The sequence below is a fragment of the Nelumbo nucifera genome, chromosome 2 (genome assembly GCF_055504915.1).
Source record: "Nelumbo nucifera cultivar China Antique chromosome 2, China Antique-T2T, whole genome shotgun sequence".
Lineage (NCBI taxonomy): Eukaryota > Viridiplantae > Streptophyta > Magnoliopsida > Proteales > Nelumbonaceae > Nelumbo > Nelumbo nucifera.
The window spans coordinates 82,791,077-82,863,165 of NC_142650.1; the positions used below are offsets into that span (position 1 = coordinate 82,791,077).

Here is a 72,089-nt window from a genome sequence, read left to right on the forward strand (position 1 = left end):
GACAAGAGGTCGAGAAGAAGTTAGGGAGAAAAATTAAGGCCCTTCGATCGGATCGAGGTGAAGAGTATCTCTCTGACGAATTCAGGGATTAGTTGAAGGTCAACGGGGTAGTATCACAGTTGGCTCCTCCTGCTACACCACAACTTAACGGTGTTTCAGAGAGGAGGAATAGGACCTTATTGGATATGGTCCGGTCACTTCTCGTCCGTTCAGAGTTACCCACATCCTTTTGGGGATACGCATTAGAGACTGCGATATACGTGCTAAACCGGCTTCCAACCAAATCAGTTCTGAAGACTCCCTATGAGCTTTGGACCGGAAAGAAACCAAGAGTACGACACTTGAAGGTTTGGGGTTGTCCGCCACACGTTAAAAGAATGAGTCCAGACAAATTGGAATCCAAGACCAGTCATTGCCTATTTGTAGGCTACCCAAAAGGCTCTATAGATTACCTATTCTATAACCCAAGTGAGCAGAATGTGTTCTGCAGTCGAAATGCACAATTCTTGGAAAGTGATTACACCCTGGACAATCATCGTCAGGAAATCGTTCTTGATGAGGAGAGTTCGGATGCAATGGGAGGTGTCCCACAAGTTCCAGGTAGTGACCAACCTAGAAGATCTACTCGGGTATCCAGGCCACCAGTCCGTTTTAGCTATGACCAGGATAGTTACTTGGTAGAAGCGTTGACTAGTGAGGAGGATCCCGTGACTTATGCGGAAGCTATGTTGGACATAGACTCCCTTAAGTGGGTAGATGCCATGAGAGCTGAGATGGACTCAATGGAGACCAATGGAGTATAGACTCTAGTAGATTCGCCCTCTGGGGTAAAAGCAATTGGTTGCAAATGGATCTACAAGATGAAGAAGGGCCCCGATGGCAGGGTTGAGACCTACAAAGCTCGTCTGGTGGCGAAAGGGTACACTTAGAAAGAGGGCATCGATTATGAGGAAACATTTTCGCCTGCGGCCAGGCTTAAATCCATTAGGACCCTGCTAGCTGTAGCAGCATACCATGACTATGAGATTTGGCAAATGGATGTCAAAACTGCGTTCTTGAATGGAGATCTTACTGAAGATATCTATATGCAACAACCGCAAGGCTTCTTAGCTGTAGGTCAAGAACACATGGTGTGTAAACTAAATAGATCCATATATGGACTTAAGCAAGCTTCTAGGAGTTGGAACATCCGATTTGACTCCACTATCAAAACGTTTGACTTTGAGTAGAATCCGGATGAGCCCTGTGTTTACAGGAAGACCAGTGGGGGCAAGGTTACGTTCTTGGTTTTGTATGTAGACAACATTCTACTCATTGGGAATGATGTAGAAATGTTGACTACAATGAAAGTGTGGTTTTCACAGCAATTCTCCATGAAAGATCTTGGAGAAGCCTCCTATATACTGGGTCTTCGACTCTATAGAGATAGATCGAAGCGGATAATAAGATTATCCCAATCTGCTTACATTGACAAATTTGTCAAATATACAACATGGAGAACTCCAAGAAGGGAAATGTTCCTTTCAGGCACGGAGTCACTCTCTCAAAGAAGATGTCTCCCAAGACCTCTGAGGAGATTGAGGGCATGAAGGACGTTCCCTATGCCTCAGCCGTAGGGAGCATCATGTATGCCATGTTGTGCATTCATCCTGACATTGCTCAGGTAGTGAGTGTGGTAAATAGATTTCAGGCCAACCCAGGGCAGGAGCACTGGACTGTTGTGAAAAATATACTTAAATACCTTGAGGGGGTGCACTGTCCATAATAGTGTATTCAGCTAGGTCTTGTAAGAAAGGCTGGGCTGAACCCATGTGGCTGATGTGTAAATCAATGTTTGGGTCCCACGCCATACAAGGAAGCCCAACTGGGCAGCAGTTTGGAAGGCTAAGTGAGCACATAACCTTATTGGGCCTAAAGCCCATTTCGAATTGGGCTTATTTGATCAGTTAAATAAGGGGCGAATTCTGGGATTGGATTAACAGATAGGATAAGTTTTTAACCCTATCCACTCAGAGAGTCCAGATCTAAATGTGATTCAGATCTGGAAACCTCCTAATGAGATTAGGAGAAGACTGATCTAATCTGCAGATAAGATAAGGGTTTACCCTTATCACTTAAAGGGAATTCTGATCCAAATATGATTTGGATCAGCAACTCCTAATGGGATTAGGAGCTGATCCCTTTAAAGTTATAAAAGGAGGAGGGGGTGGCAGCCTTTAGAAGATACACATTCAGATCCTCTTCAGAGCTGAAATCACAGAAGGAAGAATTCAGCAACCCTGCGAAATTCTTTCTTGCCGCCTCCTTCCTGCCACCGCCTCACCTGCCAGTTCGATCTCTAGTTAGGTGGGAGAAATCAAGATTGGATCTTGATATCAGTTTCTTGTGAAGGGACTGATAGGAAGCTGTGCTCACGTGCCATTCTGTCGGTTCTTGCGAAGGATCAGGTTCTTGGGAAGAACACTACTGACTCTGCCGCATCCTGCACTGCGCCATCTTCAGTGGGAGCAGTTTTTGGTTCCTTCCTTGGGTGTGAACACCTCCATTGGGAGATACTGTTTCTCCGTATCAGGTATATCCCTCTCCTACTGTTTTTGTTCAGATCTGGTTCGGTTTTTGGTTCAAGATTGATCCTTGAAAAATATGATTTTTCTAAAACAGGGAATACGATTCCCAGTAGGATGGAGATAAATTTTTGAAATTCGCCCATTCTATTCCACAAGATCCGGGCGTCCATATGATGGATATTTCATCCTTTCATGATGCTTTCCTGTCTTGGTTACGCTCATCCACATGACGTGGTGCCGACGTGGCCGAAGTGATTAAGCGGTCACGGAGGTGACACATGGCACCCATGGCCAGCTCAACCATAACCCAAACAAATTCTATCCTCCAACAGGGACATATTTGGCTATTTGAATTTGAAAATGGAGAGAGAATAGAAGGAAAATGACCATGTGACCATAAGTTTACTATCGAATAAGATGGCATCAAATCCAAGGTGAAGAAGAATCATTTGGAAACACTTTTGTTCCAAGAGTTACACAAAACATGAAGCAAGTCAAACATATCAATTTGGAATTGCCTCAAAATCCAAATGACTAGAGCATGCTTAAAACCTTAATTTTTGGAAGAATAGGAAGAACCTCATACCATTATTCATGAGACGGCCATTGCTTATACAAAACAACTTTCTGCTACTATTAGTACAACAATATGTGGGTACATTTTAAGTCTTGAGCATGCCCAAAACCTAATGTACATCCTTAGTTTGATAAATTCAATATTTTTCATGAACTTTCCATTAGTGATAAGATTATTGTTTTAAATTTTCTTTTTCACTTATGCCCCACAAGCTACCCAAGTCTGTTATCCCCACGGTGTGGGTGGAAACATTCTAGTCTGATGATTGCCCACATCTGGAATACCAAATTCCCATAATTCTAAAGTTTATGGCATGTTGACTGTAGAAACAAAGGTGCTCCTCTGAGATCCACATGGTAAACTACATGCACTTCAAGGGGTGAATCTTATTAATTGATAACAATATCACTGATTAAAATCTATGACAGTTTACAACGATCCTTAAACTGGAATTCAGCACATAGACAATCAACTAAAACAATTAAGAAAAGACGATTCTATTCGGCTTAGGCTTGAATATCATTCTCAGTCATCAACTACAATAATTAAGAAACTACAAGAAGGTCAAATCACCCATTTTCTTCTAGCCAGGATTAAGGAGACGAACCTGGAACTGATCGTGGAAAGCGCCAGCGATGCAGACCACACTGGCCTGTCGTCTGAATTGTGGCAACAAACTGCTAATGGATTGTCACATCCACAAGCAGTTTGTCATGCATCCGGTTGGAAATTTCCACCATTGAAACAGAGGTTGGCATGAAGAACAGACAAAGAAACAAAACGATAATGCTTAGTACCCATTCCAATTGCATATGGTGATGAAAATTGCATGACCTAAGGGATTGATAGTGGTTCGCCATTATGTTGCCAGGTCATTGCCGAAGTTGAATCGTTGTAATTTGACGGGGATCAGTCCAACCAGAAAACCCTATAAGGTGACTTTGGACGTAGCGGATCTGCAAGGAAACAAAACAATTAGCAAAAAGGTAATGGAACATCCAAAATTCCTTAATGATGTTCAAAAGGGAATTGATCAAAGGGAAGAAAAATAAATCTGGAATAGGGTAATGTAATTGGCTTTCAATCCTTGTACAGAGCCTAATCATTGCAATTTCCAAAAAAAAAAATTCCACCATCTCCCCTCGTGTTCATGTTGTGCTTCCCCCAAATTTAGGCTATCGCTGGAAATCAATTTCAGGTTTTTGATTCATTCCATGGATGCTCCTTATTTCTATAGCTAGAAACTTGTTCATTCATCATTCCCAGAAGCCCGCAGTGTGAAATCACAGTTTTGGATGCTCCTTATTTCTGTGACTAGAAACTTGTTCATTCATATTCCCAGAAGCCCGCAATGTGAAATCACAGTTTTGGGTCCCATCTCGGTTTAGAAAGCACAACTTATGTGTACAAAGTGTGATTGTTAAAGTCTCCCCAAATTATAGTAGAAGAATTCTAAACCAAATGAAGGAGCGAAGAACTCCATGGACATCAACGGCAAAAATATTGCTTATGAAATCAGACCACCTTAAAACCCTTTCCACGAAAGTTTTTTTTTTTCAGCCTTGGATGATAGAACAACTCTTTATCCCACCACTTTCTCCAAAAAGATCAGAGATCTAACTAGAGATTCTATTGTTGGTGTGATGGTAAGGCAATGGAGGTTGCTCAAGTCTCCAAAGGTCCAAAGAAGGTGATAGGAGAGAGAGAGAGAGAGAGAGAGAGAGAGAACGTGGGGAAGAGAGGGGAAGAGAGGACATAAGGGAGAGTCTCCTTCTAAGAAGCCCTAGGTCAAGGTTATATAATATTGTCTACCATGGGGGAAAGTTATTCCCCTATTTATAGATAGGACCCCAAGGCTATAAGGAGAAGGATCTAAAAGGAAACATTTCCTATTAGGAAATGGGATCTTTAAGTCATCTATTAAGGGAGCACCATTGGGGTTTTGCCACGTGTCTAGAGAGATCTTCCAAAGACAATGTTTCATTTCTCTTAAGGATTCTCACGTAGTGTGTGTAGGCTACGTCCCCTTATGGGTTTCCTAGTGGCAACGTGTTAAAGGACAAGATCTGACTGACAATGTTATCGCAAGTCGACACTCATTGTTCATCGTGGGTCCCAAGAGGTGTTTTATGCTCATCGCAAGTCTTGAATGGCCTTCTGTGCTTATTGCAAATCCCATGTAGCTTTTAAGCTCATCGCAATTTTTGTGATGGATATTAAGCTCATCACAAGATTGCGATGGTTGTTAAGCTCATCATAAATCTGCGATGGTTTACTAAGCTTATCATAAGTTTTGAGAGATTCCATGTGTTGTTAGATTTGCGCTCATGGCCTTATTTTAATATCTGTAATGTAATTGGGTGATGAAGAACTACATGTACTTACACCGAGTTGGGCTAGAAAAAATTTATAAATTCGGCTAATAGCCAAATTTGGTTCGGGCATGTCAAATCCGTCTCTAACCCTTCCAACAGAAAGATCTTCAAGAACCATGTTGACTAAATGTTTTCAAATGAACCAAAGAGATGAAGAGGCATGAAAGCATCTCTATAAGGATTTTCCAAAATATTTTGTTTGGGATGAAAATAGTAGACATTGGAGTCAATGAAAGAAAAGTAGCACAATTGGTAAATTGTCCAAGCAATCCAGGTGAAGGTGAAAGATTCCATGGTTGCCATTGAATCATGCTAAAAGGGCTACATCTTTTGAAAATATCCAAACCATCAATGGAATCAAGTATGAAATTTTTTCTTAAGTAGCTCAAAGAAGTGCTAATGCTACCATTGGCTTAGTAGCTTGCAGCCTAAGGCAACCATATTTTGAGATACCCATCTCCCACCAACTAAAAAGCTAGTCGAGGCCCATTTTGAAACAATGCTACAATGCCAAGGAGATTTAATTTGTCAGATCTAACACTTATGAGTAGTGGCCTCTACTGTTATTATGTTCAAGGGTTTTGTGAGAGGGTTGGGATCTCTCCATTTGCTCATGGCCAGAAGCAAACCTCGTTAACAAGTTTAGGATGTTGTCCTTCTTTTACTATAGACCTTAGAAATAATAATCCAAAATCACCATATCAAAAATAAAATTCTTTAAATGGGGTCATTGGTAGAATTTATCTCATAGCAAAGGATCAATATGGTTTTCGCTTCTTGCATAGAAAATTCAGAGAGGGCACCAAACAAGAAAATGCAAATACTTTAGGCAATCACTAGAAAAGATGGAGATCTTGTTAGAATTTCTTGTGACATGCATGGGTTAGTTCATCTTTTCCTGCCTTATTATGTTTCTAGTTTGCTCTTCCAATATCTTTTAGCCGCATTGAGGTTTCTCTCCTCACATTTGATTTCTTTCCTAAAGTAGAACTTGGGCTTTGTAGAAGCTATTTGAAACTCTTAAGACTCCATAACAAGTTTCCATGGTTGTTTCCTCATTGAAACTTGGTGTTGTCATGTTGATAAAAAAAAGATGAATGGTAATCATGCTACAACACATTGGTTGCAAATTTTAATGCTGGAATACTGTGAGGTAAGGATTTTATATTCTCCTTTAAGATCTTCTTTGCTTAAGTAGTTTATTCCTATGATTTATTTTATCCATATATTATAATTCAACAAAGATTTCTGATATCTTAAATGAAAACCTATCCATTTATCTAATTGGATTTCTACATAATTATCCATATACATACATATATATATATATATATATATGGCTGTCTTTTTTATCAGATAATGTCTAGCAGACTAACTCACTCTAGAATAGTTAGGGAGGGATATATGAGTTTATTTTACTACTTTCTTGTTTGATCTAAAAATTTAATTTGAAGGTTCTTTTTGTTTATAATTTCTTTAAGGGCCTGCTCACCAAGATACCTATATTCTTTTCTCAGATTTATGTGAGAACCATGAAAAATTTATTTTTCTTGGGTAAGTGATACCCATCTCCCAAGTGGGTAATTAACTTTTACACATAGGGAAGTTGCCAACACTTGGATGGAACAAAATTGCCCTTTTCAATAATGGCTTTTCTTGACCAAAATGATCATTATCTTAAATGCATGGAAAATAAAAGAACATGAATAAATGCACTTAACTAGATAAGTAATTTTCCAAAAAGCAAACCAGGACAAAAGAAAACATAGTAGTATGTTGAGATTTCTTCCATTACAAATATATAGCAAGCCATAATCTTTCCTTTCTTGCACATATTAGGTTGTTGAGGTTTTCTTAATTTATTTGCGTATGGATCAAATATCCCTTGCCGCACGGATCATTATATGGTAGTTATTTTATTTATAAAAAACTCATTTTTTTCACAAAAAAGTACGGGTAGGCCCAATGCAGATTTCTGAATTCTATTACAGACCTATAAACATTCAAAATGCAAATACCCCCACTCTATATAGGGATAGCAATTTTCCCCGACCCTAAACGGGGATAGGGCGGGGATGGGGAAAATATTTTTTCCCCGAACAGTACAGGATTTGTATATAATTCCCCGAACTTGCCCTGAACCCGAAGGTAAAATTAGTAAAATATCTCTAAGTTTTCCTAAATTCTTAAAATCCTATAATTTCATAATTCCATTTTTAAAGTACCCCAAAAGTATTATAATTCAATTCTTAAAATACCCCCAAATTTCTAAATTGTTCACAAAATAAATAATTTTTAAAAAGTTGCATTGAAGCAAGAAAAATTCGGGGATTACCTATCCCCCATAGGGAGTGGATGCCCCACCCCAAACCTGCCCCGCCACGGGGACGGGAAGGGGGTGCTCTGCCCCAAACCTACCCCGTTGCCATTCCTAACTTTATACATCAATGCCCGGCAATGAATTGACATCAATTCTGAGCTGGCACCTAGGAGCCTAAAATTTCTGACCCTAGGCTGACCCTCATTCTCCATTTTTTCTACGTTTGGTCCAGTTGATCTACCATCAGGATCAATCCAACGGTAGATGAAAAGATATCATTTTATGTGGGCCAGTCCAATCTGTGATTACGGACCGTGTGTCCCCGGGTTTCAGAACTGACTCTCGTTTCTCACTCCGTACACCAAGTTGGACTGCTAATAATTTGAAATCCTTCAAACATCCGGTCACTCAACCCCCTATCACTAAATGCATCCACCGGCAAAATCCGGTGACTTTATATTGTTATTGCCTACTGTCTGCTCAGGGTTCCACTGTCCGTTATGCATAGAAGACAAAGCAAAACTCCCACTCCAGTCGATTCGATGGATGGAGAATGAGACATAAAAGGGTTAGAAAAAAAACGAATTAATAAAAACAGAAAGCGTTAAACGTCTCCACCAAATCGAGCTTAGCCGTGTTCGGTGCTCCAATTCCACCAGGCGGCCACCCTCTCGTTCGTGCCGCCTCCAAAATCCAGGACTGGGTTTCATGCTTTTAGGGTTCGGAGGTTGAACTTGGTTGCTGTTCTGATTCTGGTTTTCTTGTCATGGCAGAGAAAATGAGTAGTAGAAAGGAAGAGGAGCGGAATGAGAAGATTATTCGAGGTCTCATGAAGCTTCCTCCCAATCGAAGATGCATCAACTGTAATAGTCTGGTAAATTTTTGCTGTGTTTGTTTTGTTTTTCTTGACGGTTTTTCGAGAATTGCGGAGAGTTTGGGTTTCTAGGGTTTGGAGATGGTAGTGTTGTTTTTTTTTTTATTTTTTTGGGGATGAGAAAACTATTTGAAGTTGTTTTGCACTTATATTTTGAAGAGTAGCATTACCATGGGATTCGGTCTTGTTGATTTTTCTGTGTTTAAATTTTCTGGCATACTATGTCGTATGGAAAAAGTCATTCGTTTTTCCTTTCTTTTGGGTGCAGGGTCCTCAGTATGTCTGTACGAACTTTTGGACTTTCGTTTGTGTAACTTGCAGCGGAATACAGTAATTTCTTTGTTTCTATTTTGATATTTGCTGATTTTCTTTTAATTTTGCTTTATCCCTTCTTATTATTTTTGAAAATTTCTTTGAAGTTAGATTCACGAAGAATCATTGGGTTACATTTAGTTTTAGGCTACTGTTTTCAAATTAGAGCTGATGCTTCATTCAAATTATAATAGTGTCATATTGGAACTGTGCACTTTTATGATTTATTAGACTTTGTTTACCTAAACAAGATAATTTGTAGAATGTCTGGACCACTATAACTGAAATTACCAGAACTAGATAGAAGATGGATCAGGAGTATGTGGAAGTCAATGGGGTAAATTGGGTCTCTTAAATGTCCAGGGGAGCCTCAGGAGGGTTGGTTACAATGTGGAGGGTAGATGTAGTGGAACCTCTAGAAGAAGTGTTAGGCAACTTCTCTGTGTCCATAAAATTTAAAAATGTGGATGATGAATTCATTTGGGTGCAGTGATTTAAAAGGCGCGCCGCACCTATTTTGGGGTATGCGCCTCGCCCAGGTCCTAGGCGCACCTCTTTCAAAAGGTGCGTGCCTGGTGCGCCTGATGTGCCTTGCGCCTCAGCCCAGGCGTGCGCCTTTTTAAAATTTTGCGCTTTTTGCGCTCCGAGAACCCCCTATTTGCTTATGTTGTTCATTCATTCATTGCAATAAAATATCTTCTTAAAAGGCAATGAAAGTTGTAAAATCATTATTTTTTATGTGAGAAATAAGAATTTCAGACCCTAACATAGACTTGTTTGGGCTTGCCTCGAGGGGCGTGCTACAAAGGCGACTCATAGAATCAAGAATGCAATATGTTTTAGATCACATTAACTACTTGAAGCAATGCAATTAAGGAAAAAAAGAGATTGCGGGTTTTACATGCTTGAAAACGCTTTATATGTTTGCTTTTATTTTTAAATTTTCATTTGAATACACTTTACATGTTATGTTTATGTATTTTAATTTTAGATAATAGGTTTTTTAAATCATTTATTTTAAAATTTAAGTTTGTATTTTTATTAACGTTATGTTTAATATTTTTTAATATTTTTTGCATTTTTTAAAATTTTTGGCATTTTTTGGAATTTTCTGACTTTTTTTTTTGATTTTTAGCTTTTTTTTTGTAATTTTGTGCCTTTCTTAAAAAGGCGCACACCTTGCCTTGTGCCTTGCGCCTCAGGCGCAAATTGGCCCTTGTGCTTTACACTTTTAAAACACTGTTTGGGTGTTAACCAATATGTATGGGCCTAACACTTAGAGAGGAATGAGATGTGGGAGGAGTTGTATGGTTTACAAGGTTTATGGGATGGGCCTTGGTGCCTAGGTGGAGATTGGAGACTGGAGACTTCAATATAATTAGATTTTGTATCGAAACAAACAATTCCAACCACTCTAGTACAATGACCATGAGGAAATTTAATGAGTTCATTAATAGTTATGAGCTGAAGGAGATTCCACTCTTACAAGTCAATTTTGGTAGGAAGGTGGAGGAGTGGTGCAATGAAGTGATGAGAGGGCTGAAGTGGAAGGGGGTTAGATTCCATAAAAAGCTAAATAGACTTAGAACAAGGAGTTGGAAGGTTGGAAGAACAAAATGCTAATCTAGTGACATGAATTGTGGAACTTGATGGGAACTCAAGGAGTTGGAAGAAATCCTATTGAGAGAGGAGATTTCATGGAGACAAAAATTGAGATAATGGATAAAAGAAGGGGATGGGAACACTAATTTCTTTAATGCCTTGGCCAATGGAAGGGGGAAGAACTTTGGGGGTAAGTTTCACGTAAATGGGGAAGAACTTACTTCTCAAGAGGAGATAGCTAGAATCTTTGTGGAGTATTTCAAGTCTTTTTTTAGAAGACCTTTGAACTTTAAGCAAAGCCTGAAAGATCTGGATGAGGAAAGTTCTCGATGGCTTGAGAGAAATTTTGAGGAAGAAGAGATTAAAAAAAAAAAAACGGTTTTCTTAATGGACAGATGTAAAGCTCTAGGCCCAAATCATTTCATGATGGATTTCTATCAAGATTGTTGGGATGTGATTATAGATGACTGCCTTGAGGTCCTTGCGCCCTAAGGATTTTAGGCCCATTAGTTTGGTGACTGGTATCTACAAAATTTTGGCTAAGGTGCTATCCTTGAAGTTTAGAGAGGTGCTTCCCAATTTAATTAGTCAAACTCAAATAGCGTCTATGCAAGGAAGACAAATTTATGGTCAAAGCTTTATTTCCAATGAGTGTGTGGAGGATATGAGGAGATCTAGCCATCAAGGTTTTGTGTGTAAGCTAGAGGTACTTGGGTTTTATGGGTTTAGGGATAGATGGTGTGACTAGATGTGGGGGTGCTTAAACTCTTGTCATTACTCAACTTTGGTCAATGGTGTGGTCAAGGTCTTTTTTTTTTTTCAGTGTGAGGTTTGAGACAATGTGACCCTCTCTTTCCCTTCCTTTTTACCCTAATAGCTGATGTGTTTAGTCGCCTAATCTCGAAAACTGACAGGAAGGAGGTTGTTAGGGGTTGGACAATAGGTAGAAATGGCATCTCTATTACCCACCTCCAATTTTCTGATGACATCATCATCTTTTGTAATGGGAATGACTTAAGACTGGTAAGGAACCTTAGAGATCTTATCAATCGATTTGAGAATGCTAATCTGAAAGTCAATTGGGAGAAAAACTGTGTGGTGGGTATTAATTTGGATGAGCGGTTTGTTGGATCCATAGTAGAGTGCTTAGGTTGTCCAATTGCATCTTGGCCCTTGTTTTATCTAGGTCTCCCTCTAGGTGCAAATCCAAAGGAGAATCACTTTTGGATTCTGGTATTGGAAAAATTTGAAAAAAGTTGGTAACGTAGAAAAAGAACTACATTTCTCTGGGAGGAAGAGTTACCTTGATTAAAGGCCTACTAGCTTATGTACTGACGTATTTTCTCTCTGTCTTTAGAATCCTCTATAGGGAAGTTAAGAGATTAGAGATGTTGATAAGAAGTTTCCTTTGGGAACTGGGTGAGTAGAAGAAAGATCACTTGATAAAGTGGGAGATTGTCTATTGACCTAAAAAGGAGGGTGGACTTGGATTAAAGAATCTAACTAGCAAAGATGTGGCCTTGTTGGGGAAATGGTTATGGAGGTGGCCATTGGAGAGAGAGAGAGATTATGGCATAAGGTAATTGATAGTATTCATAGTTCAAATAATGTCTGGGATGCTGGTGTATCTCAACGGGCTACTATCCTTCTTCAGTTCCTCACCTTCATAAGGTATGGTTTGCTTATGAAATTCAGTTTGTTATTTTGGGATGATGTTTTTTTTTTTCGATCAACAAAGGAGATTTTATTTATTAATTTAAATAATATATTACAAGTACTTTAGCTACTATGCAGTCAGAGTATAGCAATTATACAAAATGTCCCAAATTACAAGGATCATCATCTCTTTGTTTTAATACAGAGAGCTACAGTTTTGCCCAAAATAGAGCAGGCCTATCAACTCCTTGTTTTGCTAGAGTATTTGCTGCCCTTTTAACCCACCCAAATGTAGAGTTAAAACTCTTAGCGAGAAGGTCAATCTCCCTGAATGCAAATCTATACTTCCAGGGTGCTAAGTTTACTTGCTTAGCCCAAGAGATGACCAATAGTGAGTCCCCTTCCACTTCCAACTCTCTAGCTTCTAATTGTATTGCTAATTTCAAGCCTTGTAAGAGAGCCATTATCTCTGCCTGAATTGAGTCTCCTTACCCAATTGGTCCTGAGAACAAAGCCACAACTTTTCCATGATGATTTCTAAAGACTCCCCCTATTCCTGTCCTCCCAGGGTGCTGAGTTAAAACTCACCCAACTTTTAACCCACCCAAATGTAGAGTTAAAACTCTTAGCAAGAAGGTCAATCTCCCTGAATGCAAATCTATACTTCCTGGGTGCTGAGTTTACTTGCTTAGCCTAAGAGATGACCAATAGTGAGTCCCCTTCAACTTCCAACTCTCTAGCTTCTAATTGTATTGCTAATTTCAAGCCTTGTAAGAGAGCCATTATCTCTGCCTGAATCGAGTACCCAATTGGTCCTGAGAACAAAGCCACAACTTTTCCATGATGATTTCTAAAGACTCCCCCTATTCCTGCCCTCCCAGGGTTTCCAAAGGAGCTACCGTCAAGGTTCTGCTTCAACTTATTTGGCTCTGGAGTTCCAATCCATCTTAATTATTTCTTTATGCGTTTCCACTTGTGCCACTTCCATTCCTTATTATTTCATTTGCTGAGACATCTTTGAAGATATCAACAGTTTTTATCCAATGCACAGATCTGATTTTTTTTTTTTGTTTGAAATACTTCCTCCTTAGATCTGCTCTTCTCATTGGAAATCCTTTGATTTCTTTCTTCCCAGATGGTCCAAACCAGTTGCTCTTGTTACCCTCCATAAGCATTTTGCCCTTTTTTTCTTGCTGCAAGAAATTGGAATTGAATAAGCTGACCACATCTTGCGGGGGATCCCATCTGCAGCCAAAGAGTGAGAAGTAATCCCAAATGCAATATACATTGGGGGGGATTGTTTTACACTAAATTTCTTTCACTAGGAAATTCTTGCCCATATGTTCTGAGGGGGTAAGGATGTTGAAGAAGGAAGCACAAGAGAAAGACCATCAGGAGAGGGAGGCCAAACTCTACTGTCCAAGGAATTTTGATCCAAGAAGACCTTTTCCAATTTTGAAAGAAGGAGAACTAGGGATTCACATTCATTATCTCTCAAACCCCTTCTAAAACCAAAGTCTTAGTTTAAACCAAATTCAGGCTGACTAAGCATCACATTAAAGTTGGTCAATGTTTTGAGCTAAGGGGAGATGAGATTGTTTGGTGCCCCAAATTCAGAAGACATCTTCTGGATCAAGAGATAGAGGAAGAATGTATTAAGCTGCTGGAAAAGTTACAGAAAGTTAAGGTGTCACACTCTTTGAGGGATGGGATGTGGTGGAAAGAATGCAAGAATGGGGTGTTCACTGTGAAATCTTTCTAATTGGCACTGGTAAAGTATCAGCTGGCTTCAGATCACATGGGGTCTGGGGGAATCCCATTCTACTGAGAGTGGAAGCTTTTTCTTGGTTGGTTGCCTTGAATAGTATTCTAACAGTTGACCACTTAAAAAGTAGAGGGTTCTGCTTAGCAAACATCTGTGTTACGTGCTGCAAGGATGAATAGACTGTCTTCCACCTATTCTTCTATTGTAAGACTGCAAAGTGCAAACATCGTTTGGAAATTCTCCCTTTTTGGGCGAAGAATATTTTAGTCAAGTTTAACAGAAGAAAATTTCTCTTCTTGGCCAAGACTTGGGGGAAGCAAGAAAGCAGGGATAGTTTGGAGCTGCATTCCCTTTGCCGTATGTTGGACTCTGTGGAATGAAAGAAACAAAAAGATTTTTGAAGGCAAATAAAAACGTTCTGAAATTCTGGTTTCTTTGGTGGGGAAACTAGTAGTAGATTGGGTCTGAGTGCTTCCAGATTTTGATGAAGTCAGTAGGTCAGGTTTGGGGAGAATTTCTGGAATGTACTTGAAATTCAATCACTGTATCTTTCTTTTTATATTTAATAAATTTTCATTTTACTATTTAAAAAAACCAAGCTTTGAGGGTAGGCCAAACCTGGCAACAGGCTCAGCCTTATAATCTAACAAAGCATAGAATATAGGGAATTGCAGTTTAAGGGGTAATTCCCCCAGCCAGTGGTCTTCCCCAAAAAGGACTTTGTTTCCATACCCTAACATCACAATGGATAAAATTAAGAGAAGATGGAAGTTCCTCAAAAGTTTCTTTCCAAGGGGAATTTCAAACTCATTGAGGTGCTAGTTTTGCGTCCCAGCCATTGTGCACTACACCATGGATGCTTCCAATGACCTTGTGCCACAACCTTTCTCCTTCTAGGGGAATTCTCCAAAGCCATTTTCCTAGGAGAGCTGTATTCCTTTTAACCAGATTCCCTAAGCCTAGTCCTCCTTGATCCTTAGATTTACACACCTGCTTCCATTTTAACAGATGATCTTTCTTTTCATCTCCTAGCTCCCATAAGAAATCACTCATTATTTTTTCCAGTTGCCTTGCAATTTTTACCAGAATTCTAAAGGTGAACGGGTAATAGGTGGGTAAGTTGGCTAGAGTGGACCTGACCAAGGTGATTCTTCCCCCCAAAGAGATGTAGCTCCTTTTCCTCATGGCTAACTTCGTAGTAAATCTTTCTATTATTGGTTTCCAAAAGTTATCTGCTCTTGGGTTTCCCCCCAAAGGCATGCCAAGATAATTGAGGCCAACATTTTACCTCACAGCCTAGTATTCTCGCTAACAAACAAGTCTCTTGCTCTCCCAAGTTGACTCCTGCCACACAACTCTTTTCCCAATTGACTTTTAAACTTGAAACTCTCTGAAAATGACCAACTAGGGCCTTCAAATTCCTTAAGCTTGATTCCGAGCAGTCCTCACAAAAAATGATTGTCATTTGCAAACTGCAAATGAGTCATTACAACTTGATTTCTTTCTACCCTCCAACCTCTAAACATAGTATTTTCATTTCTTAGAGAAAGTATGTCTTTGACCTTTTGGAGGAAATAAGAAAATTGGGGGTTAAACCTATAGATACTCCCATTGAATTAAACCATAAGATAAGTGCTGAAAGGGGTGAGCCTCTTGATGACAAGACTATGTATCAATGACTGGTTGGGAAACTTCTGTATCTTTGTCTAACTCGGCTGACATTTCTTATGCTGTCAGTGTTGTTAGTTAGTACATGCACAATCTGAGAACCACTCATTTGTTGGTTGTTGAGAGGATCCTAGCATATCTTAAGAGGTGTCTAGGTCGTGGAATACACTTTAAGAATAATGGTCATATGAAGATTGAGGTTTACACTGATGTGAATTGGGTTAGATGTGTAGATGGCAGGAGGTCTACTTTTGGGTACTGTGCCTTTGTTGGAGGAAATTTAGTTTCCTAGCGAAGTAAGAAATACAATGTAGTAGCTCGTTCTAGTGTTGAAGTAGAATACATCTTGGCTCATGGAGTGGCAAAAGACTATGGTTGAGATCCTTACTTGAAGAACTTGGAATTGAGCATGAGAAGCCCTTAGTGCTTTACATACATTCAAGCTACCATTAATTTGCCCATAACCCAATACAACATAATAGGACAAAACATATTGAGGTGGATTGACACTTTATTAGGGTGAGAGTTGCCTCTCAAGAAGTGTGCTTGCCATATATTGCCTTTGATATGCAGTTTGCTGATCTCTTCACCAAGGCAGTTACTAAAATCAGGATGAAGATAGATTTATGCAAGTTGGGAATGCTCAATATCTATTCCCAACTTGAGGGGGAGTGTAGAGATGTAGACAGGGACACTTAGTTGTTTCCCCATCTTTATTTGGTATTATTTCAGGTTGTTGTTTTGTGTTTTTCTCTCTGTCATAGTCGGTAGGGGTATTTTTGTCATTGTACCATCTTTTTGTTAAGTTATATAAAAGCCAATGAGGGGGGCGACATAACCAATTCATTCTGCTCTCTCTTTCTCTCCTTTCTTTCTTTTCTTCTTCTCTTCTATTTTTCTTTCTTTTTCTTTTTCTTTTTCTTTTCTTAAACTGATTTGTACTAAACCTAGGATTGCTAGAACAATCTTTGAAGTCAAACACCTCAAAATGTCAAATTTCTCCTTCTCTCTCTCTCTCTCTCTCTCTCTTTCTTTCAAACATATCTCGTTTTAATTCTGCAACCTACCTCACACTCTTTAGCCTATAATCAAGTCATTTTTTTTTGTTTAGCACCAGCTCTTCTCTTACTAACCATCCCATCCAAACATTAAAAAATAATTGAAAACATCAATTGTTCTTACTTTTGTCTCTTGGTGCATGTGAAGGTTGACGAATTTTTGCTCTTCCTCTTCTTATATTTCTATTACTTTTCACTTGACTTTTTTTGATCAATCTTTTCACTTGACTTCTGTCGTAAGAGTCTTGATCGGTTGGTGTCAAATAGACTTGTTCATGGTCTACGCTGGTTCGACCAGGCTTTGCCTCTTTATTAATAGAAAATGCCTTGGCCCGAGTCTTAGCCCGACCTTATATAATACCTGAAGCCTGGTTTGAACATAAAATCTCTTATCTATGGTGTAATTCAATAAACTTATATTATATTAATTTGGTAATAATATAATAAACCAATAAACTAATTTCTATTTCCTAAATTGTAAATTGGTATTTGGTAATAATTTAATGAAATAATATATATTATTTATATATCTTTATTATATGTAATATTATCGAGTTGGGCTCAAGCTAGGCTTATTTGTGTAAGACCGAGCCGGAGCTCATGGTCCTGAAAGTTTGTCTAATCACAATAAAAAAACAGGCTAGGCCGGGCCAGCCCGTCGGGCTACACAACCCATGAACAGGTCTAGTGTCAAATTAATCAATGGTGGCCGCTTTGTCAAGGGGGCAAAGCCACTTCTTTCCATTACCAGAAACCCTCAAGTCCTTACTTCTCCTCAACTTTGACATTGTCACTCATGCACATTAGATTCACTTCTTGTTTGTGCTCTTCTTCAGCTATGCCATTTTACGCTTTTGCAATTTTTATTTTATTTTTTCATTTTGTATGTTTGCTTGTAAATTTTGTAATATTTTCTTGTTATTTTTTATTTTTTTTCTATGTTTGTTTATAATCTTTGTTATATTTTCCTATTATTATTATTATTATTATTATTATTTGTGTTTCATTTTTCTATGTTTATTTATATCTTTTGTTATATTTTGTTGTAATTATTGTTTTTTTATAATTTTTGTTATATTTTTATGTAATTTATGTATGTAAGATTAATGGGTTGGGTTAAGCCGTTTAAGGTGTTTTTGGGTTGAACCCAACACATTTAAATTTTCTGAAATGGGTCATTGATGGGTCAGTGGGTTAGATTGGTTGGGTTGAAGCTCAACCCAAACCCAACCCAACCAAACTTGCCCAATTGCCACCCCTAGACAAAGTTGCAATGAGGTCTCTAGTTTGAGGCAGAAGGGGGCTGTAGCCCCTATTTTTAGACCAAGAAAAGAGAACCTAAGAAGGGGGTAGAGCCCCTATTTTAGATCAACAAAACATAGGGAACAAATACTAAACTAAAAGAAGAAAATGAAGAAGAAAAGTGGGGGGGCGGAGCCCCTGCTCTAGACCCAGAGAAGCTGGTGAAAAATGTTTAAAATAAAAGAAGAAATATGAAGAAAAGCTCCTGTTTCAAACAAATGATGAGAAAAAAAAAGCTGAAAAAATGCAAGAAATTTAAGAACAAAAGAAGGGGGCGGAGCCCTTATTTAGATCAAGAAAACCTAGGGAACAAATTCTAAAATAAAAGAAGAAAATGAAGAAGAAAAGTAGGGGGTGGAGCCCCTGTTCTAGACCCAAAAAAGCTGGTGAAAAGAATACAAAAAAATAAAAGAAGAATATGAAAAAGAAAAGTAGGCAGAGCTCCTGTTATGCCCCTGTTTCAGACACTAATAATGAGAAAAAAAGCAAGAAATTTAAGAACAAAAGAAGGGGCATAGCCCCTATTTTAGTCCAATAAAATGATTCCCTGTTTTAGTCCAATAAAATGATTAAAAAAGCTTGGGGAAAAGATAGAAAAAAGGAAGAGAACAATGGGGCGTAACAACTGTCTTAAACCAACAAAAAGAAAGGAAACAAAGAACAAAGGAAGACGGTTGACTCACCTTGACTTTGAGGATTGTGTGGGAACGATGGAGGTATTTTGTTCTCTCCCCTTCCTCGGTTCGATTCTTTTGTCAAAGTGAAACCCTCATTAAGTTTGTTTTTACTTTCCTCGCAACAAAAACGTGACAACATGTGAGGTTTTATTATAGAAACTAGGTTCTCTTTAAAAAGCGCCTAGTCGCCTAGGCATCGCCTTGACAACTATGGAGAGATAAAAGTTTACCTACAAGCCTCTAGAACTGCCTCACATCTTTTGTAGGTTCTCCCTAACTATCAACCAACCTGTGATTTGGATCATTTGGTGAATCAATTGGCTTCACTCCTAACTTCTCGGTATCCTCCAATAAGTAGGACATATTTCCTTTGAGAAATGAAGATCCCCTTTTGAGAGCGAGCAACTTCAATTCCAAGAAAATAGCATAAATGACCCAGACCTTTCACCTCGAATTATGTGGCTAAGAACTCCTTCAATTTTTGTATTTCTATTATCCAATCACCAGTAACTACTATGTCATCAACATAGACGATTAGGGATGCAATTTTTCCTTTACCTTTCTTTACACATAATGTATGGTTTGCCTGGCATTGTTTAAACCCCATTTGTTGTACAAGTAAATGGAAACTACCCAGGCCTGTAGTCACTGCTTCAACCTGCATACCTTCGGCTCACTACCTTTGGCACAAAAACCAGTAGGCTGAACCATATACACCTCTTCTTCTAAATCACCATTCAAGAAAATATTCTTGATATCCAGCTAGTGAAGATCCAATCAAAATTAGTTGCCACTGAAAGGAGTCTAATGGAGTTCATCTTGGCTACAAGTGCAAAAGTCTTTGCATAGGAGATCCAATATCTCCTCTTCTATTTGTTATGGTTATGGAGATTTTGAATCTTTTGCTTGAGAGAAGTGGACAAATGTGCTTGATTGGGGGATTTAAGGTTGGAAGGGATGGGCCTTGCATTATCCATCTGCAGTATGCAGATGACACCTTGATTTATCTAGACTCTATGGTGGAACAGATGCTGAATTTAAGAGTAGTATTGACAAATTTTGAAATGCTAACAGGGATGAAGATTTATCTTTCAAAATGCATAATAATCGAAATTGGAGAGGTGGGGAGGGATGTTATGGTGGAATGTGCTGATGCTCTTGAATGCAGAATTGGTGAGCTCCCTTCCACCTATTTGGAAATGCCAATAGGTGGTGCTTCAAATGCTGACATAATATGGAAACCAATCATAGAGATGGTTGAAAGGAGGTTGGATGGGTGGACAGCTAAGTATTTATTGGGGGGGGACTGGGGAATTAATTAAAAGTGTCTTGTTAAGCTTACTAACCTATTACTTGTATTTGTTGAAAATACCAACTAAGGTGGCAGAGAGAATTGAGAAAATATAGAGGGACTTCCTATGGGAAGGTGAGGGAGGGGGAAGAAATTTCACTTGGTGAATTGGGTTAAAGTCTGTAAACCGAAAGAGAAGGGGTGGATTGGGGCTAAGAAAAGTGAGAATCTTTAATCGGGCTCTAATGGGAAAGTGGCTTTGGAGATTTGGTCTAGGGAGAGAGGGTGGTGGTTGGGAAGCACTGGGGCTTTGAAAAAGGAAGCACAAGAAAACACACTAGTAGAATTTAAGGTCCAAATCCTCTTGTCCCTCCCCAAAGGATCCACAATCAGCCTAATCAAAATCTGAATCAAGGTCGACACATCCTCAACTTCTGAATCCTTGAGACCCCTTCTAAAGCCCAAGTCCTAATCATACCCATAATTGGGGTTTGATGGGACCAACAAGGTTGAAACTAGCTCCTTTTTAAACAAGGATAGGGAAAACAAGGACGAAAATTGTTCTTTCAATGGCACATCTCCCACCCAAAGATGTTCCCAAAAATTTATAGAATTTCCAGAACAAAGATCGTACTTGATAAAAGGTAGGAAGGAAGGATGGATGGCATGAATGGATCTCCAAGGAGAAGTTCGTGTAGCCCTTACCAAAGCTCTTGCATCCCGCCTATCAGCCACTTGCCCATGAATACACAAGATTCCCTTAACCCACAACTTATCCCTATCCTTAGTTAATCTCCAATACCATTTTCCTAATAAAGCCACATTTCTCTTTTGAATGTCTCCAGTACCTAATCCACCCTCAAATTTATATTTAGAAACCACCCCGCAGCTAACCCTATGATCTCCCCTCCCCTGGTTCCCACATGAAATCCCTCATCAATTTTTCTAGTATTTTGCTTATTGCCTTTGGTGTCCTGAAAGATGACAAAATGCACAGATAAATTGGTCAAAGTTGATTTTTTCAATGTGATTTTGTGACCCAAAGACTAGTAAATTTTCTTCTAAGAGGCTAGTCTTTTAGTGAATCTGTCAACCACTGGGTTCTGAAAATTGATATTTCTTGGGTTATCACCAAGAGGCAGCCCCAACTCATTTAAGGGCAAACGAGACACCACACATCCTAGGATTTCAGCTAGGGGTGATCATGGGCCGGGCCGGGGTTCCGGGCCTGAAACATAAGCCCTAGCCGGGCCGGGCCTGATTCCGAGCCAATGTCACTCATATATAAAACATTAAATATCTATATATTAAATGACATAACATGCATATAAACTTATTTTATACATTATATAATATAAAATATTACATATAATATAAATTATACATGTCATGTTATAATATTTATATATAAAATATATAATATAATGTAAAATAACATATATACATATGTATACATTATATACAAAATGTGTAAGTTTAGATATATATGGGCCGGGCCGGGCTTGAAGTATTAAGCCCAAGCCCTGCCCTAAAATTTACGGGCCTGATGTCCGGGCCTGAACACAAAACCCAGGCCCAAGCCTGGAATTTCTGGGTCGGGCTTGTCCGGGCCAGGCCGGGCCGGGCTGAAATGATCACCCCTAATTCAGCTCTTTTCTACCATCTCCCTCCTATCCATATTTATCCCCACCACCAATGTTTTTGAACCATCGTTGACCCGGACGGTCGGACCGTTCGGCCCGGAAACCGTCCAAGCAACCGGTTCCGTTTCACCCCTAAGTCATTCCTGGGTCAAAAACCGTTGACTTCATCAGAAAACCGCTGACTCGGGTGGTCGAACTGTTGACTTGTTTGACCCGGACAGTGGTTCGTAGTATAAAGTTGCAGGAGAGAAACACGAACTCAGATCTGAGTTTGTGTTTCAGATCTGAGGAAGAAGAAGAGAGAGAGAACTCAGATCAGAGATGTTGCAGAGAATCTCAGATCTGAGATCCGAGAACTCAGATCTCAGATCTTAGATCCAAGAGCTCAGATCTCAGATCTCAGATCCAAGAACTCAGATCTGTCTGTTGCCGCCGCGTCGCCGTTGCCGTCGCCATTATTGTTTCCGGTGAGCGTTGAACCATCCTCCTCCTCTTCCTTCTTCTTCCCTCCTTCACTCCTTCTTCCCTCCTTCCTTTCCTTTCTCTTCTTTTCTTTTTTTTCCTTTCTCCTTCCTTTCTTTCTTTCTTTTCTTCTTTCTTTTTTTCTTTCTCAACCGACATCTTCTCCAGTTCTCCTTTCTCAAATCTCATATAAAATATTTTCCCTAATATGCAAACTGTCCGAACTGTTCGACCCGGACGGTCAAACCGCTGACCTGGAAATCGGTAGGTAGAACGGTTTTGTTTCCGGGTTGGTTTTTAAAACCTTTCCCACCACACAACTTTTGACAAAATTAACCTTCAAATTTGACATTTTCTCAAATAACTGAATCATCAATTTCAAAGTCCTGAGTCCTCACCCACGTAACAACATCTTTCTTAGAGAATAAAATTGTATCACCAGCCAACTGTAGATGAGAGATCGACCCTATCCCTGCCTACCCTCCAACCCCTCACCAAATTCCTAGAATTTGCTCTTTATATCAATCTACCCAAAACTTCTGCAATTAGAGTGAAAAGGAAAGTGGTCAACCATTGCCCTCTTAACCAATAGAGTAATGACATGTCACAATACAGCCTTGTATCCACTTGCACCATCTCTCCCCAATACCAAAAGTCACCAACACCTGCATTAAGAAAGACCAATCACCAAAGCATATGCTTTCTCCAAATCCAGCTTGCGCACCAAGCCTTTTCTCCCAGTTCTTCTCCGGTCCTCCAAACTTCCATTTGCAATTAGAATCTAATCAATTATTTGTCTATTCATCACAAAGGCACCTCGGTTATGGGAAATTATTTGAGGTGGCACAACTTTAATTCGGTCTGAATTCCTTTAGGTGAATTGCACAGATTAATTTGGAACCAAAGCTAAAAAAGTGAAGTTCAGCCCCAGGCTACTCACACCTCTCTCAAAAAAATTCAACAAAGACCTTATGGATGTCCTGTTTAATTATATCCCAACAATCCCTTTTGGGATTGGTGGGGCTTTTAAGAATCCAGGCCCTTCCAGGGTTGGAGGGATTTTTAGGAACAAAGATGGACAGGTTGTAGCTCTTTTTTCTGGACCAGTAGGTATGGGAGACTCAGTTAGGGCTGATTTGATAGCAGTTGTCCAAGGATTACAGAGAGCAAGAGATTTAAGTTTGAACAGATTAATTGTGGAAGGAGACTCCAAGATAGTAGTGGTCTGGCTACAAAATTCGGAGACTGTTACTTGGTAATTTGGTTTTCTGTTTCTGTTTATGCTGTTGGATGAGGTGAATCTCACACTTTTCCCTGGGATGTTTGTATTGCTGATCTTTCAATTTTAATAAAATTCATTTACCTATCCAAAAAAAAGAATGCATTGAAGTCTCTCCTTTGGCCATGGAGCCAGGCCCCTAAACCCTGTTTTCATGTGATCCTCCTCCAGCAGGCTAGTAAGCTTTGTTGAGGAGCCTGAGCAATTTAATAAAGTCAGCATGGGCCTCCATTTTTAGACTTAGTGCCTGAAACAATCTAGGTTGTTTGTTTCATCTTTTTGGGAATTCCTTGGTGTTTCCTTCAAGGGTCTAGAGGAAGAAACTTTTAATGGCGAATGAGCAGAATTCTTTAATGAACAAAGGCCGTGAGAATGCAGTGGGGAGAAAAGTGGGTCAATGACATGACAGAGAGATATTTCAACTCACCTGGGAGATTAATGATGGAGCTGGAATCTCTGAAAGTGGCACCTGCAGCAGGAAAGACCAAGTCATTCTTTTAGTTATGTTTTGTTACTTCCATAGATCCTATGCTGAAACAGTGGTTGCCTACTTAGTTTTAGCACAGCAATGGAGTTGGATTTTCAAATACGTCTGAAGTTTCAATGAGCTTTGTATTTTATAGAGCAAGATTACATTTAATGCTTTACAAGTAGTGGTGTAAGATTGTTAACTGTTTAAAATTTAAAATCCTTGTTGCATTTGTATCATTCAGGTTCTTTCTTGATTATATTACATTTTTTTCACATGTTTAGTTATTATTTCAGTGTATTTGATGCATCCTTCTTCATTAAACTATGCAGTCGTGAATTTACTCACCGAGTAAAGTCTGTATCCATGGCTAAATTCACTTCTCAAGAAGTTGAGGCTCTTCAAAGGGGTGGTAATCAGGTATAGTTAGCAGCTTGACTTGCTTCCTCCCCTTAGCCAGATGGGTTGGTTATTCTTGTGTTTATACTTGAAGTCTAAAACATGAAAGAGAAGAAGAAGAGAGGAAAGAAGAAAGATTTGGAAAAGAATGTTAGCCAATAATTGGCCCTCTCTTCCCCCTCAATACAAAAAATAGTAAGTTATAATTTTTCCTTGCCCATTACATGCTTATTTCTCCATAGTTATTTGGTTTTCCTTTTTTTTTTCTTTTTCTTTTACAGCGTGCAAGAGAAATATTCTTGAGGGAATGGGACCTACAGCGTCAGAGATTGCCCGATAGCAGGTGAGGGATATGCTTCTTGATGCTCAAAGCATCAGTGATTCCGTAGATTGTAGATCTTGGTTTATTTCTTACAAAGTGTTCTTCTGTAGCAATGTTGATAAAGTCCGGGAGTTCATAAAGAATGTTTACATCGAAAAGAAATACGCTGGTGGGAAGACCTCTGACAAGCCTCCAAGAGACATGCAGGCAATCCATTTCTTGTTTCATTTGGTGATCATGGCTGTTGATATATTTTCAATTTCAAATTGGCTTCAACTTAGAGGCAGAAATATGACTTTAACTCTCCTCTTTATTTTGAGTTTGACAGAGCCTTAGGAACTATGAAGATCAAACCAGACGAGCCAGTTCGTATCACTCCTATTCTCAGAGTCCACCTTATGAATATCAGTATGAAGATCGACATTATGGCAAACAAGTTGGTGTGCTTTCTAGAAAACCTGGTTCAGATCGAGTCCACTATGAAGGGAAAATATCTAGCTTTGTTTATAGTCCAGGTCGGTACGAGGATAGATTTGCAAATGAGGGTTCTGCTCCTAGAGTTTCAGACTGCTCTGTATCTAGTGGAGGCGATGCATTCAGATCTGATACCCAGTCACCTAATTTTCAGAAGGACATTGGTTTTAGCAGTCCTGTTCATCCTGTGAAGGATTTCTTAAGTGAAGATGGACGGCGCCAAACATTATGTACATTGTCTGATGCAAATTTGAAAAGAGATGCAGATGTTATTCCACATTCACAGGTTAACCCACCTTTAACTTTATTGAAATTACATTTTGGAGATGGCCTAAAACATGTTTGTCTAGAGAGATCCGAAGTGGGACCTATACAGTGGATGTTTCCACTTTCATGTGCATTCTTTCTTGTTCTGCATATATAAAGCATGCTTAATGGGTACTCTTGATGCCTTTATTATTTATGTAATTTGTTCTGTTTTCTTCTCATTTTTGCTTTACCTTTTTAAACCAAATTTCAATTACTTCTTTCTTCAGAGAAGTGCATCTTTAGGAAGCTTTGGATCTTTTGATAGCAACTCTGTATCCCTGAAATCAGTTAATTCAGGTAATTTATTTGATATTTTCTCAGAGGCTGAGCCATCTGGTGGGACCCTGCAGGATGGTATGTCTTCTTTTCCCTCTTTTCCACAATGTTCTTTTTTCTTTGTTGATTCTATAAATAAAGGCTTTTTCAATGTGCCATCTGCAGCTTCTTCAGTTTCATCAGTACATTTCTTTCAGCAGCCAGCATCTACTTCAGCTCAACCACTTGCAACTTCTTCAGCTCTATCTGTAGATTTATTTCAGCTACCTGCAACTTCTTCAGCTTCCTCTCTTGATTTACCTCAACCACCACCAACCTCTTCAGCTCCATCTATTGATCTGTTTGCTGACATCAATTTCCATCAATCAGCTGCAACTTTATGGGAACAAAAACCACAGGAATTCTCTTTTCAAGAAGGTGAAGGATGGGCAACATTTGACATGCCTCAGCATCTCTCTTCTGCCCAAGAAACAAAAAATGTGACTCATGCCGATGTCGCTTCTGGTGATGGAATACCTGTGGGAAAATTTGATGATGCTTCATCTGTAAGTACTGGCATAAAGTGGCCACAATTTGAAAATTACGCAGTTCAAGGATCTTTATCCTCGACGTCTTACCAATGGAATGAGGGGCATCATGATGATCAAGTCTCCACTGCTGCAATAAGTACACAGGTGATGTATCTTACAATATAATTGAGACGCTCAAGAAATTCTATCTAGCATTTAGGTCAAGTTTTTCTATCTGTATTTAGCTTAATGATTTAATTGGTGTTGCTTAGCAGTCATGGAATGCCTTTGAAGATAACATTGGAAGCCATCCTCAAATTTCCTTTGGGAATTTACCACAGAAGAGTGAACCACAAGTGCCAGCACAGAAGCCTCATTTAACCAGTGATCAATATTTGAGCTCTAAAATTTCCGAGGTAGTCTAATCTCTGCTTGATAATTATGAATCATAATGCATGTTTTTTTTTTTTTTTTTTCTATTGGTTCTTATGCATTTGGGCTTTACAGGACTTGGGAAAAGATGGGTTTCTAAGAGTTGGTGCAGAAGATAGACTCCCTATACCAAGTATACCACATAACAGATATATCACTGGATCATCATTTTCTCAACCAGTGATTCCCCTTGTGGTTTGTGCTTGTTCTGACTTGCTTGTATTCTTCTATAAATTGTAATATGTAATATATATATATATAGTTTCTGTCTGAATAATGAATTGATTTGGCTTTCATAGGGAGGATTATCATCACATGCTACTGATAGGAAATCTTCAAATCCATTTGATCTTTCGTATGATTCTAATCTGGAACCTAGCAATATGGTAAGCTGCAACTACTCATCTTATTGATAGAATTGTTATGCTATCAACTTTTTATTTATTTATTTTTTTGATCAATAACAAGAAACTTTATTAAAGATATGAAACTATGTGAAGCGTAGGTACAAAGGGGAGGTAAAAAGACTTAACTCCCCATCAAAGAGTACAAGGAAAAAATAAAATCGAATCCCTATTCACCCCTTGCTTTGCTAACCCATCAGCAAAGGAATTAGCAGTCATCTTCACCCAGTTGTAATGAACCACCATATCCTTACTCAGCCATTTAAACTTAACATAAATAGACCTGTAAAGAAAAGAAAGGTAGACCTGTAATGTGGGCTGTACTGTGCCATTATGACACGGATTGAAGGCAGACCAGACACCATCCGTTCCATGTCATGCCATGCCTTGGGCCTTGGTGGGCTGTGCCTAGGCAGCACGGTCCGTTCCATGTCTTGTAATGTGGGCTGTACCGTGTCATTACGACACAGATTGAAGGCAGACCAGACACCATCCGCTCCATGTCATGCCATGCCTTGGGCCTTGGTGGGCTGTGCCTAGGCAGCATGGTCCCCCTCCTAGGTTAGGCCTAGCACGGCCCATGGCCCGGTTCCTAGCCGGGCCGGGCCTAGGCCTAGCCTATTTTTTGTATTTTTCCTTTCCCATTTTCCTAAACTAAGAAAAATTAGAAAAAATAAAAAGTAATATATACTAGCAGAAAATTAACATGAATATAGACTTTGGAAAAAATTGTACAAATTTTATTTCTTTCAAATTTAATGTGTACAAAAAAATAAAAAAATACATTGAAAAAAATAATACAATGGAGTTAAATTAATAAAATGATAAATTGAAGATAAAAATTACAATGGGATTAGATTATTGGAAAATATTGCAAATGATATAGCTGTTAGGGTGGCATTTAAGTCATTTTTTGCTTCCCATGATCCAAAATACTTAAATACCCCTAGTGGCGGTTTATAGCTGTTTGGGGGAATTTTAGTTAAAATACCAAAACAAAAAAGCAATTATAGCTGTTGGTACCCTCCAATGGCAATTATAGCCTGTGTGCCGTGCCATTCCATGCCTCTGGGCCGTGCTGGCCTGCCACCGGCCCAACCCACATTACAGCTCTATTGAAAAGGGGTTGGGGGGAAAAGTCCCTGACCCACTTTCTTTTCCCTTCTCTTTCCTTCCCTTCCCTTCCCTTTTCTTTCTTTTCTCTTTTTTTTTCTCTTTTTTTTTTTTTTTTTTTTTTTTTTTTTTTTTTTTTCTGTGTTATGAGGCGTATGCCTCTACAAGCCTCATGAAAAATACTTTATGGGGTGTATGCCTCAGAGGTTTCAAGGCCTCTAGCATATGCCTCAGGGTGTTTTGGGGGCACCTTGCCTTGAGGCATGCCTCTAGGTGTACGCCTTTCACACCTTTTAAAATATCAGACCTTTCCTGTAAGATATTTTTGTTGGATTCACTGCTTCCTATTTCAATCTTTTAGGCCATGATATTAAACATGGTGAGCTCTTAGGGTCGCCTTTTCCTTTTCACAAGTCCTAATACAAGTATGAAGACAATGGCCGAGAAGAGATTTATATAAAGAAAAAGAACAATGGGTGAGAAGGGAGCCCATAAATATAGCGACTGATACAACTATGTAAGGATGATGAGGCAGTGGGCCCATGGGACTACAAAGGCGGTATTCTCTACTTAAAAAAATACCTTTACATACTAGACACCTCCAGCTTGATCTCTGATATTTTTAGTCAACATCACAATTCCAATCAAGAAGGATTTCTCATGACCATGCGTAGGTTCAAAACCATTTTTTACTGGAGAGGTATGAAAATCATCTTAAGAAATTCATTAAAGAATGTTCTATCTGATAATGTAGCAAGTAGGAACAGCTTCGATGGGCTTTTGCACCTATTACCTATTATCTGAAAGTATTTGGGCTGATCCTCTTCTCTGGGATGGCTAGTGAGCCCCAAACAACTCAATAAGGATTCCTATCCAAAACTCCTATTGCTTCTAAGGTTTCCCCTTAGGCTAATCAAGGTCAGTTTGTGAATTTGGTTTTCTGTACTAATATGTTGCTCTGTTTTTGATGCCTGTCCTCCAGGTTGCCATTAAGCCGTTTGCCCAAACCACTGAAGTTGGGGGAATGGTGGGGAGGAAGCAGTGTTAGACAGTTGTATGCCCTTAGCTTCAATCAGACTGATGTACATTATGACATTTATTGTAAATGAATAAAGTACATATTTGATTCATGTTATTGTGGTGTGTTTCTGTGTAATACCCTTAAACTGGACACTTAATGGGATTTGTGTTAGTTTAGAATGTTCACAGCCATTGGATAAGTCTGGGGAGATTTATCCTGCTAAGGCTAACACTGGTGTGCCGCCAAGTGTTGCAGTGGACTGTCTCAGCTGCTAGGGTGAGACCCGAGGTACATGCAGTGTAGGTTTACTTGAAACCCTAAACCGGACCAGATTTCCAGTATTGCCTTGGACCTTGGTGATTAGTGGACAAAACTGGAAAGTTACACCTGACCCCTAGATTCGATTATGATATTGCACTAGGTGTCGGATTGGGTTGTATTTGATATGCCAATCAGTGAGATCCTTAGTAGGGGTCAAAACCTGGGTATGTTGGGACAGTCCGAGAATTTATCTGAGTGGGTGATCATAGTGGTAGGATCAATCCCTTTGTCGGACAAAGGTAATGATTGGGGATGCACTCTCTCTGATGGAAACCAAGACTGTCGGCAGTTGATTTCAATCGTTGAAATTTGTTTTTGCAAAATATATTATATATGGATATATATTATGGTTTCAAAATGTCTGCAAAAAGGTTTTAATTCCCGGGATCCATGTGAGTAGAGAGTGCAACACTGTTCCTTGCAGCCGAGGGAGAGGTTCTCTCTTGTCAGGCAGTGCATGATCATTATGGGTTGAGAGGTTAAGTGTAAGACCATTGAGGGTAATTCCTGATGGGCTAATCTTGCATATGCTCACAGTCCTTGGGTTTTTATAAGGTGGCTCGGCGTAGGGACCACTTAATGTATCTGTTGGGTTCATTAAGAGTCCATGTGATGGGCTCAGGGGGTGCACTGTCCATAATAGTGTATTTGGCCAGGCCTTGTAACAAAGGCTGGGCTGAACCCATGTGGCTGATGTGTAGATCAATGTTTGGGACCCACGCCATACAAAGTAGCCCAACTGGGCAGCAGTTTGGAAGAATACTGAGCACTAAGACTTCATGGGCCTAAAGCCCATTTCGAATTGGACTGATTTGATCAGTTAAATTAAGGGGCGGATCTGAGATTAGATTAGCAGATAGGATAGGGTCTTAAGCGTATCCACTCAGAGAGTCTAGATCTAAATGATATTTAGATCTGGAAACCTCCTAATAAGATTAGGAGATGGCTGATTTAATTTGCAGATTAGATAAGGGTCTATCCTTATCACTTAAAGGGAATTCAGATTCAAATATGATTTGGATCAGCAACTCTTAATGGGATTAGGAGCTGATCCCTTTAAGGTTATAGAAGGAGGAGGGGGCGGCAGCCTATTAGAAGATCACATTCTCAATTTTAGAGAGAGAACATAGCATCCAGTGAGACTGCGCTATTTTCTCTTTGTCACCTCCTTCCTGTCGTCGCCATAACTACTAGTTCGATCTCCTCCTCAAGCAGGAGTGATCAAGATCAGATCTTAATATCTGCCTTTGGGGAAAGGCTGATTTGAAGTTTTGCTCATATCCTCCAGCTAATTTTTGCGAAGGGTTCGGTTCGTTGGACGAACACTGTTGATTCTGCTCCAACATTCACTGTGTCATCTTCAGTGGGAGCAGTTTTTGGAGTATTTTCTTTGGGCATGAAAACCTTCGTTGGGAGATACTGTTTTTCCGTATCAGGTATATCCCTCTCTTGCTTCTGTTTTCAAATTTGGTTCGATTTAGGGTTCAAGATTGATTTTTGAAAATGCAGATTTTCTAGAATAGGGAATGCGATTCCCAGATGAGGGGAGAGGAAATTTTTGAAATTTTGCCCAACCTTCCTGCAGGGTTCAGCTAGTGAGGCCCAAACAACTCAACAAGGATTCCTATCCAAAACTCCTATTGCTTCTTCTAAGGTTTCCCCTCAGGCTAATCAAGGTCAGTTTGTGAATTTGGTTTTCTGTACTAATATGTTGCTCTGTTTTTGATGCCTGTCCTCCAACTTGCCATTAAGCCGTTTGCCCAAACCACTGAAGTTGGGGGAATGGTGGGGAGGAAGCAGATGGAAGGGGATGAGGAATGGGGGGGGGGAGAATTTGGGAGTTGATAGAGGAATTCTTTGAAGAATTAAAAAGGAAAGAGTTAGAGAAGGAAGAAGGAAATAGTGGCAAGGTACCAGGGGAGGCCTCAACAGTAAAAAGCTCAGAAAGGGTGGGAACCCAAGAAGAGGGAAAGGAGAAAGATTTGAGTGGGGATGGGGAAGAGAGTGTTAAGGAAGATTTGGTGGCTGATTTTGTGGCGAGGCTTGGGTGCAAAATAAAGAACCCTAATGATTTAAAACCTTTTTTTTTGAGAAAAAAAAAGAAAAATGAGGGAAAGGAAAAAAGAGGTAAGGTAGTTGATAGACCTAAATGTGGGTCTATCTTCGTCTTCGTCTGAGAATATGGATGGTAACTTTTCGCCAGTTAGGAGCCGGTAGAGATTTCTCAAGGTGGAAAGGGAGGAATTTCTAATGGACGAGCTGTTTCATAATAAGAGTTTATAGTTAAAATTCAAGAAGGCAGGAAAGGTACAATTACGTTAGTAGGGGAGGCGGCATTTTGGTTCCAAAGTTTTCTGGATGGTGCGGTGAATGTAAGTTGGAGAATGGAATGGAAAGACGTTCAGATCGAGGAACAAAGAATACTCTGCGGTAAGGATGAGGAATGCAAAAGGATGGTTTGTGTCGCTTGAATAAAGATTCGAGAGTGGAAAAAGAAGATGATCATTATGCCAGAAGGTAAGGATCTGGAAGGGTGGACAAGAATTGCTAACGAACTTCATGCCGTGGTTAGCAAAAGCTGGGGGAGTAAAAAGAGAAACATAGCCAGAGGAAAAGGAAACAGTAGAAACTATTGGAAAGAAGGAGGACCTGAAGGAAATAAGGAAGAATGTGAGAGCTTAAGGTTCGAAGGTAAGTGCAAATGCAGGGATTGTGTGACGATTGCTTTGTCTACTATGAAACCAAAATTCTGGTTAAATGGAGAGAAGAGAGAATGGGAGAAAAGGCTTGTGGTTACAGCAAAAAAATAAAGTAATGGATTGGACAAGAATCTGAGAAGACGTAACAAAGAAGCTGGGAATCAAGAATACAACAGTTCTCATACTGTTTAATGAGAAGAAGGCCATATTGGATGCAGGGAAGAGGACGGTGGACTGTGAGACTGTTGATATGCAAGACGGAACTGTGACAATCAAGAAATGGTTCCCGTCAATGAACTCTTTGTAGTTATTTGACTGTTGCTTCCACTTGAATCTGGTGGGTCTGCCTTTCAAAATTTGGAAGAGACCCATTATTGAGCAGATTGCAACGACGATGGGAGGTGCTTTTCTTTCGTTCAACAATAGTGATCTGAGAGCTTTACGCATGAGGATTGCTGGAGTCAAGCCAGAGGCAATTCTGATGTCCTTCATGCTGCATGTCGGAGGTCTTTGGAGCAGGGTGTGCTTGGCTTTGGAAGTGGAAACGTTGCTCTGGTTTGGGAAGACGAAGGTTGAAAATGATGATGTGGTTGGTGAGGTTATAAGTGGTGAGGCATGTGCATCTAATTACGCACAGGTGGGTGTAGACGTGGAGGTTGTGAAGGAAGCTAGGAAGACTATGAGGGAGATGTTTCGAATTCTAGAGTCGAATGCACAAGGGGAAATGAATGATGTTAATAAAAATGGAGGCTCGCATGGGGAAGTAGAAATCACAGGGGGTGAGTCAGCTAGTGAGTGGGGTCCACCATTTGAAGAGAAGAGGACTGAAATATGTTTAAGTGAACCAGCTGGTCTGCCAGCAGTTCAAAAGAATAGACTGTAGGGAGCTATTAATTCACGTGAGTTCTGTAGTAGCCACATGATTCTTGTGCCTTTGATAAACCCAAGCAACCTAACTGATTCAAACACAGTTCCCAATCGTGTCACGTCTTCCTCAGACGGGATCTTAGAAGACAGAGGAGATGTAGCAGGAGATTTCAGAGGAGGGTGAGAGGAAGCCACGAATGATGAGAGGTATCAAGGTAAGGTCGCTAGTGACTCAGAGACTTTAGTTAAATAGGTTTATTTACAAGGGCTCGAGGGTGACAATAAGCTTGGTGGTGCAATCCTTCCATAGACTTTAGCAAATAAGATGTGTAGCCTGAAGTTTTTGCCTTGAGCAAAAGGAAATATATTTGGTACTCAAGATGCCAGCAGCGACTTGCAAAATGACAGGAAAGGATTTCAATCCAGGAATAGAAAAGAAGACAAGAGGAAGTTTCTAAGGCCTAAAAAATCAAATCTGAAAAGAAAGGGAGTGGTAAGGAGGACTGCATCGATTGAGATTAGAAAAGGAGAGGAAGAGAGTTGGGTATGGGTAATTGCCATAGTTGTCAAGGCGATGCCTAGGTGAGGCACCCTTTGAAACTTGCCTTGCCAAATCACCAAGCAGTTTTGTACTTTCTATTATAAAATACTTTCTTATTCTTTATTTTTTGACATTATAATTGTAAAATAGACATTATTAAACTAAAATATTCATTTTGTGTGTTTATATACTAATTTCTTTTTATTATTTTCTTATTTGTTAGGGTTTAATCAACACAAACACTGCTAAATGCTGTATTGAACCCCCAAAGACTTCAAAACCTGAACCAATAAGTAAGGAAGAACTTGAAATTTTGTCTAATCAACACATTTTCTTCTTCTTCTTCTACTACTACTACTACTACTACTACTACTACTACTTTTTTTCTTCTTTTCCTATGTCAAAAATAAGGGTTCAGCCCCTATATTTTTTGAAATTTCTTTTCCTTCTTTTTCTTCTCATGAATATGTTGCTTTTCTATACTTCAACATGAACTCTATACTTTTCTGATGAAACTTATGAATAATTATTAAGGAAATATGGTTATGATACCTAGGGAATTACCCTAGGATCTATGTTTTATACATAAAAAAATCCATTGCCTAGGTGATGCCTAGGTGCCCACCTAAGCGACTAGGTGTCAAGGCGCCCCCGTCACCTAGCCTCACCTTGGCGCCTTGAAAAATATGGTAATCGCTTAGTTTGACAAACATGGTAAGAAGTGATTGTTTGAGTACAGAAGAGACTCCCAACAACAGTCTATTTTCTACTGTGACTGGCAACGACAACTGTAATTCTCAGGTGAGTGGGGGATTTGGCGGGATTGATGTTCACTCTGATCTAGGGGTCATGAATATGAAGCTTGTAGAGGATAGATACGATTTGGGTTATCCAATCTCACTGAGTTTGAAAGATCTGGACTCTGTTGAAATCGAGAAGCTAGAAGAGAGGAAGGTGACAGTTCTGGAAAAGGAAGTTGAGATTTGAAAGGAAGACACAGATGATGTTGAGTCCTCTGATGGACAGATTGAAAATCAGGTCGAAGATGGCATGATTTTTGAGGAGGTTGAGATTGGAAGGCTGGGTGTTGATCTGGGTTGAGGGAGCATAGCGGAAGAGAAGGAGAAGGATCAACCTAGTGGGTTAATCAGCAAGAAATCACGAAATGCAAGAACTCACAATATCATGCATGCGACAAAGATCTTTTCAAGAGTAAAGCTCGGCTTGGCAGGGACAGGACCTACAAAAAAATATAAATGGGTTTACAGAAGGAAAAGGGTGTGAGGTAATGGGAAATTGGTACTGATCGTAGGGAGGTAACAGTGCAAGCTTAGCCATGGGACCCCCTTTCGTTAAAAGAACAACAAGAAAGCAAGGTGAACGATGTCGACCCTGAATTTGGTTTGTTATGGCTAAGGCAAGAAAATGATGTTGTTGATGTAATTTCAGGTAAGGTAGATATACAAAAAATGGTGGATAGAGAGGCCACAGTTGGAGTGTTTACAGATGAAGACTGATGTGGCATCTGGAAGGGTTCTTGCTTTTATTAGAGTTGAGGGGTGGCTTCTAGATTTTTTAGGGTTTTATTAATGTGTCCCTCGACCTTTTTCAGTGTAGTTTGGGTAATCTCTTATTTACAAGGTGTGGTTTTATTGGGATCTTTTTTTTTTGGGTTTTTTGAGGATGTTTCTTGCTGCTGGTGATATCTTACCACCTCCTGCTGTACTTTATCTTTTTTTTAATTATTTTTTATTTGATTCTTCAAAAAAAGTGGAAGTTGAGTGAGGCTGAGAGATTGCGTCTTGATGTGGAAGGAGACAAGGAATTCAATAAGAGGAAAGGGGGGAGAAGAGGAAGTAATTAGAGGTCAACTAATAGGGGTGGGATGCTTTAGGCAAGCATGAAATTGATAAGTTGGAATGTTAGAGGTTTGGGGAGTGCAAGAAAGAGATCTTGAATAAAGGAAGTGTTGAGGAAAGAAAATCTGGATTTAGTGCTTCTTTAGGAGTCTAAACTAACAAGTTTTGACATCAAGTGGGCTAGAAGTGTGTGGAAGGCTAGGGGAATTAGTTGGGCCATGAGTCCATCTTGGGGTTCCTCGGGAGGCTTAGTTTCTCCCGGGAAGGATGAGGTCATGGGTTCGAATGGGTCTTGACAAATGTCTATGGCCTCAATGGGTATAGAGAAAGAGAAGGCTTGTGGGAGGAATTGGGAGACATTAGGGGCTTTGGGGTGGACTGTGGTGTATTTGGTGGTGATTTCAATGTGATTAGATTTGTTGGGGAGACAAATAAGCTGAGGCAAAGAAATGCTGCAAGCATGAGGATGTTTAATGAGTTCATTAATACCTTTGAGTTAAAGGAGTTGCCTCTCTTGCACAATAATTTTACTTGGTCTAATCTTTAGGCAAATCCTATTTGCTCCAAGTTGGATAGGTTCTTGTTCACTGCTGATTGGGAGGAACATTGGGGAGATCTAATTTCCATAGTTTTTCCTAGATTAAATTCTTACCATTGGCCTATCTCCATCAATAAAGAAGGGATGTTTAGCTGGGGCCCAACTCCTTTCAGATTTAATAACATGTGGCTTTACCACCCGGGTTTTGTTGGGAAAGTAAAAGATTGGTGGAATGAAAGTAACCCAAGGGTCTTCAACTTCTGGGATTGGGTGGAACTTGGGTCTAAGAAGGGATTTGAGGGACTCAGACTTCGACTGTATTTCGAGCCTTCTTGCACTTCTTGATAACGTTGTCTTAGACCCCACTAGGGTGGATTCTAGAATTTGGACACCTACCCCCAATGGCATTTTCTCTTGTGCTTCGTTCTTCAAAGTCTTAAGTCAGTCCACCAGTCCTGTCTTGTCCCCTTTCCCTGTTGGTGAGGTTTGGTGCAGAGCTATACCTCCTAGGGTTGGTAGTTTTTGTTGGGAAGCCTATTTGGAAAGAATCAACACTGGTGATCTACTCCAAAAGAAGAGACCCAATACTTGCTTGTCACCTCAGTGGTGTATTCTGTGTAAAGCAGATGGGGAGACTGGTTTTCACCTAATGGTGTCTTGCCACTTCGCGAGGTCATTGTGGGATTGGGCTTTCTCCTTATTTGGATGCAACTGGAATCCCCCATCAGACATGCAGGGCCTTTTCTCACCTTCCTTTTTCAGGTGGCGGTTAAAAAGGGGAAGGACAATGTGGAGAGGACTAAGGGCTGTAGTATGTTGGACACTGTGGGAAGAAAGAAACTCCGGGATATTCTCAGAAACTCAGAGAGGAACAGCAGATCTGAGGGCTATCATACATTTTAGGGCGGTACAGTGGCTGAAATCTTTGGAAATATTCACAAATTACACTGTGGATGACATGTTGAGGAAGTGGGATGAAATTGCAAATTGCACGCAAACCAAGTCAGTAATGAGTGTGGCTTGGAACCCCCCACCTAGTGGATTCTTGAAATTAATCTTTGATGGATGTAGTAGGAGAAACTCGGGACAATCGGGGATCGGGGGTGTTTTTAGAGATGGAAATGGGGTCATCTCTGCTATGTTCTCAGGCCCAATTGGAGTGGGTGACTCCCTTAGAGCTGAGATATGTGCAGTTATGGAAGGAGCCCAGAAAGCTAAGGAATTGAACATCAAGAAACTTATAATTGAAGGGGATTCAGAGGTGGTGATAGGGTGGCTGACTAAAGATCAAAATGATTTATGGAAGTATAATAATGAGAAGAGGAAATTCAAATGGCTGGTGCAGGAGATGGAAGTTGACGTATTGGATTAAAAGATCAGCTAATTCCCTAGCTGACGGTTTAGCAAAACAAGGGGCAGAAAGGGATTCTTTGTTTTGGGCTAAGCTGTAACGTTAGTATCTCTGTATCTTTGTATTTTCTTTTTTCATTTCTTGAAGTTCTTTGTGACTCTTGGAAGATAAGTGTGTTTGTCTTCCACTTGTAAATTTTCTACTGATGAATTAATGAAAGTGTTATTGATCAAAAAAAAAAAAAAGGTAACCCAAGGGTGAATTGGGAAGGGATGAAGTTTCGTTGGAAACTAAAGGAGTTAAAATCTAGAATCAAGGAGTGGAATCTGCATCAGCTTGGAAGACTTGAAGAGAAAAAACAAGAAGTGATTGGCAGAATTGAGGATTTGGACACTAAGGAAATTGAAGGGACTTTTGAGCAAAGGGATAAAGAGGAAATATGGCATTTAAGGAAGCAGTTGGAGGAGCTATTATTTAAGGAAGATAGGAATACAGTAAACATCTGGTTGCTGAAACCAAACATAGCCTAAATTTAAGGAGGAAAACCTGTCTCTGAGCTTGTGATTGATGATGTGACTCACCCAAAAGTCTGATATTGTTGGGGCATTTGTGGATCACTTCAAAGGTATTTATAGGAGGCCCCTAAATGAATGATTTTGGTTGGAGCTCATGGTCATGGGCATTTCCAAATGATATCTTCTTCTAGGACAGCAATAAGATGGCCTGAAGTAGCTGCTTTATGTTGTGATTATCCCCCTGAGTTCAAAAGGGAATAGTTAGGCTTTCGAGGTTGTATAAGAGAAGTGTATAGGCGGTGTCAATGGAGTGTATGTTTTTCTTCCATAGACAGGAAATTCTCCAGAAATTCTACGCTTGTGAAATAAATATGGATTTGGCATGTAAAACGATTGGTTATTGGTTTGACATGTGGACTTGGGGACTGAACACTTGGTCAATCCCAGGAGTTCGTAGTCCAATAGATGGTTCAGATCAGCCACATGCCCACATCATCTCTCTACAAGGCAAGTTAGAATTGATTTGTCTAGGGAAGCTCTCTCAAAAGATTTATATATGATTTCTCATTCTTTCAAGGGTCTGTTTCATTTGCGGACAGGATCTGAATCGGAATTGGATTCCGATTGTTGCTGTTTGGTTCATCAGCAATTGGAATTGGAATCAACTGAAAATTTTTTATTTTGTTTATTATTACTTTATTAATATTTTGTGAATATTTTATAAAGATATTATTATTTTATTCTTACATTAATAATAATATTATTATTATATTTTATTAATAGTTTATTATTTTATGATTATTTTCTTATTAGTTTATTAATATTCTATTATGTTAAAATTAATTTATTAATATTCTATTATATTTTATTAATAATTTATTTTGTTTATTATTACTTTATTAATATTTTATGAATATATAATTATTATTTTATTACTACTTTGTATTATTATTTTAGTAGTACTTAATAATTAATATCTTTGTATATCATTAATTTATGAATATTTTATAATATATTGTTATTTTATTCTTACATTATTATTATATTGTATTAATAATTTATTAATTTATTATAATTTAATAAATAATATATTTGTTTTTTATTATTTTTATTATTAATATATTATTATTATCTTAATATTAATTTAGTAATATTTATTATTTTATTAATATTAGGGTTTGGGGGGTTTTTTGTCACGAGTTTTTTACTTCTTGACAGACTATGGAATAGGAATCCCAATCCTTTGGGTGGGGTGGCGTGGGGTGGGGGGGGGGTGGGGCTGGAATGGCCATTCCCCCCATATGGGGAATCCCATTCCTCCCTAACAAACAGTAGGAATCGGAATCAGAATGCCATTCTGATTCCAGTCACCTATTTCTGGAAACCAAACAAACCCTAAGTCTCTCTCTTGCAGATTGTGTTTTAGAAGCACATGTGGTTTTCTTTTTCTGGAGTAGAATATTCAATTAAATTAGTGCATGTTTTTTGTTTTGGTTTTTTACAATATAATTTCCAATTGTCTTGCTTCCTGCTGATTCATTTTTTGCGTGCAGTTCTTGGATATGAGCTCTTTGCAGACAGCACTACCAAATCCCCAGTTGCCACCTGCCTTCCTCAGTGGCCTACCTGAACCTTGGTTTCCTCAGAATCCAGTCACATCTTATATTCCAAATACTCCACAAGGTAAGTTTCAGTCACTTTATTGGTTCCGATAGAAGTCCCTTATTGGTTCATTCATCTTTATGCTATATATCTAACCTTATGTTACATTCTCAAGGAGGCTTAGCTTCTTACATGGCTGGTCAAGTACCAAGCTCTCAGTTGCCGTAAGTTGCTTTTCTTCTTTCATGGTATTATATTACCTGATTGGTAAATTTTATGCCTTATGGATGCTTAGTTATGCTGGCAGTGCACCAACCTAGATTTCACTTGGTCCAGCACTTCTTAGCAACCCCCAAATTAAGGCTCAGCTTGGAAAGAGTACAAATGCAAATATGTACAGCGTAAATACATACAAAATAATACAAAATATAAGGTTTTGCGCTTTTCATATTTGCATTTGTACTCCTTCCAAGCTCAGCCTAAAGGACATGCCAGCGATGGAAACAAAAAAAGCAATTGATTTATTGAATTTTCAGGGGGCCGCCAGCATGTCTGTTTGATTGGGGAGGAGGATAGCAAGGAAGTGCTATGACTGGTCACAGCAGATGTGTACTCATTGATGTGGTTGTTGATTATATTTATCCAATTTACTTTTCCTGTTTTTCTCTTTAGAGGGTGTTTGGCAATATGAATGGTTTTGTTTCTTTAAACAAATGCATATTGATTGGCAAACACCCCATGGTAATTTATCATTTTCCTCGTATTCTGTGGTTGGAAAAGGTGTGGCTCATCTCAGAACACACCACACCAGCATAGTGGTTCATGCATTCTGAAGGCTGTAGTGTGTGTTATGGGATGAGACACAACAAATGATATGTTCTGCATTATGGTGTATTCTGAATAGAATATATTAATGTGTGACACATATAACATAAATTGATACTAATACCATTGATCATGTTTCAATGTGTATGTTATATGAGACACATTTTACAAGTAATCAAAAGAAACTTCAAAATTAATTTATACAAATAAAGCATCATAAAATAATTAAACATAATAAAAATAATATAAGTCCTATAAATGTGGTGCGAGTGGCGTTTTAGCCTTGCTTCCTAAATGAGGTCCATCAAATGGTTGCTGTCCTTCAATAAATGTGCCATGCTTTTGGCCTTAGTGCCGTTTCCAGACTAACGTATAGGGTAAATTGGTTTATATTCTAATCTTGCTAAACATTTAGTGTGCTTATTTGACAGGAATATTCCTTCACAAGGACCTGTTGCATCTCTTGGTGGGAATCCTTTTGCTTAAGTATGGGCGAGTTTAATCTTTATCATCGTATATCACTTGTGGCTGAGAACTGTCTGTGGTCGGTCGATTAGAATTGAGGCAAGGTTGCATTTTTATTTGTATTCTCTGTGCAATAAAACATTAGTGTTGTAAAAATCCCCACTAGTCCTTCAGACGTTTAATTTAATGTGCTTTTTTTGCATCGTTTTCTTTTCAGTGTATTAACTTGAGGAAGACCGTAGAAATATTATATCCCAGGAACATAATAGTATTTGTCAAATTAACTGTCTCATTCCAAAATAACTGGTATCCTAAATTTCATCATTTTTCTTGTACAGTGATTCTTACTAGTTCGTATTTTCCTTGGTGTGTTATGGTGGAAATTTAATCATTGAGATGCCACCATTATTAAAATGTCTGATTATCTTTATTTTTGGGTAAATTGCTGAAACCTCCCCTGAAGTTTTTAATATCATTGCTAAAGTTTCTCCTGAAATTTGGTGATTGCAATCATCTCCAAGTAGACCCTTCTGCTATAATCTTTTAAAAAGAGATGCAAAAATGTCTAAAATACCTATGCAATTACTGTTTTTTATAGAAAAAATATTCTAAAGTTCATAAACAAAAAAAATAGAGAATATAAAGTTGTATCTTTACATTTGAACAATTGATATGAAGGGAAAATTTGGAAAATAAATTAATTTCAGAAAAGAGATTAGAAGGGTTTGAGCTACTGGTTCATATGAAGAAAAATTTTGGAAAAATAAACATTTTGGTCAAAAGTAATTATATGGGTATTTTGGATATTTTCATGCCTTTTTTTAGAAGATTTTAATATTATATAGAACTATGTTAGAAAATTCAGGGGAGGTGACTGCATCTACCAAACTTCAATGGTGGTTTTAATAATTTACCTTTTTTTATAGATAAAAATAGAAATTTATTGACTATTAAAAGAACAGTCTAAATACAATCCAACAAGAGAGTCTACCCATCCATCCAATCCCAAGGCAAAAAAAGCCTCACTTTCTGTTCAACAACACGAGGTCACGAGCATCTCTATTTTGATTCCAATTTTCATATTCTAAATAAATTTGATTCATGCCTTTAATGTACAATGACCCTCTCAAGGCAAAGAAGACAAAAGACCATTCAAAAAATTAATGCTAATAAAGGAGTTGTATTCAATCCATAATCAAAGATGAGCAGCCAAAATAGCATTAACATAAGGCTCAATTTGAAAGGAATACAAATACAAATGTGCACAGATGAGTACAAATATATATAAAATATAAGCTTTTGCATTTTACAAATTTGTATTTATACTCTTTCGAAAGTGAGCTTAACTTAGTTAACCGTCGTAGGATGATTGAGAAACCCAAAATTAGGGCTGTTCATGGGTCGGGTTGGGTCGCTTTATTGAGGTTTTTTCAACTGACCTTACCTGGTCGGGTTAGCTAAGATGGAAACTGAAATCGACCCAGTGTTAAGCAAAATCGACTTGGTCGGTTTGAGTTGGGTTGGGTCGGTTTGGGTTGGTTTTGGCTCTAAGTTCATCCATGCCCCCCATGGCCCATGTGCCTGTGTGGGGCAAGTTTGGGTTGTTAGATATTTCAGTTTTTATGTAAAACTGAAATATCTTTATTTAACAGTTTTAAATATAAAATATATTTAAATTAAAATTGAAATATATATTTAAATAGATTAGGTCGATTCAATTTAAAATCAAAATATATATTTAAATAGATAAGTAGGAACTAAATCGGTTCGGTTCGGGTCAATTTCGATTTTCACACAAGAAAATCGAAACTGACCCGAACCATCAGTTTATGAATTTGTACAACCCGAAACCGACCGTTGCTGATGAAAACCCGGTCGACTCGGGTTGGGCCTTCTTATGAACAGCCCTACCCAAAATAATCTTCATTTTCATTTATAATGCCACCATTACATCTTAATTGGATTCCCTATGGCCGCAATCATACCCACATTGATTATTAGAATTAGACAATAAAACTTTCGGAGAAGTACAGATATACCCGATGCAGAATTCTGAATTCCAGCCCCCCTACTACTAGCCCGCTCCCCCCTATAAACCACATCCTGTCCGTGAAATTGATATCAATTCACGGTCAGGATGCATTCCCCTTGTACTTTGGGGCTATAAAATTCTAATCTGGGCTGATTGGTCATTCTCCCTAAAACTTTACAATTTTGAATGGCATTATCTTGTTTGTGATAAAATAAACCCCACACTGTGTAACTCAAGAAATATCCGATTTCTTGCATACCAAATATAATAAAATACATCTGAATTTCTTATAGGGTTTTGGTATAATCTCAAAATACTATTATGACACATTAAGGCCCCGTTCACTTTTTGGTAAGTTACTCGGGTAAATGCAAATTACCTGGGTAAGTTTTTCCTAGGAACAAGGTTCAAAGTATTGACATGTATCAGCCCGTATCGACTGATACGTATCATTCTGGGGATCCCTCTAATATGCCCCTATAGTGGGTGTATCGGAGGTCTGACCGGTTCAGGGGTTGCGAAAAAAAAGAAAAAAAACGCAATAAAAATGTGTATCGATTCGCCTGATATGCCCTTACCGACATATCGAGCATATCGATATTTTGAACCTTGCCTAGGAAACAATTACCTAGATAAATGCATTTACCTATGTTCTTTTATTTTTTAGGTAAATAAGGCAATGACCATTTTAGCCATAGAAATCCATTATTAAAAGGGGTATTTTTGTCCCATTCAAGTGTTGGGCAACTTTCCCCCTATGTGGAAAATTTATTTATCCACCTAAGAGATGGGTAGCACTTTCCTATGAAAGTGATACCCAGAAAAATAAACTTTCCCTAGTTCCCACATAAAATTGAAAAAAAAAAACATGAGATTCTTCCCATTGACCAACTTTTCCTCCTCTCCAAATCCAAAAAAAGAACAACCCCTAATTCTCACACCTAAAGGTACCCAAGTCACGCTGCTTTGGGAACGCATCGTATTAACAGATTTTCCACAGAATGCATCATATTAACCAAAAAACACCCTCATTTCTCATAATTGAATTAGCAATAATAAAGTCCCTAAATGGCTCTCCACATGAAAATTCTTAATCTAGGAGGAATATGGAGTTTCGCTTTTTTAATTAATCAAAAATATCCTCATTTCTCCATTGCATGCATTAAGCCCATTTGACAAAAAATATAACCATTTCTAACCTCCTTTCAAACAAACTCATTTTAAGCCCCTGTGTAATGTGTGTACAAGAAAAGCTCACTCTTGTAAGAAGACTACTCTATGCTCTTCATTACTTCAGTATCCACCTGCCCTTTCTTGACTGCCCCACCCAAATCCCTATGTCTAGTCTTATACATGCATCCCTATGTCTAGTCTTATACTCGTTTCACCCACTTTTAAAAGATTAGAAAATACAGAGGTAATAATAAAGTGGGCCTCTATTCTGCTCATTTCACCCACTTTTAAAAGATTAGAAAAAATAGAGATAATAGAAATTGTTGTAATTTTTACATTTTTTATACAAAATTTTTATATTTTTTTTTGTAATTTCTACAAATTTTGCATATTTTTATGCATATTTTTTGATATTTTTATAAAATTATTATAATTTCTGTATTTTTCTGCAAAATTTCTACATTTTTTTGGTATTTTCATACATTTTCTATTTTTTTTTATTTTTATTAGGGGCAAAATTAGAAATCATGATTGATTCCGATTCCAGCCTCTTCATGAACAAGCAACATCAATCGGAACTAATTCTGATTCCTATCTAAACCAAACAAGTAAGGGGAATAGACCATTCCGATTCCGATTCTAAAAAATTTCGATTCCAATTCCAACCACGAACCAAACGGACCCTCACATGTAATCAATAGATTTCCCTTTGTAAGGTGGGAACTGTAATGATTACAGTTGGTCTTATTTCTGGTGGTAGTGAATAGGATGTAGGGGAAGAATAATTGGAAAGAGAGCTGGGAAAGGTAACTTTAGAATCGGAAAAGTATGAAATCAAGGCTTTTAGAGAATGACCGGAGCACTGATATAGATGGATCTATCTCCCCCTTTACTCCTTTATAGGCGAAGGGAGAGTTGGTTTCACATATGCATTTATCAAAAATTTCAGAATGTTCGCTAGTCGGTTACATGTTTGAATCTTTGGGCTGTGGATGCGGTGGCATGCATTGGGCTGCGATTCATGGAGCAATTTTTCTTTAATTCCATTCTCGTAGATGCCTACTATGTGTCGTCTTGAAGGGGCATGCTTTGTCGTACTTAACGGTATTTGTAATTGCTTATTCTCTATGTTTTTCTGGGGATTATCCATGGTGGTTGTCTTTAATCAAGTGAGCTTATTCCCTATGCTTTCTCTTGGTTCCTTATGCTTTGTCCTGGTTTTATTGTAGTTTGTTGGAGGGAGATTCAAAATTTTAAGAATCTCACCTCCCTCCCTTGTGCTTTTTGAGTTTTGTCTTTTCCTCTTCTCTCATTTGAATGTCTGAGAAGACTCCTTATCCCACATTGTTTGGAAAAAGAGTTGAGTTGGAGTATATCTATAGATTTGTTCTCTTTATGGGTAAGGACTCATAGGAAGAAAACATTAGATATTCGCATGCATGTTGGGGGTGTTTTTCACATGCATGTCGAGCCAGGATGGGGCGTGGGCATGGGTGAGGGTGAGTGCGTATGTGTATACGCACGCTACACCAAATCGTTTTGGTTTTGACCAGATTAAATAGTTTGACTTTTGAATTTCAAAAGTCAAAATAGTGCACCTGTCTCCAAGATTGCACCTTTCAATGGAACTAATTACAAGCATTGGAGATAATGCTTTCTGTTTGCCTTAGAACAGTTAGGGGTAGCCTTTGCTTTGACTGAACCGAATCCACTAAACAAGGAGGAACCAACCCGTTCTATTGTTGCAAAACATTGGACTGCGACCGACCACCTTTGCATAAACCATATGCTCAATTGCTCATCCAATGAATTGTACAATGTCTACTATTCTTATAACTTTGCCTATGAAATTTGGAATGCATTGGACAATAAGTATGCTCTAAAAAATGTTGGGAATAAAAAATATGTGATTGCCAATTTTCTGCATTTTACCATGAAAGAAAACATGGACGTGTCTGTCCAAATAGATGAGTTTCAGGTGCTTGTGGGGGAATTAGCAAAGGAAGGCATGATACTGCCAGATGAATGTACAGTGGTTGCTTTGGCCCTGGTGATAGTAGTATAGCCTAAATCAAGTATTCGATGATGTACATATATCAAATATCAAAATCATACCTTGGGAATAGCTTTCTTGGAAGATGGTGGACCATTGTCCTCGTATTCCTCCACGATGGTGTAGTAGCTTCTGCCATCATTGCTTGTAACTTGGACACACCTTGCTATCTTCTTCCTCTTTGGTGCGGCAAGGGGTTCGTTCTCGGGGTTTGGAAGGTGCACACCTTCTACTTTGGCCACACTCGTTTCTCCTTCATCAGCTAGCTCAGTATAGTAGATTGAATCCGGTAGATGAGCCACTATTTTGTCAGAAGGGACACGAGTTGTTGGGATCCTTACCACACATCCCTTGTGTTTTGCCTTGATGCATTGATGATACATTGATGTGACTAGGGCCAATTCGTGTATCATTGGGCTCCCTAACAGGGCGTTGTATACTGTTCTCCCCGAGATCACCTAGAATTCTTGAGTAATATCACAATCGGTAACTCAATGGATCCTTCCGTGATGGATGCGTTACCGTTAAAGTTCGTTACTTCCATGGGTAACCCCTTGACCGTGTTTTTCTGGATGTTCATCAGCTTCAAGGTGTGGACCGATATCAGGTTCACGGAACTGCCTGGATCGACCATTGATCGCCTCATCTTGTATCCCCTATCTTTGCCGTGATGTAAAAAGGTCTATTGCGGTGGGGGTCGGTGGCCAGCTGTCGTTCTGGGTGAACTCTTTGTGCAACCTATCAGACCGGTGGGGCTTTAACGGCCTTCTGAATGTTTCTGCCAGTGCCTTGATGGTGGGGCTCTCCGGACTCCACTCGAATCTCTGTATCAACATATCTGGGTGATCCTAATCCGTCACTTTGACTACATTGATACTTCCTCCTTGGGTTTGGGCGGGGAGGGGATTTGTGTCCACCTGAGCCGACTTCCTTTTGACGAAATCGTCGAGCTTTACTTTCTTTATGAACAATTGCCAGAGTGAGAAACAGTCCATTAGGTCATCGTGCAACGATTGGTGATAATTACACCACCTCCCTTTATGCCTTTCTTTTTCTAGGTCAATTACTGCCGGTGGAGGTGGCAGGTTGATGACATGGTCTTCCACAAGTTTGTTCATTATCATAGTCACCTCCTCTTTGGTGCAAGCGAAAGGAGGTGGATCTGGTGGTAGCACACTGTTTCTTCTGCCTTGGTTGCCGCGGTGATAGTAGGGCCTCTGCCTAGGCCCTCTGGTGTTGCGAGGCTTCCTATCGATAGTATAAGCCTCATTTTTTCCATACTGTCCTAAAGTCAACGTAGACTGGGATGCGATGCTCTTGATAGTGCGCACTGTCCTTTTTGCGTAGTTCCACAATTGACTAAAAGTTTCAACTTCCACATTTTCTATGCCTATCCTATAGTTGGGTTGCATACCTTGTACACATTGTTGGACGATGCATTTCTTGTGACATGTTCGTCAAAGACCAAGTGGGTCAATTTCTGAAACCTCATCACGTAGGCTAAGAGGTCCTCGCTTGCATGCTGCTCTGTGTTCCACAGGTTTGCCATTGTCAATCTCTACTCTAGGGTGAACCATTTGGACAAAAATATCTTCGCTAATTCTACCCACGAGTCTATGCTGCCCACAGTTAGGTTGACGAACCAGGTGTAAGCCGGTCCAGTCAAAGATTTAGAAAAATCTCTAACTTTCACATCTCCATCGAGGGCAAAAGATCCCAGAACGTCCTCAAACTTATTCACATGCTCCTACGGGCTTCTTTTTTGCCCATCGTAATGCGACCACTATTGAGGAGGGACGTAACCGGTAGTATAAGGTTTGTAGAGGATTCAGTTAGAGTAGGGTTTCTTTTGGACAAGAGAGGCTTGGGCTCAGTTTTGGTTTTCCACCATCAACCCTTGAACATATTCCATTAACTCGTCATGGCTAAGTGGTGCTTTTGTCACTGGGTTGGTCTGAGGGGTTGTTCGAGGCTGTTCAACAGTGGATTGGTTAGTTTGCAAGGGTGCAGGGCTAACTCCAGTAGGCTGTTCGGGAGTAGCAAAGTTCTAGTTGGCAGATTGGTGGCTGGCAGGGATGGATTATAAGGGAAAGACTAGGGTGAAGGGTGATTGCTTGGTCCTGATTGACCGGTAGAGAAGGAGTTGTAGGGTGGCCTGCATCTCGTTCTGCATCTGTTCTATTCAGTCAAAACAAGACTCAAACTCATAGAATTTATTTGACAATATCTCAATGTTAACCAGTTTGGCCGACTCCATGCCAACCTGATCTCCAGTCTCCAGGTTGATGTTCTCCTGGTCATTGATGGATTCTTCAGGAATGGGAGAAAGGTTAATCCAGTGAGTGGCCATCCTCTGTAATCAAGGAAGAACCAAAGATTCTAATGTGAGTAAGGTGGTTAGACTGCATACGGGGGACTCCTTGATGGACAAAGGAAAGCCGAGAGCAGGAGGTAGGCTAAAGGATAGGGCAAATGGAGTGATAGAATGTTTCTATTGTTATGAGTCAAACCCCCATTTATAGGGAGAGATACTGAGGTCTTGAAAGGATGGAGCCAAAAGTGTTTGATTCCCATTAGGAAAGGGAATCTTGGATTCAGTGTCAGTTGTCAGGGAACACTGTTAGGGTTTCACCACATGTCTTATGAGATATCTCAAGGACGAACTTTATTTTCGTTTGAGGATTTTCATAATACATGTGTGCTACTTCCTTTCGTGACCCTTTTAAACTGACGTGGCACGAGTGACGTTACTACTTAGCTCGTGCATCATCGTTAGGCCCACACGACATCCCATCACACGCGTTATTAATGATGCACATGCTTCTTTCATTTATTTCTGTCCTGCAAAGGTCTAAGTGCCAAGATGTTTCATCGTGCCCAATGATGTCAAAGCCTTCCTGGGGTTGCTAGGGTGATTATACATATTTAGAGAGCTAATTTAATGAGGGTTTTTCATCATACCTTATATTTTCCATGCTCCCCTAGGGCTGCCAGGGTAACTTATCGCATTTTAGAATGCTACCTGCTTTGTTTTTCCATTGCTCCTAGGGTTGCCAAGGTATGTAAGATCATGCCTGGGGTTGCTAGGGTATGTGAGCTCGTGCCTAGGATTGCCAAGGCCTTCACCTAGGGTTGCTAGGGTATGTAAGATCACGCCTGGGGTTGCCAGGACCTTCCTGGGGTTGTCAGGGTATGTAAGATTGTGCCTGGGGTTGCTAGGGCCTTTTTGGGGTTGCCAGGGTATGCAATATCACACTTGGAGTTGCCAGGGCCTTCCTAGGGTTGCCAGGGTATGTAAGATCATGCCTAGGGTTGCTAGGGTATGTGAGCTCGCGCCTGGGGTTGCTAGGGTATGTAATATATATGTATAGTAGACATAGTTAGAAAAGAGTTTCATGCCATTTGAGAGCAATAATATGTATAGAATGTAACTTGCTTTAATTCAAGATTAAGAATGTGTACAAAGAATTCATAACATGCTCTGTTTTGAGTACAACATACTTTTCTAATGATAAGTACAAAAGACATATGACATGCTTTTCTTCAAGTTTTCAGAGTTACAATTTACACCACTAATCATTATATTGGTTTCAACCAATGGCCATTCACAGTCTCATCTTGTTCATTTGTGTCTATAGTTTTTAGTACATAGTATCCAATTGGGTGAGCTTCTTGGATTATGTATGGTCCAAATCAGTTAGGTGCAAATTTCCGACGGATTTACCCTGCCTGACGTGGAGTGTTGTTTTAACTACCTTGTTGCCTTCTTTGGATTTTCTGGGCTTCACTAGCTTGTTGAAGTTAGAAGCCATGATTTTTTTGTATTTTATTTTTTTCTACAATGACTTCTCTCTTCCCTCTTCTATGCATTCTAACTTGTCACTGAGCAAATGGTTCATCTCCTCTATTCGATACTACTTTCCCATTACGTAGGCTACTCGGGCGGACACTGTTTATATCTCTGTTGGTAGAACAACTTCCTAACCATATACCAATGAGTAGGGTGTTGCCTATGTGCTTTTTCTAATTGTTGTGTGATAAGTCCAAAGTGTTTTAGACAACTTTTTTGATCAGTCTTTTTTATTTTCTGCTACCATCTTACTCAACATCTTCAACAAGGTCTTATTGGTTGCCTTTGCTTGCCCATTCCCTTGTGGGTAATAGGTTGTAGATGTGCCTAGTCTTGCCCTATACTATTCCAATAGGTATCGAACTTCCCGATTCTTTATGGATAACCCATTATCTATCAAAATCTTCATGAAGACCCCGAATCGGTGGACTATGTGCTGCCTAAGGAAGTTTGCGATGTTTTCTGCACAAATTCTTCTTAGGGGTATGACCTCTACCCATCTAGTGTATTCTGTGACTACTATGATGCAATAGTTTCCCCAGGAAGGTGGGTGTATTTTTCCTATTAGATCTACTCCCCAGGTGTGGAAAGGCCATGGTGTAATGATGGGGTGGAGGTCATTGGCTGGTCGGTGTATCCTTTCGACATGTACTTGACATTTATGGCACCTTCGTACATGCTTTTGGGTGTCTTCTAGCATTGTAGGCCAGTAGAAGCCTAAGTTTAAGATGTGGTTATGTAAGGTTAGTTGTCCCTAGTGTGGGGCTGGTTCAGAGCTGTGGGCTGCATCTAAGGCTTCTTCTATTTCCTCTCCGGCTAGGCATCGTAGAGGTTTTCCAGTGTAAGATTTTGTATATAGCACTCCGTCGTGAAAGTAGAATCTTTTGGCTTTGTCTAAGAGTTTCCTCTTTATAATTGGGTTGGCAGGTGTGGTGTTGTTCTCAATATATTCTATGTACATGGTTCTCCAATCTGCTCCTCCCACTATGAGGCATTTATTTTTATCTTCTTTTGGGATTTACTTCTCACAGTCATTTTGGATATTGGCCACATCGTGCTAGTTATATCTTCATAGTAGGCTATGTGGGTTTCATTCGGGACCATTTCTACCTTTTTGAGCCCTAAGCATCTTGTCCTAACTCCATATGCCAATCTATGGTATTAGTACCCCATTCACCAGTTGGAACCTTAATAGTGTCTTTCCATCTTACATCGCCTTTGTTGGGTTGTTCAAATTCTGTATGACGTCGTATCTCTAATCCTCTATTGTTATGTCATCCCTCTTTTCTACTTAGTGTCCTAATCTTTCTGTTGATGGTTCACAGTGCATTTGAATGGTGATGTTGATTGGGTTTTCACTCGGCTGTATTTTTTATCCCAATGTGGCTAGTGCATCAGCGTATCTATTTTTGACTTTGTTCTGGTGCTCATAGGTTACCTCCAGGTCCTTGGATAACCTCTAGATCAGTGTCCTATACGGAAAGATTGTAAGTTCCTTAACTGTAGTCCTGCCATCCATCTGCCCAATCACCAATTTGGAATCCCCTATTACTTTAACCTTCTTGGCTCTAGAGTCCCTGGCTACCGTCAGTCCCAATACTAATGCCTCGTATTTATCTATGTTATGTGAATAGAGGAACTATAATTTGAAGGAATAGGTTGAGGTGTCTCTGGCAGGCGAAATCAGTATGACTACGGCTCCAGCTGAGGTGCTGGTACTGCTCCCGTCAAAGGTCAAGGTCAACTACCCATCTTCCACTACTATGATGATGGGCAATTCTCCAGTTACTTCTTCAAAGATGGAGAAACTGTCATTGGTGGGAAAGGTGGCTAATCTTCCAAAGAGTGAAGATTTATCTATGAAGTTCTTAATGGGATCGCTCCTTGCGATCAACTTCACCTTTTGGCCTAGGATGTAATGTTTGAACTTCTGTGTCGTGAATACTAACGCCAAACACTGCTGCTCCATGTGGGAGTAGTTCTTCTCAGCTAGTTTTAGGGTTCTACTAGTGTAATATATCAGACACTTGACACCCTCATCATTGTCTTGGGCTAATAGGCATCCTACAGCCTCTGAGCTCAATTCAATGTACACCTTGAACTCTTTGGCCAAGGTCTTTTTCAGTTCGTTGAAGGCATCCTGATGCATCACCGACCACTTTTACTTTATAGACTTCTTGGTTAATTTTAGTAGTGGCATCGTTGCATGTGCTAGGCCAGGAATAAACATTCTAAGGTAAGAAACTTTTCTTAGGAAGGTCTTTAGTTGAGACTCAGTGTTTAGAGGGGGAAGGTCTAGAACTTCTTTCACCTTAACCTCATCTGGATGAATCCTGGTCTGATCTACTCTATAGCCTAGGAACTTTTTGGACTGTACTCTGAATGCACATTTCAAAGGATTGAGTCTCAGGTTGAATGTTCTACATCTATCAAACACTTTTCTAAGTACTTCGGAATGTTCTTCCTTTTTCTTTGCTTTGACCACTATGTCAAATACGTAGTACTCTATCTCTTTGTGCATCATGTTGTGAAACATGCTCATCATCTCCCTTTGATATGTGGTTTTGGCATTCTTTAGGCCAAAGGGTATCATCTTGTAATAGAAATTCCCTATTGGCTTTTGGAATGTAGTATGTAGTGCATCTATAGGGTCCATGAAGATCTGATTGTATCCACTATAGGCATCTAAGAAGGAGAACAACTGGTTTCTTTCCGTTGAGTCTATAAGGATATCCATGTTTGGTAGAGGAAACTCGTCCTTGGTGCAGTCTCTATTCGAGTCTCTGAAATCGACAAAACACCTAGGGTAGGGGTGGGAGAAGTTAGTATACTAATTTTTTTCTGATAATCAAAAGCTAGTGCTCTAGAGTATGAATACTAACAAGAGTTTTCCAATCTTCTTCTTAACTGGAACAACATTAGCTAACCATTGTGGATGTGCGATGGGATTGATGAAACTACTTTCGGAAGTCATTTGACTTCCTCCATTTTTTGAGCTATTTCCGGCATGAAGACCCTCTGTGGTTGTTTCATTTGTTTGAATTTCGGATCTATACACAGAGAATACTTGACAAGGGCCAAGTCCAATCCTAGCATTTGGTCGTACGACCAAGCAAAGACACCCTAGAACTCTGTGTGAGAAAAGACAGATCAGTTTTGTTTCTAACGAAAGGCTAATGTTTGCAATGAGGAGAGGTTTTTGTACCTTTTAGCATGTTAAGTAATTTCTGTTTCTCCTTAGATCCTAGCTTGGCTAAGATATATAATGGCATCTGAAGGGATGGGATATCCATCACATGGACGCCCAAGTCTTGCGGAATGGAAAGGGCAAATTTCAAAAATTTCACCCATCTTTGCAGGGAATCGAATTTCCAATAATTGAAAAACATGTTTTTCAATGATCAATCTTGGATCCAAAATCTGCTCCCACTGAAGATGGCGCAGTGCAGGATGGAGTAGAATCAGCAATGTTCTTCCAAAAGAACTTGACCCTTTGCAAGAATCAACTGGACGGCTTGTGAGTACAGCTCCAACCAATCTTTTCCCAAAAAATTGGAATCAAGATCAGATCTTGATTTCTCCCAAGAACTAGAGATCGAACTGAAGGTGATGGTGGCGGCAGGAAGGAGGCGGCAAGAGAGAATTCGCAGGGTGCAGAAATCTTTCTTCTTGTGATTTTCAGCTCTGAAGAAAATTGAACGTCAATCACTAACTGTTGCCGCCCCTTTCTCCTTTCATAATCTTAAAGGGATCAGCTCCTAATCCCATTAGGAGTTGCTAATCCAAATCATATTTGTATTAGAAGTCCATTTAAGTGATAAGAGATAACCCTTATCTTATCTGCAGATCAGATCAGCCATCTCCTAATCTAATTAGGAGGCTTCCAGATCTAAATCTCATTTAGATCTTGGACTCTCTAAGTGGATAGGGTCTAGGCCCAATCCTATCAGCTGATCCATCTCAGAATTCGCCCCTTTTAATTGACTGATCAAATCAGCCCAGTTCGAAATGGGCTTAAGGCCCATTTAAGGTTATTTACTCACTTAGCCTTCCAAACTACTGCCCAGTTGGGCTTCCTTGTATGGCGTGGGACCCAAACATTGATCTACACATCAGCCACATGGGTTCAGCCCAACCTTTGTTACAAGGCCTGGCCGAATACACTGTTATGGGCAGTGCACCCCCTGAAACCCATCTTGTGGGGTCTATGGGCCCAACACTTAGCCTAAGTGGTCCCTGGGCCAAGCCACCTTGTAACACCCAGGGATTGTGGGCAGATGCAAGATTAGCCCATCAGGTGTTATCCTCAATGGTCTTACACTTAACCTCTCGGCCCATAATGATCAAACACTGCCCGACGAGGGAGGACCTCTCCCTCGACTGCAAGGAACAGTGTTGCACTCTCTGCTTACATGGATCCCGGGAATTAAAATCTTTTGCACATCATTTCGAAACCATAACATATATATATATATATATATATATATATATATATATATATATCTTTATATATAAATATATTTTGCGAAACAAAATCTCAACACTTGAAATCGGCTACCGGCAGTCTTGGTTTCCATCAGAGAGAGTGCATCTCCGATCATTACCTTTTTCCGACAAAGGGGCTGATGTTGTCACTATGATCACCCACTCAGATGAATTCTCGGACTGTCCCAACATACCCAGGTTTTGACCCCCGCTAAGGATCTCACTGATTGGTACATCAAAGATAGCCCAATCCAACACCTAGTGTAGTATCATAATCGAGTCTAGGGGTCAGGTGTAACTTTCCAGTTTTGCCCATCTATCTCCAAGGTCCAGGGCAATACTGGAAATTTGGTCCGGTTCAGAGGTTCTATTAATCATACACTGCATATGCTTTGGGTCTCACCCTAGTAGCTGAGACAAGCCACTCTAACAGTTGGCCGCACATCAGTGTCAGCCTTGGTAGGATAAATCTCCCCAGACTTACCCAATGGCTGTGAACATTCTAAACTAACACAAGTCTCATTATGTGTCTAGTTTAAGGGTATTAAACAGAAACACACCACCAGAACATGAATCAAATGAGTACTTTATTCATTTACAATAAATTCATAATGTACATAATTCTGATTGATGCTAAGGGCATACAATTGTCTAACAACTCCCACTTGCACTTAGGTCCAATCTGGTATAAGCCGGAGTCCCATACTTTCCACGTGTTTCTCGAACACTTTCTGTGTCAGTGGCTTAGTCAATGGGTTTGCTACATTCTCTGCTGATGCTACCTTTTGAATCAAGATATCCCCTCTACCAACAATCTCCCGGAGTACGTGGTACTTCCTCTCGATGTGCTTCGACTTCAAGTGGGTTCGTGGCTCCTTAGCCTGAGCAATCGCTCCATTGTAGTCACACAACAATGGGATGGGTGATGTGCTGGACGGAACTACTTCCAATTCGTGAATGAACTTCTTCATCCACACGGCTTCCTTGGCAGCTTCACTTGCAGCAATGTATTCGGCCTCGGTTGTGGAGTCTGCTGTGGACCCCTGTTTGCTGCTTTTCCATCAAACAGCACACGATCCTATCGTGAAAACATATCCAGATATAGACTTTCTATCATCCGGATCCGACTGGAAATCCGCATCTGTATACCCTTGGATCTATAGTGAACTACCATCAAATACCAGACAAAACTCTTTTGTCCTTCGGAGGTACTTAAGTATGCATTTCACAGCAGTCCAATGCTCCTGTCCTGGGTTGGCCTGGAATCTGCTTACTACACTCACTGCCTGGGCGATGTCGGGACGAGTGACAGCATGACATACATGATGCTCCCAACGGCTGAGGCATAGAGAACGTCTTTCATGCTCTCGATCTCCTCAGAGGTCTTTGGAGACATCTTCTTGGAGAGATTGACTCCATGCCTGAAAGGAACATTTCCTTTCTTGGAGTTTTCCATGCTATATCTCTTGACTATTTTATCAATATAAGCAGATTGGGATAATCCTATTATCCGCTTCGATCTATCTCTATAGAGTCGAAGACTCAGTATATAGGAGGCTTCTCCAAGGTCTTTCATGGAGAATTGCTGTGATAGCCATACTTTTATCATAGTTAACATTCCTACATCATTCCCAATGAGCAGAATGTCATTTACATACAGAACCAGAAACGTAACCTTGTCACCACTGGTCTTCCTGTAAACACAGGGTTCATCCGGATTTTGCTCAAAATCAAACCTTTTGACCGTAGAGTCAAATCGGATGTTCCAACTTCTAGAAGCTTGCTTGAGTCCATATATGGATCTATTCAACTTACAGACCTTTTGTCCAAGATGTAGTCATTTTCCAAGAATTGCCCATTCCAACTGCAGAACACTTTCTGCTCACTTGGATCATAGAATAGGTAGCCCACTGAGCCCTTTGGGTAGCTTACGAATAGGCAACGACTGGTCTTGGATTCCAATTTGTCCAGATTAGTTCTTTTAATGTGAGACGGACAACCCCAAATCTTCAAGTGTCGTACACTTGGTTTCTTTTCGGTCCAAAGCTCATAAGGAGTCTTAGGAACCGATTTGGTTGGAACCTGGTTCAACACGTATATCGCAGTCTCTAATGCGTATCCCCAAAAGGATGTGAGTAACTCTGAATGGATGAGAAGTGACCGGACCATATCTAATAGGGTCCTATTCCTCTTCTCTGAAACACCGTTAAGTTGTGGTGTAGCTGGAGGAGCTAACTATGATACTATCCCGTTTACCTTCAAGTAGTCCCTGAATTTGTCAGAGAGATATTCGCCGCCTCGATCTGATCAAAGGGACTTAATTTCTCTCCCTAACTGTTTCTCGACCTCTTGTCTGAACTCTTTGAACTTTTCAAAGGATTTAGACTTATGTCTCATTAGGTACACGTAACCATTACGAGTCCTAACACTCAGGGGACCACATACATCAGTATGTATAAGGTCAAGCGTGCCTGTACATCTTTCGGGCTTACTGATAAATGGCCTCTTTGTCATCTTACCCTGAAGGCAAGGCTCATAAGTGGGAAGATTTCTACAGTTAGAAAATCCAAAGGACCATCCTTTACCAGTCTTGTGATTCGGTCAATACCGATATGGCCATGTCGGTAATGCCACAGGCATGTGGGATTAACTGTATCACGTGCTCTTTTCTTGGGGATTTCGGTCGACGTAGTTTCGGCTATGTTAGTTTCTAGAGAAGGATGTAGAACATAGAGACCATTCTCTAGTTCCCCATATGCGATGAATTTATTGTTTCTTTTAATAGTAATCGTATTACTGAAAAAAACAGAATATCCATTCGCACACAGTTTTGAGACAGAAATCAAATTTCTTCTTAGATTTTGCACAAAAAGACAATCTTTAAGTACAATATTTCATTCTCTAAATTTTAATTCTACGGTGCCTATTACCGTAGCTACAACGCTTGCAGAAGTCCCCAAGTAGAGCATCACTTCTCCATCATTCAGCCTTCTGCTTACCTTGAACCCTTGCAGTGAGTTACACGCATGAGTTGAAGCCCCGGAGTCAATACACCAGGACGCAGAAGCCACCAATAAGTTAGTTTCTATGACACAAGATTCAAAATTACCTTTCTTGGATTCCAGGTACTGAGGACAGTTCCTCTTCCAGTGGCTGGTTTGTTTGCAGAAGTGACATTCATCTGCTGTCTTGTCCTTCTTCTGCTTCTTGGGCTTGGTAGTCTTCTTCTGGGGATTCTTTGCCTTCCTCTTTTTCTTGCCCGTTTTGTTAGCTTCAACAAGCATCACCATAGGCTCATCCTTCTTAAGTAAGTCCTCGGCCCTTCGCAACATATTGCTCAGCTCTTGGACGCTGACATTCAGCTTGTTCATATTGTAGTTTAATATGAATTCATTGAATGAAGAGGGCAAGGAGTTCAGAATGGCATCTTCTTGAGTGCCAAGATCTAGCCCGGATCCAAGGGCTTCCAGCTCGTTAATGTATCCCATCATCCGAAGACAATGGTCGTGAACTTTCTGCCCCTTGGACATCTGAGCGGTCATGAACATTTTCAAGACCTTCTGTCGAGTAGAACAGTTATGCTCTTCGTACATTGTTTTCAGACTGTCCAATATGTCCTTAGCGAGTTCGATCTGATCGAACTGCCTCTGGATTGATTTGTCCAAAGAAGCAACGACATAGCAGCGGGCTAGAGAGTTTTTATCCTCCCAATCTTGGAATTCTCTCCTATGGGCTTCAGAAGCCCTATCACCCGGACGTTCCGTGGCAGGAGACTTGACTACCTTGTCCAATTTTTCAGATGTTAAAACCAGCATTAGGTTACGGTACCAGTCGGCATAGTTTGGGCCCTTAAGCTTGTTGTCGTCAAGAAGCTTTGCAAATTGTCCGTTTGCCATTTTCTGATAAAACAGCAAATATCAGTCCACAACCTTATTTGATTCATGTTCAAATCATAGACATGTTTTTTAATCTATGTTCCATTCCCATTTGTTCATCTCTGAGTTTTCCCTCCTACTTAGGGACGGAGACAGCGACTTGTTTCTGGAAATGTGGGAAACCACTTAGGGTGCATGGAGCCAACTGTTTCAGTTGCAAAACCCCACCACCTTTCTATGAAGGATCGTATCCACTCATCATATGAGTTTTCCCTTTGGCCTCTGTCAGACAAGGTTCAGAGCCGTTTTCAAGTAAACCTTTCTGTCCAGTGAGTGCTCACCCATCATATTCGTGAACGCCAAGGTACCGTGAGAGAGTTCCCATTTTCTGGTGAAGCACCTCCTACATCGGTCTATGATGCCCCTATCATCTTATGAAACACTTAGACAAGCCCAACAACAAATAGATAGCCCATTTTCTGGTGCGTTTCCTCATTACTGAATGACCCATATGCTAATGATGGAAGGCCTTTAGAGAGTTCATCACATGAATCTCCCTATCACGTGCATTCATATTTACTGGAGGGAACAAGAATTACGCCCTAGTTTATTTTAGGTCAAACCAAAGTGGCTCCCACTGACTTTCATAAAGCCAGATTTCAGTGGGCCTAAATCGGCTAGGGTTCCGCACGTAACCTCTTTAGGAGGTGTGGGGCCCACCATTGAGGGAGGTCATCCAATAACCAAGAGGGACACCATGGCAATGATGTGCATTCAGCCATGGTGTGCGCAAGAGCCACTATCGAATCTGCATGGGCCAAGCACTTATGGCCCATGAACGTAGCACATCACACATCCATACATCACATGCAGGGAGAAATTGATCAAATCAATTAATTATCTGTTAAAGCCCATTTGAAGCCCATTTTAATCCATAATATTAACAATTAATATCATCTAGGTATATGGGCTGAATTAGGGTTACCCAGTTCAGCCCATATAGCTTGTTCTTTTGAAGTGGGCTTTTGGTAGTTTTAACAATTTAAAACTGGGCCTTACAGGTTGGGCCAAATTAAATATCCAATTAATTATCAATCCTTAGGCCCATATGAACAAAAATTAGGGCTGATATGCAGCCTTAATCGAACCCTAGATTCGGTCCAAACAATTTGAACCAATCTTGGTTCGAATGGGTCTAGGGTTTGATTTTTAATTAAATCTTTAATTCAAGGAAATAATCTGAAATTAAAGAACTGATAAAAGAAAACAAGAATCAGTCAATCTGGAGCTGTTCGTACAATCCATCCTACAAAACAGAGGTTAGATCACAGAATGCAGTTTCATAAACTGCATATCGCAGGTAGAGAATGTCCCATCTGCGAAATCTCCTTCCTTGCGCTGCCATCTTCGATCCAAAATAAAATGAATAGAAAACCTAATTTCTATTATATTTACATTAGATCGAATACCTAATACATTGAGTCTAAAAATAAAAAAAAAATTATTTATAGACCAAATGTAATGAATAAATGAAGAAACTGCAAATCTTGCAGGTTCCCTGCGCAAACCAAGAATTCGATCTCCTCTTGTACGAACAACCCATAAATCAAGAAAATCATAAAGAACTATTCTAAACAATAATCAGATTTACATAAAATTAATTTCAGATTATTCGCCCATTAATTTTGGGAACAAATTTCCCAAAACCCATATTTGCGCAAATCGGGTAGAACACCTTCTGCCCATTTGCGCAGGTTCAGATCTGAATTAAATTGATTCAAGATTTGAACCTGGTTCTGATACCACTGAAGGGATGGGATATCCATCACATGGATGCCCAAGTCTTGCAGAATAGAAAGGGCGAATTTCAAAAATTTCTCCCATCTTTGCAGGGAATTGAATTCCCTATAATTGAAAAACATGTTTTTCAAGGATCAATCTTGAATCAAGAACCAAACCAAATCTGAACCAAAAGGAGTAGGAGGGAGGATGTCCTGATATAGAGAAGTAATATCTCCCAATGGAGGTGTTCACGCCCAAGGAAGGATCCAAAATCTGCTCCCACTGAAGATGGCGCAGTGCAGGATGGAGTAGAATCAGCAATGTTCTTCCAAAAGAACTTGACCCTTCGCAAGAATCAACTGGACGGCCTGTGAGTACAGCTCCAACCAATCATTTCCCAAAAAATTGAAATCAAGATCAGATCTTGATTTCTCCCAAGAACTGGAGATCGAACTGAAGGTGATGGCGGCGGCAGGAAGGAGGCGGCAAGAGAGAATTCGCAGGGTGCAGAAATCTCTCTTCTTGTGACTTTCAGCTCTGAAGAAAATTGAACGTCAATCACTAACTGTTGCCGCCCCTTTCTCCTTTCATAATCTTAAAGGGATCAGCTCCTAATCCCATTAGGAGTTGCTAATCCAAATCATATTTGGATTAGAAGTCCCTTTAAGTGATAAGAGATAACCCTTATCTTATCTGCAGATCAGATCAGCCATCTCCTAATCTAATTAGGAGGCTTCCAGATCTAAATCTCATTTAGATCTTGGACTCTCTAAGTGGATAGGGTCTAGGCCCAATCCTATTAGCTGATCCATCTCAGAATTCGCCCCTTTTAATTGACTGATCAAATCAGCCCAGTTCGAAATGGGCTTAAGGCCCATTTAAGGTTATGTACTCACTTAGCCTTCCAAACTGCTGCCTAGTTGGGATTCCTTGTATGGCGTGGGACCCAAACATTGATCTACACATCAGCCACATGGGTTCAGCCCAGCCTTTGTTACAAGGCCTGGCTGAATACACTATTATGGACAGTGCACCCCTGAAACCCATCTTGTGGGGTCTATGGGCCCAACACTTAGCCTAAGTGGTCCCTGGGCCAAGCAACCTTGTAACACCCAGGGACTGTGGGCAGATGCAAGATTAGCCTATCAGGTGTTATCCTCAATGGTCTTACACTTAACCTCTCAACCCATAATGATCAAACACTGCGCGACAAGGGAGGACCTCTCCCTCGATTGCAAGGAACAGTGTTGCACTCTCTTCTTACATGGATCCCGGGAATTAAAACCTTTTGCACATCATTTCGAAACCATAACATATATATATATATATATATATATATATATATATATATATATCTTTATATATAAATATATTTTGCAAAACAAAATCTCAACACTTGAAATCGGCTGCCGGCAGTCTTGGTTTCCATCAGAGAGAGTGCATCCCCGATCATTACCTTTTTCCAAGAAAGGGGCTAATCCTGTCACTATGATCACCCACTCAGATGAATTCTTGGACTGTCCCAACATACCCAGGTTTTGACCCCCGCTAAGGATCTCACTGATTGATACATCAAAGACAGCCCAATCCAACACCTAGTGTAGTATCATAATTGAGTCTAGGGGTCAGGTGTAACTTTCCAATTTTGCCCATCTATCTCCAAGGTCCAGGGCAATACTGGAAATCTGGTCTGGTTCAGAGGTTCTATTAATCCTACACTGCATGTGCTTTGGGTTTCACCTTGGTAGCTGAGACATGCCACCCCAACAGTTGTCCGCACATCAGTGTCAGCCTTGGCAGGATAAATCTCCCCAGACTTACCCAATGGCTGTGAACATTCTAAACTAACACAAGTCTCATTAAGTGTCCAGTTTAAGGGTATTACACAGAAACACACCACAAGAACATGAATCAAATGAGTACTTTATTCATTTACAATAAATTCATAATGTACATAATTCTGATTGAAGCTGAGGGCATACATTTGTCTAACAACATCTTCTCTGCTCCTTCTGCGGCATGTTTATTTCATCTAATGGCTCTTCCACGACATCAATGAAATCTTGCATATGTTTGGGAGGCGTGTGGACTTCATCGTAGTACCTTTGTTCCTCTTTCTCTCCCTGTTATTTCGGGTAGATTTTAGTATCTTTGGTTTTGTTATTATTTGTATGTATTTATTTTCCATGTCGTACCTTTGATTCGGATGGATTATGTTTGGATTGTTCTCTCTCTTTTTGCGATGAGATCATCGCGATGTCTATTTGCGAAGATGGCACAGTGAAATAGATCTGGTTGAAACATCATTTGAAATGAGTGCATTCATGGAGATATATGCATATTGGAGAGTGGCATTCACATTTAGGCAATGGATTTACATGCGATATGTATTTGAGTTTTAGCAAAAGATGCAAGCGTATAGTGATGGATATATATGAGTATTATATATGCACAGTGATAATTTGGTTCAAGCAATAAGTGTATGGCAATTTTGATTTCAGCAAAAGATGTATGTATAGTGGTTAATTTGAACCCGGTGATAGTAGTGTAGCCTAAAACAGGTATTCGATGATGTACATATAGCAAATATCAAAGTCATACCTCGGGAATGGATTTCCTGGAAGCTGGTGCACCATCATCATCGTATTTCTCCATGATGGTGTAGTAGCTTATACCATCATCGCTTGTAACCTGGACACACCTTGTTCTCTTCTTCCTCTCCGGTGCGGCAGGGGGTTCGTTCGCGGGGTTCAGCAGGTGCACGCCTTCTACCTTGGCCACTCTTGTTTAACCTTCATTAGCTAACTTAGTATTGTAGATCACATCCTGTAGATGAGCCTTTGTTTTGTCACTGGGATCCTTACCACACGTCCCTTGTGTTTTGCCTTGATGCATTGATGATACATTGATGGGACTAGGGCCAATCCATGTATCAATGGGTGCCCTAATAGGGCGTGGTATACTGTTCTCCCCGAGATTGCCTGAAATTCTTGGGTGATAGTGAACGAACCTATCGCAACCGGTAACTCAATGGATCCTGCCATAATTGATGCATTACACTTAAAGTGCATCACTTCCATGGGTAACTCCTTGACCGTATCTTTTCGAATGTTCATCATCTTCAAGGTGTGGACCGGTATCAGGTTGACGGAACTGCCCGGATGGACCATTGATCACCTCATCTCATATCCCCTATCTTTGCCATGATGTACAAAGGCCTGTTGTGGTGGGGGTCGGTGGCCAACATGCCATCTTGGGTGAACTCTATGTGTGACCTATCAGACTGGTGGGGCTCAAACGACCTTCTAAATGTTTCCGCCTACGCTTGATGGCGAGCCTCCTTGTTGAGGCGTTGGCCCCCTGCTTATTGAATAATTGCTATAACTCTGAACTCTGCTCGAGCTTCTGTATCAACATATCTGGGTGATCTTGGCCCATCGCTCCGACTATATTGATACTTTCTCCTTGGGTGTGGGTGGGGAGGGGATTTCTGTCCACTTGAGCCGACTTCTTTTTGACAAAATCATTGAGCTTTACTTTCTCTACAAATAATCGTCGAAGTGAGAAACAGTCCATTAGGTCGTGGTGCAGCGGTTGGTGATAATTACACCACCTGCCTCTGTGCCTTTCTTTTTCTAGGTCGATTCCTGCCAGTGGAGGTGGTAGGTTGATGACACGGTCTTCCACAAGTTTGTTCATTATCGTAATCACTTCCTCTTTGGTATTGTCGAAAGGAGGTGGAACTGGTGGTAGTGTACCATTTCTTCTATTTTGGTTGTCGCTGCGATAGTAGGGCCCCTGCCTAGGCCCTCTAGTGCTATAAGGGTTCTTATTGACAGCATAAGCCTCATTCTTTCCATACTGTCCCGAAGTTGACGTAGACTGAGACACGGTGCTCTTGACAATGTGTGCTATCCTTTCTGCGCACTTCCAAAATTGACTAGAAGTTTCTACTTCCACATTTTCTATGCCAATTCTATAGGTAGGTTTCATACCTTGTACACATTGTTCGATGAAGCTTTTCTCTATGACATGCTCGTCGAAGACCGAGTGGGTTAGTTTTTGAAACCTCATCACATAGGCTAAGAGGTCTTCACTTGTGCGCTACTCTGTGATGCACAGGTCTACCATTGTCAATCTCCGCCCCAGGCTGAACCATTTGGACAGAAATATCTTTGCTAATTCTGCCCATGAGTCTATGCTGCCCATAGTTAGGTTGATGAACTAGGTATAAGCCGGTCCGGTCAAAGATTTAGAAAACTCTCTGACTTTCAAATCTCTATCAAGGGAAAAAGATCCCAAAACATCCTCGAACTTATTCACATTCTCCTGTGGGCTTCCTTTTTGCCCGTCGTACTATGGCCACTGTTGGGGAGGGACATAACCGGTGGGGTAAGGTTTGTAGAGGATTTGGTTAGAGTAGGGTTTTTGCAGGACAAGAAAGGCTTGGGCTCAGTTTTGGTTTTCCACCATAAGCCCCTGAACACATTCATATAACTTGTCGCGGTTGAGTGGTGCTTTCATCACTGGGTTGGTCTGAGGGGTTGTTCGAGGTTACTTAACGGTGTATTGGTTAATTTGCACAGGTGTAGGGCTAACTCTGGTAGGTTGTTTGTGAGTAATGGAGTTCTACTTGGTAGATTGGTGGCTGGCTGGGATGGATGCTAAGGGAGTGCCTGGGGTGAAGGGTGACCGCTCAATCCCAGTTGACCACTGGAGAAGGAGTTGCAGGGTGGCCTGCATCTCGTTCTGCATCTGTTCTATTTGGTCAAAACGGGACTCAAACTCATAGACCTTATTTGACAATATCTCAATGTTGCCCTGTTCGGCTAACTCCATGCCAACCTGATCTCCAATCTCCAGGTTGACGTTCTCCAGGTCGTTGATGGATTCTTTAGGAATGGTAGAAAGGTTAATCCAGCGAGCGGCCATCCTCTGTGATCAAGGAAGAACCAGAGATTCTAATGTGGATAAGGTGGTTAGGCTACGTACGGGCGTCTCCTTGAAGGACAAAGGAAAGCCGAGACTAAGAGGTAGGCTAAAGGCTAGGGCAAATGGGGTGATAGAATGATTCTCTCGTTATGAGTCGAACCCCCATTTATAGAGAGAGATCCTGAGGTCCCAAAAAGGAGCCAAAAGTGTTTGATTCTCATTAGGAAAGGGAATCTTAGATTCTGTGTCAGTTTTCAAGGAACACTGCTAGGGTTTTGCCAGGTGTCTGATGAGATATCTCAAGGATGAACTTTCCTTTCGCCTATGGATTCTCATAATACACATGTGCTACTTCCTTTTATGACCCTTTTAAACCAACGTGGCATGGATGACATTACTACTTAGTTTGCACATCCTCGTTAGGCCCACACGACGTCTTGTCACACGTGTTATTAATGATGCACATGCTTCTTTCATTTATTTCTATCTTGCGATGAGCGCCTTTCATCTGAGGATTCTCATAATACACGTGTGCTACTTCCTTTCATGACCCTTTTATACCGACGTGGCATGGGTGACATTACTACTTAGCTCACACGTCCTTGTTAGGCCCACACGGTGTCCCATCATGCGCGTTATTAATGACGCACATGCTTCTTTCATTTATTTCTTTGGTTGTGTGATGTCTTTAAGCTCATCGCAGGTGTGCGATGTGTTATGGACTTATCTCAGGTGTGCGATGAGTTATGGACTCATCACAGATGTGCGATGAGTTATGGACTCATCGCAGGCATTCGCGTGCTATTGGTTTGGCACCTTCTCTGTCCTGATGGTCTGAGTGACCTTCATGTACCTACAGTCAACATACTCATAATCCTGGAAAATGAACATTCAGAAGTTCTAGTAAGGTTATTAAAATATTTAAAAGGAACTATGAATTTTGGTTTACACTACTCTAGTTTTCCTCCTATTGTAAAAGGCTTTACTGATGCGAATTAGATTTCAAATTTAAAAGGTAGTACTTCCACTAGTGGATATGTTTTTACCCTAGGTGGAGGAGTAGTATCATGGAAATCGGTAAAGCAATCCTGTAATACCAATTCAACAATGGAGGCTGAATTCATTGCATTAGTATTGGCAGGGTCCGAGGCAGAGTGGCTAAGGAACTTATTGACAGATATACCACTTTGGCCACGACCGGTTCTGTCTATATCTCTCAATTGTGATAGCCAAGTAGCTATAGCTAGAGCCAAGAACAAAACTTACAATGGTAAAAGAAAGCATATCCACTTAAGGCATAACCTAGTAAGATAATACCTCAACGAAAGTACAATCGCTCTGGATTTTGTGAGGTTTGAGAAGAACCTTGCAAATTCGTTAACCAAACCACAAACTTCTAAAGTGGTTTATGAGGCATTAGTAGGAATGGGGCTGGAGCTTGTTACATAAGTCATTAGTGATGGACACCCAACCTATGTGAAAGGAGATTCTTGAAATTAGGTTGAATGGGTAAAAATGAGTCGCTAGATGACTTGGGAAAACACTATCATTTCTTGTCCCATTTCAGATGCCGAAATAAGATAGTGCTCACTACAGTTTGAGGAGGTTGAGCATAAGGCTCTTAATCAGTTAAGATAGTATGTGTAGTGCACGCTAAATAATTGACCTAAGTGATTATGAAGTGTGGCCGCTTCTAAAAGAGATCTAGGGCTGACTCTCTAAAACACTCATGATTCTAAGAGGGGAACAAGGCCAAAATGTTCCAAAACAAAAGAACCACTAAAGAGCTGGTGAGTTGAGTTGGTTGGTAGGTTAGCTAGTTATGACAAAGAAGAAAAGTTGAAGGAGTCTAACTCCACTCGTACTATATAACATAGCATGTCATACCTAAGTGTTGATTGAAGTCCAAAAGACATCACCATGAATATTTTTTCTCATTACGATGCTCAGATTGTTCGATCTTCTTGTAATTTTGAATCTTGTAGGGGATTGTTGGAGGGAGATTCAAAATTTCAAGAATCTCTCCTCCCTCCCTTGTACTCTTTGAGTTTTGTCTTTTCCTCTTCCCTTCTTTGAAAACATGGGAAGACTCCTTGTCCTACATTGCTTGGGAAATGAGTTGAGTTGGAGTATATCTATATATTTGCTCTTTCTATGGGTAGGGAGCCATAAGAGGAAAGCACTATAGATATTCACATGCATGTGAGGAGGGGTTAGGAGTGCTTTTCACATGTGCGCATCGAGCCGATCCGAGCCGGGTCGGGATGGGGCTAGGGTGAGGGTGAGGGCGAAGGCGAGGGTGCATGTACGTGTATGTGTATACGTGTGCTACACCGAATCATTTTGGTTTTGACTGGATTAAATAGTTTGACTTTCGAGTTTCAAATTTATTTTTTAAATGTTTTTTTTTTCTGTTTTGTATCTTTTCTTCTTTGTGTCTCTTCAAACAGGTGCACTGTTCTGAAGAGACTTCTCTCTATAAGGACACTTGTGTGTCCATTCAAGTGATTGAGAATACTCTATAAAAGGAGTGTTGGTCGACCTAGAAATACACACTAGTGCACTCAACCCAGTCTTTTCTTCTCTGTCAATCATTCTTTCTCTAAGCATAATTCTCTGTGCTTCACAGAGGTCTGGTAAGTGAGTGCACATCTACCAGTGGCCTATGGGTTGTTTTGTCTTGGCGACCAATTTGCAATCACTCGGCTACACCGTAGGGGGCAAATGCGGTTTTAAGGAGAGTGACCAAGTGGCACGACTCAACCCTCCTTCTCTCTGCAAGTTCTCAGTTTCACAGTTTTGCAATGCTACAGTTTTGCAAGTTCTCAGTTTGGAAAGCAATTATCGATAAGTTCCATTCTACCTTATTTATTATTTTTCAACCTAGTTATCAGTTCGTGGTGCTACTTGTATAAGTCTATCCCCTTACATTAGTCCCTTGCTCAAAAGTTCTGCCTTGTATTTATTTGATATGAACACCAATTATCCCCCAAAAGTTCTGAAGGATTTTCGAAAGATATTAGACCCCAAAATTCTTAGGAATTTTTGGAAGAAATTAGCCCCCAAAATTTCGACGGAATTTTGAAAGAAATTATCTCCCAAAAATTCAAGGGACTTTTGAAAGAAACTAGCCCCCAAAATTCTAAGCAACTTTGAAAGAAATTAGCCCCCAAAATTCTTAGGGTAGTTAGAAGACGTTTTCCTCGGTCGTGGCTATGGGGTTATTTACTCGGGGTTGCGGTCTGTTTTGTAGGTGTGGTCGTGGTTGCGGTGCCAAGTACTTGTTTCTCGGAAAATATTGGGAGACCGCACTCACAATCTGGAACTGTAGTCTATGGGGGGAGTTTACTATAACTCTGGAAGATGTTGCTCTACTAGATTTGAGGAATCCTTTTACGGAAAGAAAAAGGTAGGGAAAGGAAGGAAAAGACAGGGAAACCAATACAAGGTTTGTATAGGTTTCCCTACCTTTCCCTTCAAACCAAACATAACCTTAGGGTAAAAAGTCTAACTTGAAGGAGGCTATTCTTGATGGGGACTTGGGGACTTAGCATTTGTTATTCACCTGTTTGCTTTGTCTACTCTTGAGGTCTTTGTTGTATTATCGTTTTGGTTCTTACTGTATTTCTGTTTTCCATATTCTTACTATGATTTTTTTGTGCAAGTACTTCCCAAGGTTGCCAATGATGTTCCTCCTGTTGATTCTGGTGTTCCCCCGGAGAATGTTGTTCGTGAAGGGATGTTCGCAGTTGATTCCTCAACCCTTGAAGATGCGGTGAGAGGTATGTAGACTTCTCTCTCTCTCTCGCTTGAAATGTTCATTACTGAAGAGTTAAGGGAAGAGGCCGTTATAGGCTAGTAGCCAAGGAAGCAAGTTTGTTTCCGACTAGGCCGGTTTGGCTTATGAGTATGGTGTTTGGAAGTGTGGGCATTTTTTGGGACTGATTTTGAAAAAAAAAAAAGATAATGCCCATGCTTACTAGACCCATTTTCCATAAAAAAAATTGCCTTGATATGTTTGTGAGTGCTTCTGCCATGTAGGTAATGAGCAACACTATGCTGTTTGGTAAGGTGATTTTCATTACAGTACATTTTTCATGTATGTGCTGACAGGTAAGCACCACATAGGATGCACGTAATCGCCAATCAGGCAACCGTTGGGGGCTTCACCGAAGCATGAAATTTGATGTTTCATGCAACGGTTGGGTCCCGATTTATGAGGCATGCCCGTTTTTCAACGTTTTTTTGAAAAATGCTTGAACCAAACAATCATGTATGTGGGCGTTTGTGGAATCGCCTACGTGGATCCAACGTGGCACCATTTTTCAGAAAAACGGCCACGCTTCCAAACATCCCCGAGGTCTCTTTGGTGCCAATGCGGGAAGGGTTTGGGTAAGGATCTTCAGGGTATCCAGGAGCCTATTGTTTTAAATTGTTAGACAAAGGGTATGTTGGTCTAGGGCATCCGATTCCGAGCTCTGGGGGTTTTGAACCAAGGTCTCTCAAGGGTTATCTAGCTTATTCTCGTAGTTTGTCCGGCTATTTTGTTCGTGTAGATGGCGGTTCCAATCTTTTGCCTTCTATCCTTGAGAAGTCGGTGGAATATGGAGTGGAGAAAGTAAGAGCTCCTACCGGCTTATCGGGCGTATCAATATTTAGAACCTTAAAAAGGACATGACAAAATAAATCTCTATATTATATATAATAAAATAGGATGTGCCATGTTAGTACGTCTTTTCTCCTAATGAATTGGGATCTGTTCCTCACAAAGCCCACCTCATACCGACCTCACAGCCACATCCCACCCTATATTGGGAACATCTCCTTTGAATAATAAATACAAGTACGGGAAGTGTTCTTAAGGTGCGGCTAGAACATGCTGTGAAGTCGGTGTGAGGTGTGCTCTGTGAGGAGAAGATCTAGACTCCCTATAAAGTCCCTTCCTAATTTTCTATTTTTTTTTTATTTCACGTAATTTGCAAAAAAAAAAAACAATGAAAGTTAGGACTTCCAAAAATGTCTCCTTCTCTTTCATTTTCCAAGAAGCCAATACTCTAGAATGATCTCTCTCTCTTCCTACAACCAAACCTGCAAAACACCACCAAATGTTTCTCTCTAACTTTCTCTAATTCAAACCCTTCCACTCTTTCATTTCTCTCTCTCTCTCTCTCATTGAAGCATGTAACTCATGTTTCTCTTTCTTTTTTCAGTAGCAACCATTGATGGTCGAACAGTGGAAGGCATTTTGGGTTTTAAAGTGGGGAATAAGAAATCGAAGGTATGCATTTCTCCCCCTTCTCCTTCGTCCTCTTTTCAGTGGGGCTTTCTTATTTTCTTTTTCCTTTTATGAATTCCTATTTTGGTGTTCATTTATTGTTTGCAGGTTTTTTTTTTCACTTTTCAACTAGAGCTCTTCTAATTCACTTGGCATTTTTCTCCTCTTCGGTTGGGTTTTCATTATTTTCATTTGTTTTGGGCAGAGAAACTTTTTTTTTTTTTGCTACTGTTCCATAAAAGTTTAGGTGTGGGTCATCCTCTCATCTGTTTCTTTGTCTTTTTTCAGGAGCAATCATTGATGGTTGAATAGTGGAAGTCATTTGGGGTTTTACGGTGGGGAGTAGGAAATTGAAGGTATGTATTTCTCCCTCCTCTCCTCTATCCTCTTTTGAATGGGGCTTTTCTTATTTTCTTTTTCCCTTTGTGATTTTCTAGAGCTCTTAATATTTGCGTGGTGTTCTTCTCTTTCGTTGGATTTTTTGTTCCTTTCATTTGTTCTGGGCTGAGAAATATTTTTTGTTTTGGTTTATTATTTTGCATAGGTTTTGGTTTGGGTCATCCTCACTTCAATGGGGACTTGGGTTCTCTTCTTTTTCCTGCTAAAATGCATGAGAAAACATTCCATATTTTACTTATTTTGGCTTACACCCAACAAAAATCAAAGATTTTTTATTGTTAATACCAAGGTTCAAGGTATGAACTTGGCCAGTATGGTGCTTTTATTATTTTTTATTTTTCAAAATCGGTTCAGAGGGGTTGGTTTAAGTCCCAGCTACCCTCTGAACCATAATCTCACCCGATACAACCCTTGTAGGGGTGTATCGGGAAGCCACCGGCATGGTACATATCAGCCAATACGTATCGATACTTTAAACCTTGGTTAATACTTCGTTTTTGTTTTAGCATAAATGACCGTCAAATGCTTTATTTTTTTCATTTTCTAAACCCTTCAACCCCCTCTGTCGACTATGGTACTCTTTGATGTGGGGAAGGAATTTTTTATTTTTTAAATCAACTTTAAGTTGTCATTCAAATAATTTAATGATGTAATTTGTAGTTTCAAAATTAGGTTGTTTGCAAGGTGTTTCACCTTTTGGAATCTCTATCTGTATTCACACACCTTTTACTTTTTATTTTTATATTTTAGTATTTAATATGGAATTGAATGTTTACCTATTAAATATTTCTTCCTCAAGTAGTTTGTCTTTGAACTTTCCCACAAATGGATGGCATGTTGTGCTTTGATCATTGCTACTTTTCATATACCTCATTTTTTGGTCATTGTGACTTGATTGATTTTCTTAATTATAACATTCAAATGTTTAAATTCTCTCAAGTTATTAGCAATATGATCAAATGTTTAAATTCATTTCCTTATTTTTAAGTTGTACTTGAACTTCTGCTAACAATGATGATATATAGGTTTCTGACCCATTCATTTATTTATTTCTTCATTTTCGTTAAGGATGCAAGAAATTTTCGTTTAAAATGTGTCCATTTCTCTAACATAAACTTTACAATTATAATTTTTTTCATGCTTAATTTTATTTCTATTCGATCTTCTTAGGATGTTCTTATGAGGAACATCATTCATCAATGACCCATTGTTGCCATTATGACAAATTGCTATTAAATTGACACATGTACATGTTTTTGCAGGTTATAATGGTGAATAGCAAAAATAATAAGGCTCCAGCTCATTACCTAATTCCAATTATATACTTTCTGCACTTAGTTTCTCAATGGGAGTGAGATAAATAGCTTATCTAGAGGTAGCTCAACTAAATAACTCATTGCTTTGTATGGTAGGCTACTTTTTATAGGAGTGGTTTCAATGGATCAAGAATAAAAATAGTCCCAAAAGAATAACTAAACCGATTAAAGGAAAGGG

General features: G+C 39.9%; 1 protein-coding gene and 1 long non-coding RNA gene across 5 annotated transcripts; one reads left to right on the forward strand and one right to left on the reverse strand.

Moving 5' to 3' along the window:
• Positions 1–3,512: 3,512 nt before the first annotated feature.
• LOC148802382 (uncharacterized) lies at positions 3,513–4,922 on the reverse strand. The gene is made up of 2 exons (XR_016083159.1): positions 4,669–4,922; positions 3,513–4,100 (listed from the first exon to the last, which is right to left on the reverse strand). It is a non-coding gene; the product is annotated as an uncharacterized LOC148802382 (long non-coding RNA).
• Positions 4,923–8,321: 3,399 nt separating this feature from the next.
• ZIGA4 (ARF GAP-like zinc finger-containing protein ZIGA4) lies at positions 8,322–41,039 on the forward strand. Of its 4 annotated transcripts, none has more exons than XM_088897134.1 (15): positions 8,322–8,713; positions 8,982–9,043; positions 24,230–24,317; positions 24,578–24,639; positions 24,729–24,825; positions 24,947–25,378; positions 25,629–25,755; positions 25,843–26,351; positions 26,462–26,602; positions 26,694–26,813; positions 26,918–27,004; positions 39,401–39,530; positions 39,625–39,673; positions 39,986–40,073; positions 40,706–41,039. In XM_088897134.1, exons 1-14 carry the CDS (start codon positions 8,606–8,608, stop codon positions 40,023–40,025), a joined length of 2,052 nt encoding a protein of 683 aa, XP_088753260.1. In that variant the 5' UTR covers positions 8,322–8,605; the 3' UTR covers positions 40,026–40,073; positions 40,706–41,039. The 4 variants fall into 4 exon arrangements, with proteins under 4 accessions (XP_088753260.1, XP_010245795.1, XP_010245794.1 ...); XM_010247492.3 differs by having other exon boundaries at positions 8,336–8,713; positions 24,729–24,849; XM_010247493.3 differs by lacking the exon at positions 39,986–40,073.
• The last annotated feature ends 31,050 nt before the right edge of the window (positions 41,040–72,089 follow it).

Bases quoted from the DNA above. Each gene is read 5' to 3' on its own strand.
- ZIGA4 (XM_010247491.3), top strand. From the start codon at position 8,606: ATGGCAGAGAAAATGAGTAGTAGAAAGGAAGAGGAGCGGAATGAGAAG. The intron at 8,714-8,981 runs GTAAATTTTTGC...TTTTGGGTGCAG, and splicing joins GCATCAACTGTAATAGTCTG to GGTCCTCAGTATGTCTGTAC. The intron at 26,603-26,693 runs GTAGTCTAATCT...TGGGCTTTACAG, and splicing joins TGAGCTCTAAAATTTCCGAG to GACTTGGGAAAAGATGGGTT.